The 71,690-nt window shown below is 50.5% G+C and overlaps 2 protein-coding genes across 5 annotated transcripts in view; one reads left to right on the top strand and one right to left on the bottom strand.

The window, feature by feature from the left end:
- LOC119959801 overlaps window positions 1–11,349 on the bottom strand; it is a 114,853-nt gene extending 103,504 nt beyond the window's left edge. For all 4 annotated transcript variants that reach the window (XM_038787898.1, XM_038787900.1, XM_038787909.1 and 1 more), the window contains exons 1-2: window positions 10,436–11,349; window positions 8,455–8,721 (exon numbers count right to left, since the gene is read on the bottom strand). In XM_038787898.1, the coding sequence (XP_038643826.1) occupies window positions 8,455–8,721; window positions 10,436–10,522 (354 nt within the window). In that variant the 5' untranslated portion in view covers window positions 10,523–11,349. The remainder of the gene's footprint in view (window positions 1–8,454; window positions 8,722–10,435) is intronic.
- A 10,592-nt stretch (window positions 11,350–21,941) lies between these two features.
- Window positions 21,942–61,935, top strand: LOC119959794 (putative methyltransferase DDB_G0268948). The gene is made up of 6 exons (XM_038787890.1): window positions 21,942–22,145; window positions 37,577–37,737; window positions 42,248–42,461; window positions 43,427–43,527; window positions 57,999–58,136; window positions 61,713–61,935. Exons 1-6 carry the CDS (start codon window positions 22,035–22,037, stop codon window positions 61,798–61,800), a joined length of 813 nt encoding a protein of 270 aa, XP_038643818.1. The 5' UTR covers window positions 21,942–22,034; the 3' UTR covers window positions 61,801–61,935.
- Window positions 61,936–71,690: the final 9,755 nt, after the last annotated feature.

Below are 71,690 nucleotides of genomic sequence, written 5' to 3'. Positions count from 1 at the left end.
TGCCCAAACTGACTAGCCAAGACCGATTCACTGCCCAAACTGTCTAGCCAAGACCGATTCACTGCCCAAACTGTCTAGCCAAGACCGATTCACTGCCCAAACTGTCTAGCCAAGACCGGTTCACTGCCCAAACTGTCTAGCCAAGACCGATTCACTGCCTAAACTGTCTAGCCAAGACCGATTTACTGCCCAAACTGTCTAGCCAAGACCGGTTCACTGCTCAAACTGTCTAGCCAAGACCGATTCACTGCCCAAACTGTCTAGCCAAGACCGATTTACTGCCCAAACTGACTAGCCAAGACCGGTTCACTGCTCAAACTGTCTAGCCAAGACCGATTCACTGCCCAAACTGTCTAGCCAAGACCGATTCACTGCCCAAACTGTCTAGCCAAGACCGGTTCACTGCTCAAACTGTCTAGCCAAGACCGGTTCACTGCCCAAACTGTCTAGCCAAGACCGGTTCACTGCTCAAACTGTCTAGCCAAGAACGATTCACTGCCCAAACTGTCTAACCAAGACCGATTCACTGCCCAAACTGTCTAGCCAAGACCGGTTCACTGCCCAAACTGTCTAGCCAAGACCGATTCACTGCCCAAACTGTCTAGCCAAGACCGATTCACTGCTCAAACTGTCTAGCCAAGACCGATTCACTGCCCAAATTGTCTAGCCAAGACCGATTCACTGCCCAAACTGTCTAGCCAAGACCGATTCACTGCCCACACTGTCTAGCCAAGACCGGTTCACTGCTCAAACTGTCTAGCCAAGACCGATTCACTGCCCAAACTGTCTAGCCAAGACCGATTCACTGCCCAAACTGTCTAGCCAAGACCGGTTCACTGCTCAAACTGTCTAGCCAAGACCGATTCACTGCCCAAACTGTCTAGCCAAGACCGATTCACTGCCCAAACTGTCTAGCCAAGACCGACTCACTGCCCAAACTGTCTAGCCAAGACCGGTTCACTGCCCAAACTGTCTAGCCAAGACCGATTCACTGCCCAAACTGTCTAGCCAAGACTGGTTCACTGCCCAAACTGTCTAGCCAAGACCGGTTCATTGCTCAAACTGTCTAGCCAAGACCGGTTCATTGCTCAAACTGTCTAGCCAAGACCGATTCACTGCCCAAACTGTCTAGCCAAGACCGATTTACTGCCCAAACTGTCTAGCCAAGACCGGTTCACTGCTCAAACTGTCTAGCCAAGACCGACTCACTGCCCAAGCTGTCTAGCCAAGACCGATTCACTGCCTAACTGTCGAGCCAAGACCGATTTAGGGCAGCAGGGTAGCATGGTGGTTAGCATAAATGCTTCACAGCTCCAGGGTCCCAGGTTCGATTCCCGGCTGGGTCACTGTCTGTGTGGAGTCTGCACGTCCTCCCCCTGTGTGCGTGGGTTTCCTCCGGGTGCTCCGGTTTCCTCCCACAGTCCAAAGATGTGCGGGTGAGGTGGATTGGCCATGCTAAATTGCCCGTAGTGTCCTCATAAAAGTAAGGTTAAGGGGGGGTTGTTGGGTTACGGGTATAGGGTGGATACGTGGGTTTGAGTAGGGTGATCATGGCTCGGCACAACATTGAGGGCCGAAGGGCCTGTTCTGTGCTGTACTGTTCTATGTTCTATGATTCACTGCCCAAACTGTCTAGCCAAGACCGATTCACTGCCCAAACTGTCTAGCCAAGACCGATTCACTGCCCAAACTGTCTAGCCAAGACAGATTCACTGCCCAAACTGTCTAGCCAAGACCGATTTACTGCCCAAACTGTCTAGCCAATACCGGTTCACTGCTCAAACTGTCTAGCCAAGACCGATTCACTGCCCAAACTGTCTAGCCAAGACCGATTTACTGCCCAAACTGTCTAGCCAAGACCGGTTCACTGCTCAAACTGTCTAGCCAAGACCGATTCACTGCCCAAGCTGTCTAGCCAAGACCGATTCACTGCCCAAACTGTCTAGCCAAGACCGATTCACTGCCCAAACTGTCTAGCCAAAACCGATTCACTGCCCAAACTGTCTAGCCAAGACCGATTCACTGCCCAAACTGTCTAGCCAAGACCGATTCACTGCCCAAACTGTCTAGCCAAGACCGATTCACTGCCCAAACTGTCTAGCCAAGACCGATTCACTGCCCAAACTGTCTAGCCAAGACCGGTTCACTGCCCAAACTGTCTAGCCAAGACCGATTCACTGCCCAAACTGTCTAGCCAAGACCGATTTACTGCCCAAACTGACTAGCCAAGACCGATTCACTGCCCAAACTGTCTAGCCAAGACCGATTCACTGCCCAAACTGTCTAGCCAAGACCGATTCACTGCCCAAACTGTCTAGCCAAGACCGATTCACTGCCCAAACTGTCTAGCCAAGACCGATTCACTGCCCAAACTGTCTAGCCAAGACCGATTCACTGCCCAAACTGTCTAGCCAAGACCGGTTCACTGCCCAAACTGTCTAGCCAAGACCGATTCACTGCCTAAACTGTCTAGCCAAGACCGATTTACTGCCCAAACTGTCTAGCCAAGACCGGTTCACTGCTCAAACTGTCTAGCCAAGACCGATTCACTGCCCAAACTGTCTAGCCAAGACCGATTTACTGCCCAAACTGACTAGCCAAGACCGGTTCACTGCTCAAACTGTCTAGCCAAGACCGATTCACTGCCCAAACTGTCTAGCCAAGACCGATTCACTGCCCAAACTGTCTAGCCAAGACCGGTTCACTGCTCAAACTGTCTAGCCAAGACCGGTTCACTGCCCAAACTGTCTAGCCAAGACCGGCTCACTGCTCAAACTGTCTAGCCAAGAACGATTCACTGCCCAAACTGTCTAACCAAGACCGATTCACTGCCCAAACTGTCTAGCCAAGACCGATTCACTGCCCAAACTGTCTAGCCAAGACCGATTCACTGCCCAAACTGTCTAGCCAAGACCGATTCACTGCCCAAACTGTCTAGCCAAGACCGGTTCACTGCCCAAACTGTCTAGCCAAGACCGATTCACTGCCCAAACTGTCTAGCCAAGACCGATTCACTGCTCAAACTGTCTAGCCAAGACCGATTCACTGCCCAAATTGTCTAGCCAAGACCGATTCACTGCCCAAACTGTCTAGCCAAGACCGATTCACTGCCCACACTGTCTAGCCAAGACCGGTTCACTGCTCAAACTGTCTAGCCAAGACCGATTCACTGCCCAAACTGTCTAGCCAAGACCGATTCACTGCCCAAACTGTCTAGCCAAGACCGGTTCACTGCTCAAACTGTCTAGCCAAGACCGATTCACTGCCCAAACTGTCTAGCCAAGACCGATTCACTGCCCAAACTGTCTAGCCAAGACCGACTCACTGCCCAAACTGTCTAGCCAAGACCGATTCACTGCCCAAACTGTCTAGCCAAGACCGAATCACTGCTGAAACTGTCTAGCCAAGACCGATTCACTGCCCAAACTGTCTTGCCAAGACCGGTTCACTGCTCAAACTGTCTAGCCAAGACCGGTTCACTGCCCAAACTGTCTAGCCAAGACCGATTCACTGCCCAAACTGTCTAGCCAAGACTGGTTCACTGCCCAAACTGTCTAGCCAAGACCGGTTCATTGCTCAAACTGTCTAGCCAAGACCGATTCACTGCCCAAACTGTCTAGCCAAGACCGGTTCACTGCTCAAACTGTCTAGCCAAGACCGATTCACTGCCCAAACTGTCTAGCCGAGACCGATTCACTGCCCAAACTGTCTAGCCAAGACCGATTCACTGCCCAAATTGTCTAGCCAAGACCGATTCACTGCCCAAACTGTCTAGCCAAGACCGATTCACTGCTCAAACTGTCTAGCCAAGACCGATTCACTGCCCAAACTGTCTAGCCAAGACCGATTCACTGCCCAAACTGTCTAGCCAAGACCGACTCACTGCTCAAACTGTCTAGCCAAGACCGATTCACTGCCCAAATTGTCTAGCCAAGACCGATTCACTGCCCAAACTGTCTAGCCAAGACCGATTCACTGCCCAAACTGTCTAGCCAAGACCGATTCACTGCCCAAACTGTCTAGCCAAGACCGATTCACTGCCCAAACTGTCTAGCCAAGACCGATTCACTGCCCAAATTGTCTAGCCAAGACCGATTCACTGCCCAAACTGTCTAGCCAAGACCGGTTCACTGCCCAAACTGTCTAGCCAAGACCGATTCACTGCCCAAACTGTCTAGCCAAGACCGGTTCACTGCTCAAACTGTCTAGCCAAGACCGATTCACTGCCCAAACTGTCTAGCCAAGACCGATTCACTGCCCAAACTGTCTAGCCAAGACCGGTTCACTGCTCAAACTGTCTAGCCAAGACCGATTCACTGCCCAAACTGTCTAGCCAAGACCGATTCACTGCCCAAACTGTCTAGCCAAGACCGATTCACTGCCCAAACTGTCTAGTCAAGAACGATTCACTGCCCAAACTGTCTAGCCAAGACCGATTCACTGCCCAAACTGTCTAGCCAAGACCGATTCACTGCCCAAACTGTCTAGCCAAGACCGATTCACTGCCCAAACTGTCTAGCCAAGACCGATTCACTGCCCAAACTGTCTAGCCAAGACCGGTTCACTGCCCAAACTGTCTAGCCAAGACCGATTCACTGCCCAAACTGTCTAGCCGAGACCGATTCACTGCCCAAACTGTCGAGCCAAGACCGATTCACTGCCCAAACTGTCTAGCCAAGACCGGTTCACTGCCCAAACTGTCTAGCCAAGACCGATTCACTGCCCAAACTGTCTAGCCAAGACCGATTTACTGCCCAAACTGTCTAGCCAAGACAGATTCACTGCCCAAACTGTCTAGCCAAGACCGATTCACTGCCCAAACTGTCTAGCCAAGACCGGTTCACTGCTCAAACTGTCTAGCCAAGACCGGTTCACTGCCCAAACTGTCTAGCCAAGACCGATTCACTGCCCAAACTGTCTAGCCAAGACCGACTCACTGCCCAAACTGTCTAGCCAAGACTGGTTCACTGCCCAAACTGTCTAGCCAAGACCGGTTCACTGCCCAAACTGTCTAGCCAAGACCGATTCACTGCCCAAACTGTCTAGCCAAGACCGACTCACTGCCCAAACTGTCTAGCCAAGACTGGTTCACTGCCCAAACTGTCTAGCCAAGACCGGTTCACTGCTCAAACTGTCTAGCCAAGACCGATTTACTGCCCAAACTGTCTAGCCAAGACCGGTTCACTGCCCAAACTGTCTAGCCAAGACCGGTTCACTGCTCAAACTGTCTAGCCAAGACCGATTTACTGCCCAAACTGTCTAGCCAAGACCGATTCACTGCCCAAACTGTCTAGCCAAGACCGGTTCACTGCTCAAACTGTCTAGCCAAGACCGGTTCACTGCTCAAACTGTCTAGCCAAGACCGATTCACTGCCCAAACTGTCTAGCCAAGACCGATTCACTGCCCAAACTGTCTAACCAAGACCGATTCACTGCTCAAACTGTCTAGCCAAGACCGATTCACTGCCCAAATTGTCTAGCCAAGACCGATTCACTGCCCAAACTGTCTAGCCAAGACCGATTCACTGCCCAAACTGTCTAGCCAAGACCGATTCACTGCCCAAACTGTCTAGCCAAGACCGGTTCACTGCTCAAACTGTCTAGCCAAGACCGATTCACTGCCCAAACTGTCTAGCCAAGACCGGTTCACTGCCCAAACTGTCTAGCCAAGACCGATTCACTGCCCAAACTGTCTAGCCAAGACCGGTTCACTGCTCAAACTGTCTAGCCAAGACCGATTCACTGCCCAAATTGTCTAGCCAAGACCGATTCACTGCCCAAACTGTCTAGCCAAGACCGGTTCACTGCCCAAACTGTCTAGCCAAGACCGATTCACTGCCCAAACTGTCTAGCCAAGACCGGTTCACTGCTCAAACTGTCTAGCCAAGACCGATTCACTGCCCAAACTGTCTAGCCAAGACCGATTCAATGCCCAAACTGTCTAGCCAAGACCGGTTCACTGCTCAAACTGTCTAGCCAAGACCGATTCACTGCCCAAACTGTCTAGCCAAGACCGATTCACTGCCCAAACTGTCTAGCCAAGACCGACTCACTGCTCAAACTGTCTAGCCAAGACCGATTCACTGCCCAAATTGTCTAGCCAAGACCGATTCACTGCCCAAACTGTCTAGCCAAGACCGATTCACTGCCCAAACTGTCTAGCCAAGACCGATTCACTGCCCAAATTGTCTAGCCAAGACCGGTTCACTGCCCAAACTGTCTAGCCAAGACCGATTCACTGCCCAAACTGTCTAGCCAAGACCGGTTCACTGCTCAAACTGTCTAGCCAAGACCGATTCACTGCTCAAACTGTCTAGCCAAGACCGGTTCACTGCCCAAACTGTCTAGCCAAGACCGATTCACTGCTCAAACTGTCTAGCCAAGACCGATTCACTGCTCAAACTGTCTAGCCAAGACCGATTCACTGCCCAAACTGTCTAGCCAAGACCGGTTCACTGCCCAAACTGTCTAGCCAAGACCGATTTACTGCCCAAACTGTCTAGCCAAGACCGATTCACTGCCCAAACTGTCTAGCCAAGACCGATTCACTGCCCAAACTGTCTAGCCAAGACCGATTCACTGCCCAAACTGTCTAGCCAAGACCGATTCACTGCCCAAACTGTCTAGCCAAGACCGATTCACTGCCCAAACTGTCTAGCCAAGACCGATTCACTGCTCAAACTGTCTAGCCAAGACCGATTCACTGCCCAAACTGTCTAGCCAAGACCGATTCACTGCCCAAACTGTCTAGCCAGGACCGATTCACTGCCCAAACTGTCTAGCCAAGACCGATTCACTGCTCAAACTGTCTAGCCAAGACCGATTCACTGCTCAAACTGTCTAGCCAAGACTGATTCACTGCTCAAACTGTCTAGCCAAGACCGATTCACTGCCCAAACTGTCTAGCCAAGACCGATTCACTGCCCAAACTGTCTAGCCAAGACCGGTTCACTGCCCAAACTGTCTAGCCAAGACCGGTTCACTGCCCAAACTGTCTAGCCAAGACCGGTTCACTGCTCAAACTGTCTAGCCAAGACCGATTCACTGCCCAAACTGTCTAGCCAAGACCGATTCACTGCCCAAACTGTCTAGCCAAGACCGATTCACTGCCCAAACTGTCTAGCCAAGACCGATTCACTGCCCAAACTGTCTAGCCCAGACCGATTCACTGCCCAAACTGTCTAGCCAAGACCCATTCACTGCCTAAACTGTCTAGCCAAGACCGATTCACTGCCTAAACTGTCTAGCCAAGACCGATTCACTGCCCAAACTGTCTAGCCAAGACCGATTCACTGCCCAAATTGTCTAGCCAAGACTGGTTCACTGCTCGAATGGTCTGGACAAGGCTGATTCACTGGTTAAACTGTCTAGACAAGACTGATTCACTAGTCAAACTGTCTAGAGAAGGCTGATTCACTAGTCAAAGTGTCCAGACAAGGCTGATTCACTAGTCAAACTGTCCAGACAGGCTGATTCACTAGTCAAACTGTCTAGACAAGGCTGATTCACTAGTCAAACTGTCCAGACAAGGCTGATTCACTAGTCAAACTGTCTAGCCAAGACCGGTTCACTGCCCAAACTGTCTAGCCAAGACCGGTTCACTGCCCAAACTGTCTAGCCAAGACCGGTTCACTGCTCAAACTGTCTAGCCAAGACCGATTCACTGCCCAAACTGTCTAGCCAAGACCGATTCACTGCTCAAACTGTCTAGCCAAGACCGATTCACTGCCCAAACTGTCTAGCCAAGACCGATTCACTGACCAAACTGTCTAGCCCAGACCGATTCACTGCCCAAACTGTCTAGCCAAGACCCATTCACTGCCTAAACTGTCTAGCCAAGACCGATTCACTGCCTAAACTGTCTAGCCAAGACCGATTCACTGCCCAAACTGTCTAGCCAAGACCGATTCACTGCCCAAACTGTCTAGCCAAGACCGGTTCACTGCTCAAACTGTCTAGCTAAGACCGATTCACTGCCCAAGCTGTCTAGCCAAGACCGATTCACTGCCCAAACTGTCTAGCCAAGACCGATTCACTGCCCAAACTGTCTAGCCAAGACCGGTTCACTGCCCAAACTGTCTAGCCAAGACCGATTCACTGCCCAAACTGTCTAGCCAAGACCGATTCACTGCCCAAACTGTCTAGCCAAGACTGATTCACTGCCCAAACTGTCTAGCCAAGGCTGATTCACTGCCCAAACTGTCTAGCCAAGACCGATTCACTGCCCAAACTGTCTAGAGAAGACTGATTCACTAGTCAAACTGTCTAGAGAAGGCTGATTCACTAGTCAAAGTGTCCAGACAGGCTGATTCACTAGTCAAACTGTCTAGACAAGGCTGATTCACTAGTCAAACTGTCTAGACAAGGCTGATTCACTAGTCAAACTGTCTAGACAGCCTGCCAAACCTGCATAAATGTGGATGATCGAAATTCTGATGACTCTGTCATACCCACCGTTCTCTGTCCGTAGGCAAGGACTGCCATGGCCAGGTCCTGCAGAGTGGTGAATCGGAGCCTTGCCCTGTGTCTCCACTTGGCAGCATGCTGGCGCTGCCAGGATTGCAAGGCCAAGTCTTCGGAGTAGAGTACCAGGGCCCCTCGACGCGTGCTGAAGGTTTTGGGAGGTGCTGGCTTAAGGTGATGGTGTAGGAAGCCCTTGGGATTGTGCAGTTTGAGAGAGACACAATCAGAATTCCTCGTGGACCTCCAGTTAAAATAATCCTGTGAAAGGGAAGCAAGGAAGAAGAGAAGAATATAATTCCGGAATAACGGATGGTCAGTACAAAGAAGGTCGGTTTACCAATGAGAGTACTTAAACCCAGTTGATCAATTCGTTCACATTGGAAACAGGCACAGAAAAAAACATTCGGCCCATCATACTTCCCCTGTTGACTCTTTGAATGAGAAATCCAGCCCACAGCCCTGTTGGTTGTTCCTTCCTCCAATTCCCTTCAGAAGTTACTCCTAAGCCGCCTTCCACCATCCTTTCAGACGATCTATTCAAGATCACACATCTAGCTGTGGTAAAAAAAATTAACTCAACACATGTTGGGCGGAATCGAATGACAGCAATGGGGATCTCAGCTACTGACTGGAGAACCGGAGAGAGGTCCATGACGGCTCTTTCTGGGGAAGTCCACTGGAATGGCCTACCAACCGGGTATCGACGGGCCTACCAGCTGGACCCTGGGCCCCAGTAATCCTGCCAACCACAAGCTGCCAGCCAATCAGAGACTGGAAACTCTTCTGTACCCGCAACGCCAGTGGGGAGCAGGTGGCTGCTGCTGGTATGACACACACCTGAGGCCTCAGATCGAGGAGGCAAACATGAGTGAAAGTGGGCGAGGGTGAGTTTTGGGAGGCTTTGAACGGATCCCTCCACCCCCTCCACAAGCCCTCTCCTGCTACTGGGCCCCTCAATCAGGTACTGTACCTTTGAACAAGAGAACCCCTCCGAGGAGCCGCTGAACACACCGGGGTTTGTTTATCATTTGCCAATTATCTTCAGTTTGCGCCCCCTGGTTATGGAATCTCTTGCCAGTGGAAACAGTTTCTGCTGACATCATTATCAAAACCCTTTGATTATTCCCTATCTGCCCTTAACCATTCCAACAGAGTGGCTTAGCGTAGCCTGCTGTTGCCACTGCCCGGTGACCTGTAGGGAGTCAGGGAGAACGCCTTCCTGAACCCCTCACTCCATGGCCCCTCTCTGTACCACTCTCCCCCTCACACCCACTCCCTGTGCCCTTTCCGACCTCTCTCTCTGATCCCCTCAATGATCCTCTTCCATTAACTCCACCCCGATCCCTCCCTGTTGCCCTGATCCAGCCCCCCTTGTAATCTTCTACCTCTGACCCCCTCCCTGTTTCTTTCACCCTGACCGCCTTTCTGTGCCATTCTCTTTGACCTCTTGGCGCCATTCTCATGGGACAGTGCCAATTCTGTCACCATTCCCATTCCTGGGTGGCATCACAGTTATAAAGGAGTCACAATGTTTCTCACTGAGGTTGGCCGGTTGGTCAGTAATAATGGCACTGGCTCTTTGAAAACCAATTCACTGGTGACACTGGCCTGTGCGAGAACCAATTGAGCCCAGCAAGCTGGGTGAGGTCAGGAGGAAGTAACATCAGCAGGAGCCTGTTCCAGGCCAGAGGAGTCCAGAGTTTCTGGGCTCAGTGCCTGGGTTGGGGGTGAGGGTGCAGGTTGGGGCCCTTCATATATTTAGGTACTCCGGATCGCCATCCAGGCCTGGGCCCCGAGATGCACCTCCATCTCCAACTAGGCCGTCTCTACCCCTAGCCTGAGGGGAAGTCTGGGTTCCGACTCCCAGCCTTCCCACCTAGTTTACAGCAGGCCTGTGGGGTAGGCCTGCAGATCGCTGGCTTTCCTCAGATTACCCGACTCATTGAACAGAGGATCCCATTTATGGCCTCACCTGTGCTTCAAGGTAAACATCCAATCGCTCGTGTTCCCTGTTTACCAGCTGCCCACTGCCGCGGCTCAGTGCGGACAAGTTCCACATCTCGCATACTCCCAAATCCTCCTTAGTCCTCTCCAATCCAATTTACATTTCCCTCAGCAAGTTTCACTACTGCTGATTGGAAGGCACTGCGTACCTGCAATCCAATTGGATCCCTAATTCAAACGGAGCAGCATTACAATGGACTCCCAATCCTGATGAAACTGAATCCCAGTGGATCCCAAATCCCAACATAAAGGCACCTGTGGATCCAGAATCCTGCTGGCACAGGATCCTGATAGATCTCTAATTCCTAAGGAACAATATATTGGTGGACTGTGAATCCCAGAGGAACACAAACCCAGTGACCCCCCAATACAAATGTAGCAGCATCGAAATGGATCCCTAACACCTGTGGAACAGAATCTCAATACATCCCTAATTCCAACAGAACAGCACCCATGGATCTCCACTCCTGGAAGAACATGATCCCAGTAAATCCCTCAGTCATTTTCAGCACCATCAAAGTGGATCTCTAATCCCAATGGAAGACAAACTCAGTAGATCTCTAATTCAAATCATGCAGAGTCCCAGTGAATCCGTAACCCTGATGGAACAGAATCCCAATTGATTCCTAATTCGGGCGAAGCAACATTTCACTGGACCCCCAATCCGAGTGGAACAGAATCATAGTCGATTCCCAATCTAGGTGAAGCAGCCTGTCGGTGGATCCTTAATTCTAATGGAACAGCATTTTAGTGGATTCCTAGTCCCAGTCGAACACAATCCTGGTGGAACAGAAGTCAGGTGGATCCCGAGTCCCCGTAGATCCCGAATCCTGGAGCCGAGCTGGGGTGGATCCTGGATTTCACTGGAATGAAGGAGTTTAATGGCTGGAAGCTAGTGGCCGCTGACAGTCTCTCCCTCTGGCTCTGTGCCGTGTTACTCAGTTGCCATAGGAACAGCAAGACACAGCTGAACGAGAACAAACAGCCCACAGGTTGTTTGTAAGGAGCAAGCTTACACCACCCTTCTTCCCTTACACAGTGTGATTTTAAACTCCTTTATTATTCTCATTTCAAAGTGAGAGGCTCTGTAATTTTACATGTCAGATCTGTCTGTGTCTGGGTCCTTTGTGAGTCCAATGAGGTGTTTACTGAGAAGGGCGTTCTATTACTTGTTCGTAATATGTCGTTACTCTCTGCTTTCCTTCCAGAATGGTCTGGTGGTTAGATTTCAAAGGCACTACCAATCTTCAATTCAAAGCAACATAGGTTTAATGAATAATGAATTAAATACTAATGAGTTTGTTCACTCTTACAGAATTATAACTGGTGATCAAGTAAATCAGAATAAGTATTAACTATATTTAACTATAAGTGTTAACTATGCTGTAACTCTCTGTAACTGCTGTCTCGTCGCTCCTGGTTCGAAGGTGACCAAGATCCTTTGAGATCCCAGGGTCTGGATTTTCCCAAAATGGGACTATGTCCCCGCGCCGACGTAAAAGCGTTGCCGTTTCACTCCCGAGTTTCCAGTAAAAAAGATTAGTCGATTCACTCACCTTCAGGGGGCTAGCAGGGAAGCATTGTGATTCATTCAGCTTTATCTGCGGATACGGGCCCCCGCACTGCCAGCCTGGAGTCCACACATGCGCACGGCGGTGGACACTAGCGGCCGCGCCCAGCGCCTTGGCGAACTCGGACTGCGGAGGCAGCTGAAGAATATAGGCTCCCACGATTGGCTGCGTGCCCAAAGATCCGACCGGTCCGATCTGTCTCCCGGCCGCCTATAACTCTTTATATATAGCAGCATATGAAATGAAATGAAATGAAAATCGCTTATTGTCACAAGTAGGCTTCAATGAAGTTACTGTGAAAAGCCCCTAGTCGCCACATTCCGCCGCCTGTCCGGGGAGGCTGGTACGGGGGAGGCTGGTACGGCATATATACATATCACTACAAAAGGGACATCTGGAGTATTGTGTACAGTATTGGTCTCCTTATTTCAGGAAAGATGTAAACATATTGGAAGCAGTTCAGACAAGGTTTACCCAGACTAATATCAGGAATGGCCGGGTGTCCTGTGAAGAAAGGTTGGAGACGTTAGGTTTGTACCTACTGGAGTTCACAAGAACACAAGGAGACTTGGTTGAAACCTTGCAGATTGTGAGGGGTATTGACAGGGTGGATGTGGAGAGGATGTTTCCACTTGTGGAAGAATCTAAAACTGGGGGGTCATTGTTTAAAAATAAGCGGTTATCTGTTTAAAACAGAGATGAGGGCAAATGTTTTCTCTCAGAGGGTGGAGAGCTTGTGAATCCGCTTCCTGAAACAGTGGTTGAGGCAGAGTCTTTGAATATTTTTAAGGTAGATTCTCAATTAACAAGGGGGTGAAAGGTTATCAGGGGTGTGCCGGAATATGTGGGGTTGAGGCTAAAATCAGATCAATCATGACTTAACTGAATAGCAGAGTAGGCTTGAGGGGCCTTGGCCTACTTTGTATGATGATATGAGACAGATTAGAGCTTTGGCTGTGATGCACTATCAGGTTAGGTTGAGGAATTTGGTGGTGCGGAGGAATTTGGAAAGGTTAGCGTCATGGTCCTGCTGGTCGTGGCCGCAGATGGTGACGTTATCCAGGTGTGGGAAAGTGGCCCGCAGTCCGTACCAGTCAACCATTTGGTCCATCTTCCATTGGAAGACCGAGACCCCGAAGGGAACCGTAAGGAATGGTAAAGGTGGCCGTCCGCTTCAAACGTGGTGTACTGGCGGTCCGCCTTGCGAATGGGGAGCTGGTGGTCGGCAGATTTCAGGTCCACTGTCGAGAAGACCCGGTACTGTGCAATCTGATTGACCATATCCGATATGCGTGGGAGGGGGTACGTGTCGAGCTGCGTGTACCGGTTGATGGTCTGACTGCAGTCAACGACTGAAGTGTTGGGCAGTGTAGACTTGTGAAGCTAACATATGCCACCAACACTGAAGAAGGTTCAACTCTATTTTATTAACTACTTATAAAATAATAGACATACGACAACTGTGGGTTTAAATGATGCTCGTTTAACCAGAGACCTGTGCCTGTCCGAACCAGTTGAATCTCTCAGCACGTGGTGTGAGTCTGTACTAAACTTGATGAGCTCTTGTGCTTCTGAGAGGCAGCATCAGAATGAGCGAGAAAAATGATGCCCTCTGCCTTTGTAGTGTGTGTGTTCTAACTGGTGATTGGCTGCGGTGTTTGTGCCTGTTGATTGGTCCAAGTGTATGTCCATCAGTATGTGTCTGCACCATGATATACTGGTGTATATTATGACAACGACCATCCTGTTTTTCTCCCCAGTTTTCACCACTACCACTTGGGCTCTCCAGGGGCTGTTGCTGGCCTCGATAATACCTTCCCGTAGCAGCCGCTGGACCTCAGACCTGCTGAAGGTCCTATCCTGGGCACTGTACCGTCTGCTCCTGGTGGCGACGGGTTTGCAATCCAGGGTGAAGTTCGCAAACAGGGAAGGTGATTCAACCTTAAGGGTCGTGAGGCCGCATACAGTAAGGCGTGTTAGGGGCCCACCAGATTTCAGGGTTAGGCTTTGGATGTTGCACTGGAAGCCCAGGCCGAGTGACAAGGCAGCGCAGAGGTTGGGGAGGACATAGAGCCGGAAGCTGCTGAACTCCACACCCTGGATGGTAAGGGTGGCGGTGCAGTACCCCCGGATCGCCACGGAGTGGGATACGCAGGCCAGGGAGATTCTCTGATTGATGGGGTGTACCATGAGGGAGCAGCGCCTTACCGTATCAGGGTGGATGAAGCTCTCAGTGCTCCCGGAGTCCAGAAGGCAGGATATCTTGTGCCCGTCGACCTTCACTGTCGTCGACGTGGTCGCGAGGTTGTGAGGTCGGCACTGGTCGATCGTGATGGAGGTCAGACGTGGCTGGTCGGCGGCGGTTGCAGACGATGAGCGGCCCGATGAGGTGCCGGACAAGCAGGGGTCCGGAGACAGGAGAGTTGGCGGCGCCCATGGGCCTCACGTGTCCTGAGGCAGCCAAGATGGTGGCGCCCACGGGCAGCCCGTGTTGTGAGGCAAGCAAGGTGGCTAGCAAGATGGTGGCGCCCATGGGTCGCATGTGTTGTGAGGGGAGCAAGATGGCAGCGCCCAGGGGCCGCACGTGGTCTGAGCCGAGGAAGATGGCGGCACCCGCGGTTTGCACATGGTGGGTGCTGGGACAATAACGGCAACCGAGTGGGCCTGGCACACTGCAACAAAATGTCCTTTCTTCCCACAGGCCTTGCAGAGTGCGCTCCGTGCCGGCCAGTGCTGTCGGGGGTGTTTTGACTGTCCGCAGAAGTAGCACTTGGGTCCCCCGGGGTTGGTTGGCTGCTGCATGGCGCAGGCCTGGGGATTGGCTGGGGGAGGTCGCTTGTGGGGTCCACGGTGGGGTGTTCATTGGCGGGATCCCGATGCCCAGGAGGGGTGGGATGTGCAGTCGGGGGCATACGCCTGTATATTGCGTGAGGCGACTGTGAACGAGAGCGCTAGTTTCTTGGTTGCCCTTCTAAGAGGCGCTGGCGGATGTAGGCCGACTCTATGCCCATAATGAACGTGTCTCTAAGTGGCAGGTCAGAATGTTCAGCGGCCGAAACGGCCTGGCAATCGCAGTCTCTCACCAGGATGTGCAGGGCACGCCAGACTCATCGGGGAGTTGGTGCCGCGTGGACAGGAGGTGCCTGGCGTTGATTTTGTTCGTCTGCTGAGTGTAGTTCTCCTTCAGTAGCGCCATGGCCTCAGCGTAGGTTGGTGCATCCCGGATGAGGGAAACGATATCGGAGCTCAGCCGCGTGTAAAGGACCTGGAGCATCTGTGCCTCAGAGGGTGGGTCAGTCCCAGATCCGATGTATGTTTCAAAGCAAACTAGCCAATGTGTGAAGGCCAACTTGGCATTGTCTGCTTGAGGGTGCAGCTGCAGGCGATCAGGCTTGATGCGGAGATACATCATTGTAAAATCTCTGCGTAATAAATTGATGCACTATCAATTACGATGACACAAGAGTAGAGTAATCGAAGCTTCATTAGGCAGAGATGTGGAGTCTCCCGCAGCTGCTGCCAAAATGGCTGCAGCTCGGTGTGCACACACATTTATACTCCGCCTACTGGGCGGAGCCAGCAGGCAGGGATCTACCCCTGTACCTGTAGTACAGGTGCCTTACCGTAATACCCTTGTATGCGATATATACATTACAACAGTGGTGACTACCACAGGCTGGAAAGCAACTGATGCATCCAGTACTAGTGGGGAGCTGGCACGGACATTCATCACCCCTTTTACAACATTTAAAGCTGGATTGTTCAGTTTTTTGCTGGGTGAGTGAGGAGGAATGCAAAATGATTCCCATTACCATAGATTGTGAGACCCCAAGGTTTAGTGTGTGAAACCCCAGGGTTTAGTGTGTGTGACCCCAGGGTTTAGTGTGTGAGACCCCATGGTTTAGTGCGTGTGACCCCAGGGTTTAGTGCGTATGACCCCAGGGTTTAGAGGGTGAGACCCCAGGGTTTAGTGTGTGAGACCCCAGAGTTTAGTGTATGAGACCCTAGGGTTTAGTGTGTGAGACCCCAGGGCTTAGTGTGTGAGACCCCAGGGTTTAGTGTGTGTGACCCCAGGGTTTAGTGTGTGTGACCCCAGGGTTTAGTGTGTGAGACCCCAGGGTTTAGTGTGTGAGACCCCAGGGTTTAGTGTGTGAGGCCCCAGGGTTTAGTGTGTGAGGCCCCAGAGTTTAGTGTATGAGACCCTAGGGTTTAGTGTGTGAGACCCCAGGGCATAGTGTGTGAGACCCCAGGGTTTAGTGTGTGTGACCCCAGGGTTTAGTGTGTGTGACCCCAGGGTTTAGTGTGTGAGACCCCAGGGTTTAGTGTGTGAGACCCCAGGGTTTAGTGTGTGAGATCCCAGGGTTTAGTGTGTGAGGCCCCAGGGTTTAGTGTGTGTGACCCCAGGGTTTAGTGTGTGAGGCCCCAGGGTTTAGTGTTTGAGACCCCAGGGTTTAGTGTGTGTGACCCCAGGGTTTAGTGTGTGAGATCCCAGGATTTAGTGTGTGAGACCACAGGGTTTAGTGTGTGAGATCCCAGGGTTTAGTGTGTGTGACCCCAGGGTTTAGTGTGTGACCCCAGGGTTTAGTGTGTGTGACCCCAGGGTTTAGTGTGTGAGACCCCAGGGTTTAGTGTGTGTGACACCAGGGTTTAGTGTGTGAGATCCCAGGGTTTAGTGTGTGTCATCCCAGGGTTTAGTGTGTGAGACCCCAGGGTTTAGTGTGTGAGATCCCAGGGTTTAGTGTGTGAGACCCCAGGGTTTAGTGTGTGAGATCCCAGGGTTTAGTGTGTGAGGCCCCAGGGTTTAGTGTGTGTGACCCCTGGGTTTAGTGTGTGAGGCCCCAGGGTTTAGTGTGTGAGATCCCAGGGTTTAGTGTGTGAGACCCCAGGGTTTAGTGTGTGAGGCACCAGGGTTTAGTGTGTGTGACCCCTGGGTTTAGTGTGTGAGGCCCCAGGGTTTAGTGTGTGAGACCCCAGGGTTTAGTGTGTGAGACCCCATGGTTTAGTGCGTGTGACCCCAGGGTTTAGTGCGTGTGACCCCAGGGTTTAGTGTGTGTGACCCCAGGGTTTAGTGTGTGAGGCCCCAGAGTTTAGTGTATGAGACCCTAGGGTTTAGTGTGTGAGACCCCAGGGTTTAGTGTGTGAGACCCCAGGGTTTAGTGTGTGAGACCCCAGGGTTTAGTGTGTGAGATCCCAGGGTTTAGTGTGTGAGGCCCCAGGGTTTAGTGTGTGTGACCCCAGGGTTTAGTGTGTGAGGCCCCAGGGTTTAGTGTTTGAGACCCCAGGGTTTAGTGTGTGTGACCCCAGGGTTTAGTGTGTGAGATCCCAGGATTTAGTGTGTGAGACCACAGGGTTTAGTGTGTGAGATCCCAGGGTTTAGTGTGTGTGACCCCAGGGTTTAGTGTGTGTGACCCCAGGGTTTAGTGTGTGAGACCCCAGGGTTTAGTGTGTGAGACCCCAGGGTTTAGTGTGTGTGACACCAGGGTTTAGTGTGTGAGATCCCAGGGTTTAGTGTGTGTCATCCCAGGGTTTAGTGTGTGAGACCCCAGGGTTTAGTGTGTGAGATCCCAGGGTTTAGTGTGTGAGGCCCCAGGGTTTAGTGTGTGTGACCCCTGGGTTTAGTGTGTGAGGCCCCAGGGTTTAGTGTGTGAGATCCCAGGGTTTAGTGTGTGAGACCCCAGGGTTTAGTGTGTGAGGCACCAGGGTTTAGTGTGTGTGACCCCTGGGTTTAGTGTGTGAGGCCCCAGGGTTTAGTGTGTGAGACCCCAGGGTTTAGTGTGTGAGGCCCCAGGGTTTAGTGTGTGTGACCCCTGGGTTTAGTGTGTGAGGCCCCAGGGTTTAGTGTGTGAGATCCCAGGGTTTAGTGTGTGAGACCCCAGGGTTTAGTGTGTGAGGCACCAGGGTTTAGTGTGTGTGACCCCTGGGTTTAGTGTGTGAGGCCCCAGGGTTTAGTGTGTGATCCCAGGGTTTAGTGTGTGAGAACCCAGGGTTTAGTGTGTGTGACCCCAGGGTTTAGTGTGTGAGGCCCCAGGGTTTAGTGTGTGGGACCCCAGGGTTTAGTGTGTGGGACCCCAGGGTTTAGTGTGTGTGACCCCTGGGTTTAGTGTGTGAGGCCCCAGGGTTTAGTGTGTGATCCCAGGGTTTAGTGTGTGAGGCCCCAGGGTTTAGTGTGTGAGACCCCAGGGTTTAGTGTGTGTGACCCCAGGGTTTAGTGTGTGAGAACCCAGGGTTTAGTGTGTGAGACCCCAGGGTTTAGTGTGTGAGACCCCAGGGTTTAGTGTGTGAGACCCCAGGGTTTAGTGTGTGAGACCCCAGGGTTTAGTGTGTGAGGCCCCAGGGTTTAGTGTGTGAGACCCCAGGGTTTAGTGCGTGAGACCCGAGGGTTTAGTGTGTGAGGCTCCAGGGTTTAGTGTGTGAGACCCCAGGGTTTAGTGTGTGAGACCCCAGGGTTTTGTGTGTGAAATCTGAGGGTTTCATGTGGGAGACCCCAGGATTTAATTTGAGATTATTGCTATCACTGCCTATAGGCTGGATAAAGTTGATTTAAAACATATAAAACAAATTGGATTGGCAGTGGCTGGGTCTCATCGCCTGGTCCAGTTGGAAAACTGGGTCTCGTTGGCAGATTCCATGAATTGGGAAGTTGCATTTCAGTAATGAGCAGGTATTACCGGGGCATGGGCAGTGGTCAGGGTCAGAGGTTGTGGGTCACAGGTTGGGCAATGTTCCCGGTTAATTGTGTGTTCCCGGTTAATTCTGAACTAGCCGTTATCTTGCAGTGTGGGATGAAAGCCATCTATTGATAGCTCTGGAGAACGTAGACAGTGGAACAAAGAAAGAATGGCCAAGGATATCAGTCCATATCTGCTGAACTGCTGAATGGGAGCAGCCAGTCATGGACTCTTGTAACCTCTCCGTAAACAGGTGAAGTACCAGGGTAGCCACCACAGGGGTACAATGAGGGCCGGCCGCTGGCTAAGACCTTGGAGCCAGAGTGAACTGGGGGGAGGGGAATTGTATAGAACATGGTGAATATTCCACATCACAGTTATATTGAAGCACCTCAGATTGCAGCTTGATCTGTGTGGAAAACTTGAATCTTAATGTGACGGTCATTCTGAAAAGTCTTCTAATGTTCTTTCAGATGTTTTATGTCACAAAATGATAGAACGCTATCAAAAAATGATTTTTGCGCAAGTAAAATCAATCTTTTTTTATTTTTTTTATTCATTTAAGGGATGTGGGTGTCTCTGGTTAGGCCAACATTTATTGCCCATCCCTAAACTGCCAGGTATTTTGCAAAATAGCCATTCTGGGCAGCAACAAAATGAAAGAGAGGAACAGGAAGAATAGGGAACATGGTGTTCTTGACAATTGAAGCCTTTCATAGTCTGAGGGCTGGCCAGTCAGTCTGACACAGATGTGAGGCGGGGGGCAGGATTCTCGGACCCCGGGCCGGGTCAGAGAATCACCGGGGGGGGGGGGGGGGGGGGGCGCGATTCACACAACGTCACCCCGACTCCAGTCCGCTGATTGTCCGGTGACCAGAGAATCGCCGGCATTGGCGCCGGCGCGATTGGCATGGCGCCAGTCGGGGGCCGCTCTACCTCGCCTCCCCCAGCGATACTCCGCGTAGGATGGGCCAAGTGGCCGCCAAAATAGCCCGAGTCCCGCCGGCGGCGTTCACGTGTGGTTTTACCCGGCGGGACCTCGGTGTCCATCCTGCGGGGGGCGGCCTGGTGGGGGGAGGGGAGATCCGACCCCGGGGGGAGGGCCTCCACCATGGCCTGGCCCACGATCGGGGCCTACCGATTGGCAGGCCGGCTTCTCCAGGTGGGGGCCTCTTTTACTCCGCGCTGGCCACTGTAACTCTCTGCCATATTGCGTCGGGGCTGGCGCGGAGAAGGAAGCTAGTGCGCATATGCGAGTTCGCACCGGTCACAGCGCGCATACGCAGACCCGAGGCGCCCGTTTGACACCGGTATCAGCAGCTGGAGCTGTGTGAAGCGCTCCAGTGCTGTGCTGGCCCCCTGTAGGGCTCAGCATCGCTGCTCCTGGGGGCCTGTTGATGCGGTTGTAAAACTCAGGATCAGAGAATCCCGTTCCTGAGACTAAGTGTTGATGCTGGGGCAGGATTCATGGAGTTCCACGACAGCAAAACTGGCGCCACACCTGGTCTGATTCTGCTACTGTTAAGGGGCTAGCACCGGTGCCAAATGGAACACAATCAATTCCAATAAGAAATGGCGCCAGATTCACGTTTGACACTCGGGAGGCCGACAAGCTGCAGCCGCATATATACACTGCACTCCCCACACACACCATCCCAGCCAACACGATGGCAGCAAGAAGGGGACTTCCGGCCGTGGCCATGGTGTGAGTGGTTGTACACAGAGCGGCACCTGCTTGAAGAAAAGAGTTCTTTTTACCCGGGGCTGGTTTAGCTCACTGGGCTAAATCGCTGGCTTTTAAAGCAGACCAAGCAGGCCAGCAGCACGGTTCGATTCCCGTACCAGCCTCCCCGGACAGGCGCCGGAATGTGGCGACTAGGGGCTTTTCACAGTAACTTCATTGAAACCTACTCGTGACAATAAGTGATTAAAAAAAAAAAATCGGGTGTAACTTCGACAGAACCGTGTAGCTGAAGATTGGAGAAGTTCCGCCCAGGAGTGGCATGTCCATCAAAGGGGTTGTGGCACCCCGAAGGGCTCAATGGAGAGGGTAGGGAAATGTCTGGAGGCTCAGGGGTCACAGATCTGAGAGATTGAGAGGGTGATGCCAGAACTCAGCGATAAAGTGATGACACTGAATGCGGAGGTGGGGCCCTTAGGAGACCTTTGCAGGACGTTGAGAGCAAAGGTGGAGGAGCTGGAAAACGAGTTGAGGAGGCAGAATCTGCGAATAGTTGGTCTGCCTGAAGGAGTGGAAGGTGTGAGTGCCCGCCATACGTTTCGAGGGTGTTGGTGGAGGAGGGGGTGCTGGACAAGGCCCCTGAGGTGGACAGAGTGCACAGGTCTCCGAGGCAGAAGCCAAGAGAGGGAGCTGCCGTGGGCGGTGATCGTGAGACTCCACAAGTTTGTGGAGAAAGAGAAGATCCTGCAGTGGACCAGGGAGAAGCGGAACTGCGAATGGGAGGGAAACAAGATCCAAACATACCAGAACATTGGAGCTGAACTGGCAAAACGGCTTGCAGGGTTCAACAGAGCCAAGGTGGTGTTATATCCAACGCAGATCGGGTTTGGGGTACTCTACCTGACCAAATTATGGGTGATGTATGACTGCAAGGGGAAACAAGATGTTTTGGATTTTCAGTCTTTGAGGGACTAAGTGCTTTCTGTTAATGTGCCAAAATATAAGATTGTTTGTTGTAGTGCTTCATTATCTGTCTTCTACTTTAATAAATACTTTTATTGTTGTCTATGGAAAGAGCTTTGAGTTCTCACTATTTCCACAAACGTCTCTCACTAATATCCAAAACAAACAAACACACTAGGTGAAACCAATGTTTTAGGCTGGAACAATCTCGTATGTGACATCAGCAGGGTTTCAGAACAATAAATAGTGCACATTTTTGCAAAAAAAAGGTTTAAAATGCCGAATCTGTAGTAAGTGAAAGCAATATTAATGCAATAAACATCAGACAATTCTCAAATACATTTCAAACTGGATATTTTCCTTTGAAGTTGTCTTTGTGCCTCAGGATTGCCCACTCTGCGGATAAAAAGATTCTTTCCACTTTGTTAAAGGCTCCCACAACTTTAAAAACATGAATTAAATCCGCCCACAGCCTCCTCTGTTCCCCACCCATATCATCTTCCCTCGCAGCTAAACGTTTCCACGTAGTTCACAGATTGTTATCATTGGCAGAAACAATCTCGGGAGCATTTTCATTGGGTGAACTTTCTGGCAGTCGACCATTTCATTCTGTAAATACTATTCTGGTGATATATTCTTGTGATTGGAACCAGAATCTGACGGTGATACAGCAACAATACCAATATGACAGTCAACTTTTTCAAGGAGCACAGTCACGTTGCCATGTATCGGAAAAGCAGGCTTTCTTCACCCAGTCAGGTTGACGAGCTCGTCCTCAACTACCTAAAGGCAAAGGTAACAATGTGATAGATTCAGATATCTGGAGCTCTGCAGCGAGAACTCTGACAGAGGTTCAGTTGCCAGAGGCCAACTCAGTCTCAGAACTGAAATGGGGAATTTCTTCACTCAGAGGATACTGAATCTTTGGAATTCTCTTCCCATAGGGCATTGGAAGCTCAGTCGCTGAATATATTCAAGCCAGAAATTGACAAGATTTGTAGATATTAAAGGTATTAAGGATATGTGGATAGTGCGGGGAAAATGGCATTGAGATAGCCTGTCAGTCTTATTGAATGGAGGAGGCATTACAGTGGCTTAATGGCCTACACCTCAGATTCTACTCTTACTGCTGGGTTTGATGTTGATCATGGAATCATAGAATTTATAGTGCAGAAGGAGGCCATTCGGCCCACTGAACCTGCACCGGCCCTTGGAAAGAGCACCCGACTCAAGCCCATACCTTCACCCCACGCGTAACCCCACCTAACCTTTTTTTGGGGGATACTAAGGGGCAATTGATCATGGCCAATCCACCTAACCTTTGGACTGTGGGAGGAAACTGGAGCACCCGGAGGAAATCCACGCAGACACGGGGAGAACGTGAAGACTCCGCACAGGCAGTGACCCAGCGGGGAATCGAACCTGGGACCCTGGATCTGTGACACCACAGTGCTAACCGCTGTGCTACCATGCCGCCCGGCGGTCTCGGGCACAATGATGACCTGCCTGACATGATCCCAGATCCTCACGATTTAAAGGGTCAGTCTGTAGACTCACTCCCATCCCACCCCATATGTCCCTCAAACCTCTCCCTCTCCCCAGTCCCTACCCGTCTCCCCCCCACAATCCGCCACTGTCGCCTCTTCTTTACCCCTCTCCCACCCACAATCCTCCACACTGCCGCCTCTTCTACACTCTTCTCCCTCTCCCCATCCCCTCTCCCACCCACAATCCTCCACACTGCCGCCTCTTCTACACTCTTCTCCCTCTCCCCATCCCCTCTCCCACCCACAATCCTCCACACTGCCCGCCTCTTCTACACTCTTCTCCCTCTCCCCATTCCCTCTCCCACCCACAATCCTCCACACTGCCGCCTCTTCTACACTCTTCTCCCTCTCCCCATCCCCTCTCCCACCCACAATCCTCCACACTGCCCGCCTCTTCTTCCCTCTTGTCCCTCTCCCTTGCATAATCCACCATACTGCTTGCCTTCACCCCCCTCCCCACCTCCCCACAATCCTCCACACTGTCTGCCTTTTCCACCCTCTCTCACTTCCCCTCTCCCCACCTACTGATTCTCTTCTCCCTCCCCCACACCTCAAATGTGCCACCCAGGAGTAAAGTTTCTTCCGTTGCTTTTGATTGAGGTGAAGGTGGAGAACGGTCTGTGATTATTGGTTGACGCCAAGCTGCTAATCTTTCCATTAGGCCCATGTTCAACATGACCTGTTGACATATTTTTTAGATTGTGATAAACTGCAGCTTGTGATTTCAAGCCAGGATTGTTCACTTCTTTCCTGTGACTGGCGAGTGACTGAAATGTTCAAAACGGAATTCTCCAATTCGGGGAAACCTGTAGAATCCCTACAGTGCAGAAGGAGGCCATTCGGTGTATCGAGTCTTCATCAACCCTCTGAAAGAGTGCTCTACCTAGGCCCGATCCTCCGCTCTATCCCCGTAACCCCGTGCATTGATCATGGTCAATCTACCTAACCTGCACTTTTTTGGATTGTGGGATGAAACCGGAGCACCCGGAGGAGACCCACACAGATATAGGGAGAATGTGTGAACTCCACACAGTCACCCAAGGTCGGAATCGAACACGTAGCTCTGGTGCAGTGAGGCAGCAATGTGCCACCACTGTGCCACCGTGCTGCCCAATATACAATGATTGGCACAATACCCAAAACAGAGATAGCCTTTCTATGTGAGCAGAAATACACCTGTGGAAACACAAGCCAGGAATTTTCAGCACTTCTCACCAATGGAATCTTCTGGTCCCACAGAACGCGAGCAACTTCAGGCATTTTTAAAAAAACATTTTATTAGGGTATTTATAGGTTTTACAATAATAACAATAACAGCAACATAAACATAGTATATAAAACATTTCCATCCCTGACACATTCCTCACTCCCCACTACAAAGAAACAATAGCCTAACCCACACCCTAGATTTCTGCCTCTGCTGTCATTTTAATTTTCCCCGAGAAAGTCGACGAACGGCTGCCACCTCCTGATGAACCCTAACATTGACCCTCTTAAGGCGAACTTTATTTTCTCAAGACTGAGAAACCCAGCCATGTCGCTAACCCAGGTCTCTGATTTTGGGGTTTTCAGTCCCTCCACATTAACAGTACCCGTCTATTGGCTACCAGGGAGGCAAAGGCCAAAACGTCAGCCTCTCTCGCCCCCTGGACTCCCGGCTCTTCCGACACTCCAAAGATCGCCTCCTCTGGACTCAGCACCACCCATGTTTTTAGCACCGTGGACATTGCCTTAGCAAAACCCCGCCAAAACCCTCCAAGCGGAAGGCATGCCCAAAACATGTGGACATTTTTTGCTGGACCTCCTGCGCACCTCGCACACCTATCCTCTACCCCGAAAAACTTGCTAATCCGGGCCACCGTCATGTGTGCCCAGTGGACTACCTTAAACTGTATCAGGCTAAGCCTGGCACATGATAAGGAGGTATTAACCCAATGTGGTGGTATGATTTGCATAGCTGTCTGCCATTGGTGCAGAACACTGGCTTACCATTGGCCCTGGTCGGTCATGTGCCTCTTGACCGATTGGTTGAGACCAGTCATGTGACGGATCCCCGATTGGTCGAGCGGCTGAGTTAACCCCGCCTCCAGAGCAAGGTCTAAATACCCAGAACGCCCGGCAGTCGTCCATTTACTGTAGTCGACCGCAGGGCTAACTTCTAGCTTATTAAAGCCTAACTTTTGTACAGCAACTCGTCTTGCGTTTGATTGATGGTTCATCAATTTAATAAGCTAGAATTTTGAAGATGGAGCTCCGGATCAAGCCCGAATGCCTCCGCATCAGCCCGCAAACTCAGAATGCTTCAGAAATCTTTCAACATTGGCTGGCATGTCTCGATGGATACCTGGCGTCCGCAAACAGCCCCCCCACCATGGCACAGAAGCTTCACATCCTCCACTCCAGCGTGGGCATGGCGGCCTACGCGATGATTGCGGAGGAAAAAGATTACGACGCGGCCATGCTTAAGCTGAATAGACAGTTTCTTAAACCGATAAACAGAGTATTCGCCCGACATCTGCTGGCTACCAGACAACAGCTCCCCGGTGAGTCATTAGACGATTTTTACCAGGCCCTCACTGTCCTGGGATGGAATTGCTCCTGCCTCCAAGTTTCAGCCACGGAGCACATGGAACTTCTGATCAGAGATGCTTACGTGGCTGGGATGCAGTCTGCCGCTATCCGCCAGCGGATGCTGGAGAAAGGCGACCTCAGCCTAACTGAGGCACGGACTCTCTCCACCTCCCTGGAAGTCGCCGATTTAAACGCCCGCGCCTATGTCCCCAGCCGCGCTGCAGCACCCTGGGCCTCCTGGCACGCTCCCCCACCGCCATCCGCCGCTCCCGACCCCCCTCAGGCCTGCGCCGCGGGACGCCCCGACAAGTCCGCGGGGCCCCGCTGCTATTTCTGTGGGTTCGCTAAACACCCTCGCCCGCGCTGTCCGGCCCGCTCCACCCTCTGTAAGAGCTGCGGGATGAAGAGCCACTTTTCATCCGTCTGCCAGGCCAAATCGGTCGCTGCTGTACCGCACAGCGACCGGGGATCCCCCCCTCCGGGCCCTTGCGGGCCCTTCCAGTACACCGCGCCAATCTCCCCCCCCCCCCCCCCCCCCCGCCCCCGGGCCCCTGCGCCCGGCCTGCGCGCCTCCCCCTCTCCTCCGGGCCCTTGCGGGCCCTTCCAGTACGCCGCGCCAATCTCTCCCCCCCGCCCCCGGGCCCCTGCGCCCAGCCTGCGCGCCTCTCTGCACCCGCTCTCAGCCGCTCCGATCGGCCCGCCGGCACCGCTAACCCCGCCCCCAGCAACCACGAGGGCCCCGCGGGCGCCGCCATCTTGGGTCCTGGACGCCACGTGCGGGTCCTGGGCGCTGCCATCTTGGGGTGCCGACTCCACGTGCGAGTCCTGGGCGCCGCCATCTTGGGACCCCCGACTCCACGTGCGGATCCTGGGCACCACCATCCTGGACTGGCACGCAAGGTTCTGCCAGCAACTACTCGGCCGACGACGACTACGACGATGGTTCTTCTCCACGGCTCGCGGCCATTCAACTCAACCAGTCACGGCCACGCACGCTCGCCAAAACAACGACGCTGATCCACCTCAACGGCCATGAGACGGGCTGCCTGCTGGACTCCGGGAGCACGGAAAGCTTCGTTCACCCTGCCACGGTAAGACGCTGCGCGCTCCCTGTCCATCCTGTAAAACACAAAATCCGGTTAGCCTCAGATTCGCACTCCATCCGCATCACCGGCTGCTGCATCGCGGACCTCACGGTCCAAGGGAAGGTTTTTAAAAATTACAAACTCCTTGTCCTCCCTGACCTTTGCGCACCGGCACTCCTAGGACTGGACTTCCAGTGCAATCTGCAGAGCTAGACCTTTCAATTCGGCGGCCCTATACCCCCCCTCACTGTCTGCAGCCTCGCGTCCCTCAAAGTGGACTCCCCCTCCTTGTTTGCTAATCTCACCCTCGATTGCAAACCCGTCGCGACACGGAGCAGACGGTACAGCGCCCAGGACCGATCCTTCATCAGGTCCGAGGTCCAGAAGGAAGAGGTCATCGAGGGCAGCAACAGTCCCTGGCGAGCACAAGTGCTGGTGGTCCGGACTGGGGAGAAAAACCGGATGGTCATCGACTATAGCCAGACCATCAACCGGTTTACGCAACTGGACGCGTATCATCACCCCCGTATTTCCGCCATGGTAAACGATATCGCGAAGTACAAAGTCTTCTCCACGGTGGACCTTAAGTCTGCTTATCACCAGCTCCCCCTCCGCGCGAGTGACCGCAAGTACACCGTGTTCGAGGCTGATGGGCGCCTCTACCACTTCCTTAGGGTTCCATTCGGTGTCACAAATCGGGTCTCGGTCTTCCAACGGGAGAATGGTCGACAAGTACGGATTACGGGCTACCTTCCCGTATCTCGATAATGTCACCATCTGCGGCCATGACCAGCAGGACCATGACGCCAACCTCCGGAAATTCCTCCAAACCGCAATACTCCTTAACCTCACTTACAATAAGGATAAGTGCGTGTTTAGCACCGACCGTCTAGCCATCCTCGGCTACGTAGTGCGTAACGGAGTGATAGGCCCCGACCCCGAACGCATGCGCCCTCTGATGGAACTCCCTCTCCCCAATACCCTCAAATCCCTCAAACGCTGCCTGGGTTTCTTCACTTACTACGCCCTATGGGTTCCCAATTACGCCGACAAGGCCCGTCCCCTCATTCAAACCACGACCTTCCCGCCGTCGACAGAGGCCTGCCAGGCCTTTAGCCGCATCAAAGCAGACATCGCAAAGGCCACGATGCGCGCCATTGACGAGTCCCTCCCCTTCCAGGTCGAGAGCGACGCATCAGAAGTAGCTCTGGCGGCCACCCTGAACCAAGCGGGCAGACCCGTGGCATTCTTCTCTAGAACCCTCCAGGCTTCCGAACTCCGCCACTCCTCTGTGGAAAAGGAAGCCCAGGCCATAGTCGAAGCTGTGCGACATTGGAGGCACTATTTGGCCGGCAGGAAGTTTACCCTCCTCATAGACCAACGGTCAGTGGCCTTCATGTTAGATAATGCACAAAGGGGCAAGATTAAGAATGACAAGATCTTACGGTGGCGGATCGAGTTGTCCATGTACAACTATGAGATCTTGTATCGTCCTGGGAAGCTCAATGAGCCTCCTGATGCCCTATCCCGTGGTACCTGCGCCAGCGCGCACATCGACCGCCTCCGCTCCCTCCACGCGGACCTCTGCCATCCAGGGGTGACCCGTTTCTACCACTTCATTAAGGCCCGCAACCTGCCTTTCTCCATCGAGGAAGTCAGGACAGTAACCCGTGACTGCCACATCTGCGCAGAGTGCAAACCGCACTTCTACCGCCCCGAGCGCGCACATCTGATCAAAGCATCCCGCCCCTTCGAACGTCTCAGCATTGACTTCAAGGGGCCTCTTCCCTCTAGTAACCGCAACATTTACTTCCTGGCGGTAATCGACGAATACTCCCGCTTCCCCTTCGCCATTCCCTGGCCCGACATGACCACATCGACCGTCATTAAGGCCCTCCTCTCCATCATCTCCCTGTTCGGCTACCCCGCATACATACATAGCGATCGGGGGTCCTCATTTATGAGCAACGAGCTGCGTCAATTCCTGTTGAACAGGGGAATTGCCTCTAGCAGGACGACCAGCTATAACCCTCAGGGTAACGGACAGGTCGAGCGGGAGAATGGTACCATCTGGAAGACCATACTACTGGCCCTCCGGTCCAGAGATCTCCCTCTTTCCCGATGGCAAGAGGTTATCCTCGATGCCCTACATTCTATCCGCTCACTCTTCTGTACCACAACAAATCAGACACCTCATGAACGTCTTCTTGTTTTCCCCAGGAAGTCGTCCTCCGGATCCCCTCTCCCGATGTGGCTGGCCGCCCCCGGACCCATCTTGCTCCGGAAGCATGTGCAGGTGCACAAGTCCGACCCGTTGGTGGAACAAGTCCAGTTACTCCACGCTAACCCACAGTATGCATACGTGGAGTACCCCGACGGTCGGCAGGAAACGGTCTCCCTCCGGGACCTGGCACCCGCCGGCGTGCGGCCTTCCCCCCGTTCACCACAGACCCCCCCCCCTGTTTTTTTTCCCCAGCGCCCAACCCAGGCCACCCCTTCCCCATCCACGGCGTCTCCACCCCAGCCCAGGTGACGGAGACTGTTCAAGGACCATCGCTCCCGAACTCCAGGACATCAGCGGAACCACCACCATCGGCTGACCCAACGTCACCAACTCCACTGCGGCGGTCTGCCAGGATGTCACGGGCAACAAAAAGGCTGATCGAGTCTATTTAATTTTCAACAACTCCATGGACTTTGTATGGACAATATGTACTATTGTTAATTGTCTGGGCCAGTGGGAAGCCAAAATTTTTTTTCTCCCCTCTCTGGCTGCTACTCATACCACCAGTTCTCCCCCCTCCAGCTCTCGTTGATCCCCCCCCCCCCCGGCTTCTTTCTCCGCAAGGGGTGAATGTGGTGGTATGATTTGCATAGCTGTCTGCCATTAGTGCAGAACACTGGCTTACCATTGGCCCTGGTCGATCATGTGCCTCTCGACCGATTGGTTGAGACCAGTCATGTGACGGCTCCCCGATTGGTCGAGAGGCTGAGTTAATCCCGCCTCCAGAGCGAGGTATAAATACCCAGAACGCCCGGCGGTCATCCATTTACTGTAGTCGACCGCAGGGCTAACTTCTAGCTTATTAAAGCCTAACTTTTGTACAGCAACTTGTCTCGCGTTCGATTGATGGCTCATCACCCTGCTTAAGGTATCCACCCACAGATCTGCCTCTATCTCTCACCTTCCCACTTGCCCTTTAGCTCCTCTATCTGAGTTTCCTCCGACTCCATGAGCTCTTTATAGATATCCGATACCTTCCCCTCTCCCACCCCCGTTCTGGAAACTACTCTGTCCTGTATTCCCTGTGGTGGCAGGAGCGGGAAGATTGGTACCTTCAGTCTCAGAAAATCCCGTACCTGCAGATATCTAAACCCATTCCGTGCTGGCAGTTCAAATTTCTCCCCCAAATCTCCTCCAAGGTGGGGAAGCCCCCGTCTATAAATAGATCCCCCATCCTCTCAATTCCTACTGTCTGCCATCTCCGAAACTCTCCATCCAGTCTTCTCTGCACAAACCGATGGTTGTTGTCGATCGGGGCCCAAACCGATGCTCCCTCGCTCTCCTATATTTCCTCCAATGCCCCCCCACCCCCCACTACCCACATCCTAATCATGGCTATATTTACCGCCCCTTAGTAGTTACAAAAGTTCGACAGCGCCAACCTACCCTCCCCCCGACTGCGCCCCAACAATACTTTCTTCACTCGCGGGGTTTTACCCGCCCACACAAAGCCCCAACTCACCTTATTGACCCGTTTATAAAAGGCTCTTGGGAGAAAGATGGGGAGAGACTGAAAAACAAACAGTGGGAGCATTTCCCATCTCCTAAAGTCCTCCTTCATTTGTTCTGCAAGCCAGGACAAATTTAGCTTGTGCAGTGCCTCCCATTCCCGTGCCAACTGGATAGCGAAAGCTTCTTCCTTACATTCTAAGCGGCAGCTCTCCCAGTCTCCTGTCCTGCCCCCTCGACTGGATCGCGAACATCTCGCTTTTCCTCATATTCAATTTATACCCCGAAAACCTGCCAAATTCCCCTAAGATCCGCATAATCTCCTCCCGTCCCCTCCAACTGGTCCGAAATGTACAAGAGCAGGTCATCTGTGTAAAGCGAGATCCCGCGGGATCCCTAACTTCTCCCCCGCGGGATCCCAAACATCTCCCCCACTGGGTCCCAAACCTCTGCCCCGCAGGATCCCAAACTTCTCCGCCCTGCGGGATTCCAAACTTCTCCACCACGCGGGATCCCTAACTTCTCCCTGTGGGATCCCAAACATCTCCCCCACTGGATCCCAAACCTCTGCCCCGCAGGATCCCAAACATCTCCCCCACTGGATCCCAAACCTCTGCCCCGCAGGATCCCAAACTTCTCCGCCCTGCGGGATTCCAAACTTCTCCACCACGCGGGATCCCTAACTTCTCCCTGCGGGATCCCAAACATCTCCCCCCACTGGGTCCCAAATATCCACCCCGCAGGATCCCAAACTTCTCCGCCCCTCGGGATCCCTAACTTCTCCACCGCCCGATCCCAAACTTCTCCCCACCGCGGGATCCCAAATTTCTCCCCCACGGGATCCCTAACTTCTCCACCGCCCGATCCCAAACTTCTCCCCACCGCGGGATCCCAAATTTCTCCCCCACGGGATCCCTAACTTCTCCCCCGCGGGATTCCAAACTTCTCCTCCCCTCGAAGTGCCTATTGAAATGCTTGGCAAACTGCCATTCAAATTCAACAGCCATCACTTTAGCCAGCTTGTCGACTGTAATGGGCTCAGCTCCACCCGGCGAGCTTCCCGCCGTCCTCCCCACCCAACTCGTGCTCTCCGGCGGAGAGTAACAAAGGGCTGAGAGACAAAGTGGAGGACCTGGAGAACAGGTCACAAAGGCAGAATCTGCAGATCGTGGGACTGCCTGAGGGGCTAGCACCTTTTTGTCCCGCATTCTTCTCCTGGTACTTCGACATCCTTTAGTTATCGCAACTTTTCGAAAGATCAATCATGAAAAATGTTACCCCAAATCTGGGTGAAAAGTGCGAAACACCGAAAGCTTTAGTGGGAGCCACCAACTTGTGACCGCCACCTCCATGTTGCCACTGGAACCCCCCCCCCCCCCCCCCATGGCGTGTTTTCTGGCGGTGGAGGCAGCTCGTCATTGGCTGGTGTCGTGATCTATCGGTTCCGCTGAGATCTGTGCCGTTTAGTATGCTCCCCCCCCCCCCCCCACCACCACTGGGGAACCCGCCACGGGGGGACACCCTCAGTGGATGGGCCAGAAAGTCCCACCCATGGTTTTATGAATGCATCATATGTGAGGCAGGTTGGATCATGTACATTAATTTGTCACCTAACTCACAATGTGGGACTTTAGGATCTTGGCCTCAGTTCCTGCAGCCCAACCCCCGTTTCTATTCATGACATTCTCCCAGGGTCTGGTGGATCAGAAAATTAGTTGAACAGGTTTGGCACAAGGAAATGCATGTTGATGAAATGTGAGAGAGAGAGATGGAAGGGTGTGGATGTGAAGACAAAGTTATCAAGATAAAAAGGAACAAAACACTCAATTTTTAGTTGTGCAATAAATCCAGAAACACATTCCATTCAGCCTTACACCTGATATAATTATGAAACCAGAGTGCGAGTCCTGCTCGGAATCTGTGAAACGTGGGGCTGTGCATCTTACTGTCATCTTGTTGGCTGGCATGGTGTGTGTATATGTGGCTGCAGCTTGTCAGCCTCCTGAGTGTCAATCTCGGAACCGGCCAAACCCGCACACTTTCTCATTAGAATGGATTGTGTTCCATGTGGCACCGGTGCTAGCCCCTCAACAGTAGCGGGATTGGTCCAGATGCGGCACCAATTTTGCTGTTGTGAATTGTCCACAGGTGCTGTGTTGCCATCAACGCCGTCTCAGAAACGGAGAATCTCGCCACAAATGTTCCCCCTTGTGGGGAAATCGAGAATGAGAGGTCACGGATATAGGGTGAGAGGCGGTAGATTTAAAACTGAGAAGAGGAGAAAATACTTCTCGCAGAAGGTGGTGAATTTGTGGAACTCACTGCCCCATAGTGCAGTGGAACCTGAGTCATTAAATGGTTTCAAGGGGCCCGCCGAACTTCAGTGTCAGGCTTCGGTGGCTGAACTGAAAGTCCAGACCGAGCAGCAGGGAGGCGCAGAGGTGAGGGAGAATGTACAGTTTAAAACGGGTGTATTCAGCGCCTTGAATCACAATACCCTGTGATTTGGACCAAATGGGACCCCGAAGCGAGGGCAATAGTTTGTGAGGCGGGGTGGGTGCGCAGGGAGCAGCGCCTTACCGTGTCCGGATGAATAAAGCTCTCCGTGCTCCCGGAGTCGAATAGGCAGGGGGTGTCGTGGCCGTTGATTTGGACCCACATCATTGAGTTCTGCAGGTGCTTCTGCCGCGATTGATCAAGCGTGATCGCTCCTAGCTGCGGGTAGTCAGAGTCCTCGGTTGAGTCGGACTCACAAAATGGTCGCCGGGTGTCATAAAATGGCCGCCGCCGTCCGGATTCGAAGATGGCCGTCGCCAATATGGCCGCCCCCATGACTCGCACGAGGCCGATGATGCGTCGGAAGTAGGCGTGACCGGCTGCCTCGTGGCCACGTTGCGGGGCCTGTGAGGCCGGGAGTTTGATTTCTGGGCCTGATGAGACTTTTGTTTGTGGCCTTTGGGCCCAGCCAAGCAAACTTTTACGAAGTGCCCTTTCTTCCTGCAGTCGTTGCAGATAGCGGAACGGGCTGGGCAACGCTGACGTGGGTGCTGGCCTTGCCCACAGAAATAGCATGGGAAGCCCCTGGTGTGAGCGGATTGCCGCGCGGCGCAGGCCTGTAGCGTGGCCGAGTCTGGAGGGGATCGAGAGGGGTTCGCAAGGTCCGCGGAGTATGTACGGAGGTTACGGTAGGCCGTTTCCAGAGAAGAGGCGAGCGTTACCGTGCCTTGGAGGTCCTTTGCCCCGTCTTCTAGGAGCCGCTGCCGGATGTACGTGGACCTGATACTCGACACGAAAGCATCACGAATATGTAAATTCATGTGGACTTCTGCCGTCACTTCTTTATGATTGCAGTTCCTCGAGAGCGCGGTGAGTCTCTCCACGTATTCGTCTAGCGTTTCCCCGGAGTGCTGGCGGCAGGTCGAGAGAAAATGTCTGGCGTTAATCGGCTGTACGAAACGTTTCTTTAGTATTTCGACCGCAGTTTCGTACGTTGTGGCGTTCTCGATCACGGAGGAGAGTCGGTGACCCACCCGGGCATGTAGTAAGCTCAGCTTGCGAGGGCCGTCGACTTCAGTCTCTGGAGAATTTAGGTAGGCCTCAAAACACCGGAGCCAGTATTTAAAATTTTCTGGGGCTTCCGGCGACCGAGCATCTAGGTTGAGCTTCTCCGGCTTTAGAGCGCTGTCCATCTTGATGTGTCTGGTAATTAAATTGAGATACCCTCAATTACGACACAGGAGAGCAGATTGGTAATTCAAAGGCTTTAATTACCAGAGAACCAGACAGCTGCCGAGAAGTGTGCTCACAGTACGCTGCCCACTAAGCATCACCTTATATACAGTTTCCTGTGGGCGGAGCCAGAGGCGGAGTCCCCCAGGGTTCCGAGCCCAGTCTTAAAGGGCCAATGTATTAAAGGCAAGGTACAGTTTCAGCAGTTATACCGACACCATTCATCACAGATCTTCTTTAAATTGTATCTCATTGGTGAATGGTAGTGCACTAAAATCAGTGAACACATCGCTGAATTTGCTGATAATGTTCTCAGAATGGTTGAAGTGTTGATCCAATCCATTGTGGATGCTATATACCAGCTGCACTCTGTTCTTCACCACCACACTCGGGACACAAGCACCATAATATTTAATGCTTGAACTATATTATAATCTCTCAGAGATATTTTGTGATTTCTTCGAATTGGCTGAATTTTTAGATTTTTAAAATCAGTCATGCTGATTAAATTAGGGCAGCACGGTAGCATGGTGGTTAGCATAAATGCTTCACAGCTCCAGGGTCCCAGGTTCGATTCCTCGCTGGATCACTGTCTGTGCGGAGTGTGTGCGTGGGTTTCCTCCGGGTGCTCCGGTTTCCTCCTACAGTCCAAAGATGTGCGGGTTAGGTGGATTGGCCATGCTAAATTGCCCGTAGTGTCCTAAAAAGTAAGGCTAAGGGGGGGGGGGGGGTTGTTGGGTTACGGGTGTAGGGTGGATACGTGGGTTTGAGTAGGGAGATCATTGCTCGGCACAACATCGAGGGCCGAAGGGCCTGTTCTGTGCTGTACTGTTCTATGTTCTATAAATTGGCTTTGACACCAGTGTCGAACTGCAATTAGACCACAGTACCGTTCACTTCAAGTGGTAGCAGCCATTTGTCCTCATCAACCACATTTATTTTAAATGGAGTTATTACTCCAACAAACAATGATGTTTCATCACTGGAGATGTGTCTTCCACTGTGCTGACTGATCTGGGGTTGAGCTTAGAGTAACGATTCTGAGCAAAATGATTTTTCCTTTGCATCTGGAACAAAACTTGTCAAACGTTGGACACAGCCTTAAGTTGACCTTTTGACCACATCTTTTACACATAAATACTTCATCCTGGTGTGCGAGGAGCTGCAGGAAGGTTCCTGCCATTTTTTTTTAAAGTTTCCCGCCTTTTTGCAACGACGCCGCCACCATTACTGAGAAACATTTTAGAATGCTGTGCTGCTCGGCACGGTAGCAAAGTGGTTAGCACTGTCATTTCACAGCTCCAGGGTCCTAGGTTCGATTCCTGGCTTGGGTTGCTGTCTGTGCAGAGTCTGCACGTTCTCCCTGTGTCTGCGTGGGTTTCCTCCAGGCACTCCGGTTTCCTCCCACAAGTCCCAAAAGACATGATGTTAGGTAATTTGGACATTCTGAATTCTCCCTCCGTGTACCCAAACAGGCGCCGGAATGTGGCGACTAGGGGCTTTTCACAGTAACTTCATTACAGTGTTAATGTAAGCCTACTTGTGACACTAAAGATTATTATTATGCCAGCTCGTGAGCCTGGCTAATCTTAACTGTTTATTCCAAGGACAGCTCCAATTCCCTCAGCAACCGTTCCCTCAGCTTATTTTCATTCACGCCAAACACAATCTGGTCCCGAATCATAGAACATAGAACATAGAACATAGAACAGTACAGCACAGAACAGGCCCTTCGGCCCTCGATGTTGTGCCGAACAATGATCACCCCACTTAAACCCACGTAACCCGTATACCCGTAACCCAACAATCCCCCCATTAACCTTACACTACGGGCAATTTAGCATGGCCAATCCACCTAACCCGCACATCTTTGGACTGTGGGAGGAAACCGGAGCACCCGGAGGAAACCCACGCGCACACGGGGAGGACGTGCAGACTCCACACAGACAGTGACCCAGCCGGGAATCGAACCTGGGACCCTGGAGCTGTGAAGCATTGATGCTAACCACCATGCTACCGTGAGGCCCTATAAATTTAGAGTACCCAATTATTATTTTTTCAATTAAGGGGCAATTTACCATGGCCAATCCACCTAACCTGCACATCTTTGGGTTGCGGGGTGAAACCCACGCAGACATGGGGAGAATGTGCAAACTCCACACGGAGAGTGGCCCAGGGCCGGGATTCGAACCCGGGTCCTCAGCGTCGCAGTCCCAGTGCTAGCCACTACGCCACATGCCACCTTCTAATGGAAGATACCATTCATGGAAGATACCACCGCAGAAAAATGACAGGTTTTAGCTTTTAACTTTAAATCATTGATGAAATGATCTATGAACCCTTCTGTCTTCTGTAAATGTGATTTAAACACAAGGCGTTCATGAATTTCATTCTTTCTGGGGGTGCAATGTTCATCAAATCTTCAAATTACTTCATTAACATTTTTACTATCTTCATCGTTTGCAAATGTAAACGTATTAAACACAGCAATTGCTTTGGGCCCTGCGGCTTTTCGATGCACCGCTAACTTACGCGAATCTGATTGATCTCCTAAATTTACTGCAGTAAGAAACAGATTACATTGTTGTTTAAACATACGACCATGAATGGAAGACGGACCGACTGTTGTCTTTACGTTACCGGGGTCATGGTGGCCACCATAATTCGCAAAGGTCCCCCTATACGTGGCTAGTCTGGCTCTGGTATCCCTTAGGTTTAAGGGCAGAATATATTTTTGGATGCGATTGAATGTTTGTTCATCAATGACAGAGACAGTAAGCCTCCGTATCTACCTCCAACACTAAGAAATGGCCATTCACGAGGCGTCTTATCTTTATTGGGGCGACCTTGGTCATGACATTGCAGTTCAACTGCATCATGCCTTCATCTGGAGGCTGGTATAGCTGCAAGGTATGAGCCTGAGTTGGCCTTGGCTTTTTGCCTGGTGGTATGTGTATTGCCCATTCTGGTAGCCTTGCCGAGGTTGTGTCCTTCTGCAGCAACAGTCACTTACAACAGTCCAGCGGCTGACATGGACATTACTCCGGAGTGGTTTCCCTGGTATATTTGGGGTTGTCATGTTGTTTTTAGACCTCCAGGGTGTCCCTATTGGATTTTGGGTCGGTAATGGGCAAAGCACATCTGGAATGCAGGTCTCTCGATGCGAATCCCCTCCCATCAATCTGAGGACATTTGAAGTTCCTGAGCCCGCATATTCAGCGTTCTCCAGGGACAAGGCTATCTCAAAGGCCTTTTTCAGGTCCAGATTGGCTCTGCCAGTAATTTCTTTTGAGTTGCGATGTTGTTAATCCCACACACCAACCTATCACGTAGCATCTCAGTCAGGGATGGGCCCAAATGGCAGTATTCTGCCAATTCCCGTAGCCTAGGAAGGAATTCCCTCCCATCTCAGCTGCGACCATCTGTCGGGGCAAGAATTATTTTGAATGTGAGGTTGTGCAGTTGTAATAATTGGATCTGGAATTACTGAACACAGATATTTCTGTGGGGAGAGGGGAAGAGGGGATGTGTGTTTGACTCAAGTTGTGATTCTATTCTCAGAAGGGGAAGCCGTTCACCCTCGCAGTGGATATTGGATGTGGCTCAGGTCAGAGCACCAGGGGATTGGCTTCTTACTTTGACAAAGTGGTCGGAATTGATATGAGTGAAGCTCAGATTGAAGAAGCCAAGAAGGTGGATGGGCCTGATAACGTCTCTTACAGGTAACCATAGCGATCTCGTTGCTTTGCAGCGACTACAAAAACTAAAGGGACAGCCTTGTTGAGAATGATCCAATTTAGTTCAGGAAGATTGATCACATTCAGACTGATCCAGACCAATAAAGTTCATGCTCATAGGAATTCTCGATGGGATTTAATAAAACTACCTGAGTGGCAACAGGAAATGTGGATCTGGGATGCAGATACAAGGAGGTTTCATTAGGAATGTTGAAAAAGGATTTGGATGTGATTATCGGTCATTGACTGAAGATATCCAGTCAAAGTGATGCCGTTATCAACAATCACGCCCTGTGCTTTATATTGAGGTGATCCGATTATAAATTCAAGGTCCACTCTCACGTCTTAAAAACGTCAGTCAGTTCATCGCAAGCTCTATACATGTCTGGAGGTCTTGTGGTGCATGGGTAGCACCTCTGCCTCTGAGCCAGAAGTTCTGGGTTTGAGTCCCATCCCAGGACTTGATGACCAAGGAAGGTGCGTTTATAATGGGCTAAACGGGCTGCGTGCCAACCTGCAAAATCCTTCCAAACATGCCAATGACTGGCGGTAAGAATGGGCAACACTCCTCCTGGTCAGACATGCTCGATGTGGAGTGGCGCCCCTCAAGCTATAAGCCCCCAGTGACAGACTAGTGACCCGTTCTAGGAATTACTAACTATGGTAACAGATGAAAGTCTGTCTCAGTGCACCACTAGGTGTGGAAAGAGAATTGGAATTGCGTAAAGTGTAGATGTTATTCTCCTGCTTCTCCCAACCCCAATTCTGGGAAATGAAGATGCTTTAAACTGAGAATAAATTTTGTCACTTCTGAACCCTCTCCATTTAGAACACATTCTATTCTTTTTAGGTCCAAACTGGGTGACATGTCCACATTGAAATCCATTTGCTACACTTTTTGTTTTTGTTTTGTTTATTGGATGTGGGTGTCACTGGCTGGGCCAGCATTTATCGTCCAGCCCTAATTGCCCTTGAGAAGGTGGTGATGAGCTGCCTTCCTGAATCGTTACTGTCCATGTGGTGTAGGTACACCCACTGTGCTGTTAGGGAGGGAATTCCAGGATTTCGACCGAGCCAATATATTTCCAAGTCAGGGTGGTGAGTGTCTTGGAGGGAAACTTCCAGGTGGTGGGCTTCCCATGTATCTGCTGCTCTTGTCCTTTTAGATGGTAGTGGTCATGGGTTTGGAAGGTACTGTCTAAGGAACCTTGGTGAGTTACTGCTGTGCATCTTGTAGGGTACACTTGGCTGCCACTGTTCATCGGTGGTGGAGGGAGTGAATTCTTAAGGTGGTGGATGGGGTGCCAATCAAGTGGGCTGCTTTGTTCGGGATGGTCTCGAGTTTCTTGCATGTTGTTGGAGCTGCACTCAACCAGTTAAATGGATTTTACTGATGAGGGTCACTTTGTCATTTTCTGATTCCATCTACACTGTTTACAGTGACGACTATCACAGTGTCATTGCTGAATTTGGATGTGACTCTCTTTCCCGTCATCCAAGTCATTAATAAATATAGCGTACCGTTGAGTCCTGAACACTGATCCCTGTGGAACAACATTGTTCTTGACGTCGCTTTCTGCACAATTCTCAAAGTCTCAATCTTATCTGCTATGGGAGGACAGTAAAACTGGGCCCACTATTTAAACTGACCTCTCCCAGGACCTTTGAAGGACAGAATGGACTGCTGGTGTTCAGTTTGGGTATTCTGTCCTCAAGGGGCAGCTGCTGGAGTGAAGAAAGATTCGGGCAAGTAGAACTCTGATTCCTAAAGTAATCATTGGTTAATATAAACCCATCTAGCGAGGTGACTCAGTGCAGGAAGATTCGTCATGTCCAGTCATGGAGAGGGTTCAGGAGAGAAGAAAAATACTGCGGTTCCTGGAAATCTGTGAGCATCCCAGTGCTCGGCCTGGCTAGGCCAGCAATACACGTTAATTTGTCCACTTAACGAGGCCCCAAGTGCTTTACGCCGCAAATGAAGTCTCACCAGCCCATTCTCCAGGCCTGTCCGCCAGCCCTCCACAACCAGGTGGAGCCACACTTTAACAGCACTTGTACAGCCAACCCCACTCAGCTCGCAGCCATGTCACTGAGACGCCCAGCCCCAAGGTTTGGAGATCTGGACCTGGGGAGGCTCCTAGATGCGGGGTCCAGCACATGGGCCACCGTCTCGAACTTCTGCAGACGCTGCCGCCGCCATCTCCCTGCCAGCTGGCCACCCGGCCTACCAGCAACACCTGTTCTGTGGGGTCCAAAATGCTGTCCATACCCATTCAATATCTGTAAGGCATTGGGAGAGGGTGTTAGACTGACAAACAGCGGGAGCTCCCACCCCGGGACCCTCCACATTTCCCCCCCTCTCCATCTCCCCCTACCCCCCTCTCCCCCACATCCTGCATGCCCTGCCCACGCACCCCCGGCTGCAGTTGGCCGACCTTCACCGGACCCCAGATCCGGACACCCGCACATAGCGTTTCGCGATTCCAGCATCGGCCAACAGAGAATCCCGCCTCATATTATTAAAAAACATATCGTCGAGGCTATTTCTTAATTTTAAATTGGACCTTTCAGCTGAACGAAGGTCATTAAGATGCTGACCCTATAACTGTGAGTTATTTTCTGAGACTCACTGGGTGAAATTCTCCCAAAGGGAAACAATGTGCCGACGCCGGAGTGAAACCCGGAGTGTTTCACTCCGGCGTCAGAGGCCGCTCCTCACCCCCTATTCCCCCCCCCCCCCCCCCCCCCCCCAGGGGGCTAGGAGCGGCGGCGCGTCAATCTCGCGCGCTGGGCCTTGACGCTTGTGTCAAAGCGGCGCGACCTGAATGACGCGGCCGGTGGTGCCTAAATGACGTCACCCACGCATGCGCGGTTGCCGTCTTCCCCTCTGCTGCCCCGCAAGACATGGAGGATTGATCTTGCGGGGCAGGGGAGGGAAAAGAGTGCGTCTTTCAGGGACGCCGGCCCGACGATCGGTGGGCACCTGGTGCTCGAACCTCCCTCCGCCCACCACAGGCCCCACACACAGCTGTCGCGCGATGTTCACGCTGGCAGTGACCAGGTGTGGTTGGCGCCGGTGTGAATCGGTCGGATTCGGCAGGCCGCTCGGCCCATCCGGGCCAGCGAATCGCCGCTCGACCGGAGCGGCGATTCTCCAAGCGGCCTTTCGCAAAACGCGACACTCCATTTTGGGGGGGTGGGAGAATCGCGTGCGGGTGCCAGGGCGGCGTGGCGTGATTCGCCCGGCACTCCCGCGATTCTCCCACCCGGCGTGGGGATCGGAGAATCGTGCCCACTATTTCTGAGGTGCTACTAACAGCACAACCCAACATCAAAGGGAGCTATATGAAGGCTATTTGTATTTGATGGGCCACGTGTATCAGAGAAGCCAGAATGTGGGATTTTTCACGCCCGTATCATGTTTCCCGCCTTTGGCCAGTGGTGGGATCTTCTGATCCTGCTGCTGTCATCGGGTTCTCCCGTTCTATGCATCCCCCTGCTGCCAGGAATTCCACAGCAGAGGTTTGCCATTGGTGGGACTGAAAGATCCCGCTGGCGGGAATAGCTGAAAAATTATGGCCAGAGAGTCTACTGAGAACCTGGCCTCTGAAACATTCCGCTTAACCAATAAAGCTGGGGATGTTATCAGTCCTGTCGACTGAGCTGAATTCCAGACACTGGATCAACATCCGTTGTTGAAGGCCTTGTGATGATGTAGTGTCGCAGGTTTTCTGGTTTGAATGCCAGGTTAATATTGCCGTCCTGAGCTGCCTGCCAATTGGCTGCTTCAACATAATTATAATAATCTTTATTGTCACAAATAGGCTTACATTAACAATGTAATGAAGTTACTATGAAAAGCCTCTAGTCGCCACACTCCGACGCCTGTTCAGGTACACGGAGGGAGAATTCAGAATGTCCAGTTTACTCAACAAGCTCGTCTTTCGGGACTTGGGGGAGGAAACCGGAGCACCCGGAGGAAACCCACACAAACAAAAGGAGAATGTGCAGACTTCACACAGACAGTGACCCACGCAGGGAATCAAACCTGGGACCCTGGCGCTATGAAGCAACAGTGGTAACCACTGTGCTACCGTGCTGCCCATTTGATCAGCAGGCCACTCAGAAGAAACTCTTGCCAGGCAGTACAACAATAAGACCATTAGACCATAAGAAATAGGAACAGGAGGAGGCCAATCAGCCCTGCCTAACCTTTGGACACTAGGGGGCAATTTAGCATGGCCAAGCCACATAACCTCCTGAGATATTAGATGTGTCTGGTGCATCCATTCAAAATCTGCAAAGATATTGAAAAGATTTGCATCTTAGGTGGATTGGCCTTGCTAAATTATCCCTTCGTGTCCAGGGGGTCAACCCCTTAGCCCCCCTAGGTGGGGTGGTCTTTTGTAGGGTTTGTGTAGACTTGATGGGCCAAATGGCCTCCTTCTCCACTGTATTGATTCTATATTTTTGTGTTTGTTGATTCACTCGACAGACAGGGTCTGGCGGAGGACCTGGAGTTTGAGGATGGTTCCGTTGACCTGGTAACATCAGGAGCAGCAGCTCATTGGTTTAACATGGAGAAGTTTATGAAGGAGGCTGAGAGGGTTCTAAAACCTAAAGGCTGTGTGGCTTTGTATTGCAATGACGTTCCCCATATATTAGGTTACGACAACTGCCCTGAGAACCCAGCTCGGATTGTACAAGAGGTAAGTAAAATGAAAGAAAACCTTGCATGTGTGTAACAACTTCCACATCCCAAAGTGCTTTGCAGCCAATGAATTGTAGTGACCAATTTACACACAGCAAGATCCCACTAATAGCACGGTGATAATGATCAGATAATCTGTTTCAGCGATGGATAAACATTGACCAAGCCACCACGGTGAGATCAGCAGCTCATCATCATGGGAAATTCCTGAGTGAACTGCACCGTCAGACAGAAACTGTGTTGACATCTTATCTGCGAGACTGTGCAGCACCCCCTCCATACTGGACTAGACATTAGAATGGCAGCTCTCAATCTTGTGTCCACGTGTCTGAAGCAGGGCTTCAGCCATCTGGCTCAGCGATAAGATGGCTATTAACTCAGCCATGGGTTGACATCGGAAACGTCGCGCACTCAGTAACTTCAACTCAAACTGCAAATCATTTTCACTGGCTTAAAGATGAAGGAGTGAATTGTATCTCATGCATGATGTGCCATCAATTGTACGAGAGACGAGTTGCTTTACAAGAGTTAGGCTTTAATAAACTAGAACTTTAGCCCTGCGGTCGTCTACAATAAAATGGACGACCGCTGGACGTTTGACTATTTATACCTCGGCAAGGAGGCGCGGTTAACTCAGCCTCTCGACCAATCGGTCGAGAGGCACATGACCGACCAGGGCCAACGGTAAGCCGGTGTTCTGCCCCAATGGCAGACAGGTATGCAAATCATATCACCACATTGCATTTATTGTACAATTAAGAATTGGGTGGAAGAATTCTCATTGACAGCAGTGGTCCAGTGAGAGTTGCTTTCACAGGAGCTGTATCCTGGGTTTCCAATGACGGAATTATTTTTGATAAGAGTTTACCTTGAATGTGTTTGAACACACAGTTAATGTAATATCCCGTTTTACAGGATATGATCCAATGTGGTCATTCTTTCTCTTGTATTTTTCATTTACAGCTGTTCGCACTGTTAGAGCCCTATGAAAATAAAGAACAGAAAACGGCTTGGAATGAATACAAGGAAATATTTGATGCAATCACTTTCCCTGACAAAGAGAGGTAAATATATAATGTACACAGCAATGTTCACCAACACCCATCAAAATGAAACCACAGGTTTATTCTCTCACCTAGATCCTGAGTGGTAAATATTATTATATTTAACATTAATTCTGAAATGATATTCGGAAGGCAGGGACTCACTTTAGATACCTGGGGGTGCAGGTTGCCTGGGAGTGGTGGTGGTGGTGGGGGGGGGGGGGGGGGGGGGGGGGTTTGGCTCCGTGGGTACAACGTTTCTAGTTTGGAGGGGAAGGTGAAAGCTGATCTGGCAAGGTGGGATGGTCTCCCTCTGTCACTGGTGGGTCAGCTCCAGGCGGTTCCTGCACTGTTGCCATGATTTCTGTTTATTTTTCAATGCCTGCTGATTTTCCTGACAAAGGCATTTTTTAGAGAGATTAAAGGGAAGATTACCTCGTTCATATGGGGAGGGAAGGTGGCCAGAATTTAAAAATGTGCTACTACAGAGACAAAGGCAGGTAGGGGGTTTAGGTCTTCCAAACCTGATGTATTATTGCTGGGCGGCGAATGTGGAGAAGGTACGGAGCTGGGTCAGAGGGGTTGACTCCCAATGGATCAGAATGGGGGTCGGGATTGAAGGCGCTATCGACAGCGCCGCTCCTGACGCTCCCAGGGAGATACTCAGGAGTCCGGTAGTAATAGCTTTGTTGAGAATTTGGAGGCAGTTTTGACAGCACTTTGGGTTGGGGGCAGGGTCAAAGGAAATGCCGATTCAGGGGAACCATAGATTTGAGCCAGGGAAGTGGGATGGAAATTTTCAGAGATGGGAGGAGAAAGGAATTAGGACACTAAAAGATTTGTTTCTTGGGGATCATTTTGCAGGATTGAAGGAGCTGGAAGCGAAGTATGGGCTGGAGCAGGGGGAAATATTTAGCTACAGGCAGGTTCGAGACTTTGCCAGAAAGGAGATACAGAGCTTCCCGGTAGAGCCGGCTTCCACATTGCTGGAGGAGGTGCTGACGACAGGGTGACTGGAGAAGGGGGTTTATGGGGTAGTGTCGGAGGTTTACGGGGCTATTTTGGAGGAGGAGAAGGTGCCGCTAGAAGGGATCAAGGCAAAGTGGGAGAAAGAGTTGGGAGAGGGTATGGAGGAGGGGTTCTGGTGTGAGGTACTCTGGAGAGTGAACGCCTCCACCTTGTATGCGAGGTTGGGGCTGATACAGCTGAAGGTGGTGTGTAGGGCGCACCTTACAAGGGCGAGGATGAGCCGGCTCTTTGAGGGGGTAGAAGATGAGTTTGAATGTTGCGGGGAGGCCCCGCAAACTATGTTCATATGTTTTGGTCCTGTTCAAAGCTGGAGGATTACTGGAAGGAGGTGTTTAGGGTAATCTCTAAAGTGGTGCACGTGAAACTGGACCCGGGCCCACGGGAGGCCATATTCAGGGTGTCGGACCAGCTGGGGTTGGAAACCTGTGCGGAGGCAGATGTTGTAGCCTTTGCCTCGTTGATCGCCCGAAGGCAGATCCTGATAGGTTGGAGAGCAACCTCTCCACCCTGTGCCGTGGCAGGGGGACCTGATGGAATTCTTGACTCTTGAGAAGGTTAAGTTTGAACTGATGGGAAGGATGGAGGGGTTCGACAATTCATAGGCATTATTCATTATGCACTTTCGAGAATTGGATTACATCGGACATTACGATGGGTGGGAGGGTTGGGCGGAGGGGACTATGTGTTAATGGTGACAATGGGTGATTCCTGATTCCTTTTTGTTATTTGTTTATGTTAACATGCAGGCTAATGTTTGGGGTTTGGTGGGAGGATGGGATCGTTAACATTGATATGGGGATTGACATTACATTCGTTACTGATTATTGTTTATTGTTGGGTGTAAATTTGGGAGAAAATGTGAAAAAGGAGAATAAAAAATATTTTTAAAAAACTCTGCAATGGTACCTCTGGCACCAATCTGAAAGGTAATAGATAGTTTTCCAGGGCTAGAAGCATCACAGCATGGTCACAGCACAGAAGGAGGCCATTCAGCCCCATCCTGTCCCTGCAGGACAGCTCGTTCCACTCCTTCCAGTACCACAGGAATTGTCTTACGTCCCGGAATTCCGAATTGGGGCTGGGTGAGAAAGGAGCAGTGCGGCGGCTTCCCGAGCCTGCTAAACAGGCAGGAGAATCAAGCGTGAGGAAGACACACCCTTTCTTTTGCAGCACTAGCTGCCGTAAAGCGGGTAAGTTTAAAGGTCCAGTCACTCTGAGAAGCCAGACAGAGGGTAAGTGTGAAAATACTTTAACGAGGGCCCTGGAAAGACCAGTGAAACCTAAAACAGGCAAAGAGGATGATGTGGAAATTGAGTTCGTTGGTACATTTTTGCAGATTTAAACAGCACTGCTCCTGGGGTACTGGAAGGAGTGGAACGAGCTGTCCTGCAGGGACAGGATGGGGCTGAATGGCCTCCTTCTGTGCTGTGATGCTTCTAGCACTGGAAAACTATCTGTTACCTTTCAGATTGGTGCCAGAGGTACCATTGGAGAGTTTAAAAAAAATATTTTTTATTCTCCTTTTTCACATTTTCTCCCAAATTTACACCCAACAATAAACAATAATCAGTAATGAATGTAATGTCAATCCCCATATCAATAACAACAATCCCATCCTCCCACCAAACCCCCAAACATTAGCCCGCATGTTAACACAAAGAAATGACAAAAAGGAATCAGGAATCGTCCAAAGTCACCATTAACACATACGGTCCCCCTCCCCCCAACTCTCCCCCCCCACCCCCCATCCCTGCCCCAATGTTCGATGTCATCCAATTCTCGAAAGTGCATAATGAATAACGCCCATGAATTATAGAACCTCTCCATCCTTCCCCTCAGCTCAAATTTGACCAGGGGAGTTCCAAAACAATTAAAGGAGACAATGAGAGAGGAGCCAGACCTTCCTGTAGAGACACTGCAAACACTGCAAGTTAAAAGGGCCAAAGAAAGGCAGCAGAAGTGCAAAGGGACAAGGTCAAAGTTGAGCAAGTTGAAAAGGTCAAAGCTAGACCAACATTGATAAAAGAGGTCCCTGAGGGACCTGCAGAGGAAAAGAGGAATAGGCCAGTGATCTCTTTGGCAGACAACTTCCTGGTAGATTGAAACAGTGATGAGGGGAGTTCCCAAACAGGCAAGCAGATAGTGAGGGAGATGCCTCACCTGGTTGAAGAGCGACAAAGGAGTACAGCATTTATTTGGGGGCAGTAATGTTCCAGGAGGTGTGGAAGAGGTTCGGGGGAATGCAAATTCCCAAGATAACAGAGGGTGCAAATGAGCTAACGTTTGTTTGGTTTGATAGTTTCATAACAAATTTAAACGGGGAACAGGGAAATTCCCATATAGGACAAGGAAGAGTGAGGGTGATGCCCTACTTAGTTGAAGAACTGAAGGTAACAGCAGCTGAAGTTAGCCCACCCCCTGTGATTGAAGATAGCCCCAAATATACAGGACAAAACAGAGGCGCAGCAAGGTCCCAAACGGGGCAGAATGTTTTGAAAAGAAAGAAGCTTGCACTTCTCCTGGATGAACAGGAAGTCTGGTTAGGCTTCACTAACCTTAGAGGGAGAACAGTGAGGGTCCCAGGTAGGGATTCAGCAGGTGCCTGAGCTCCAGGCGTCCTCCAAGTACCAGAGTGAGGTGTCACTGCCTCTGAGTGTTGTGGAGCCATTCCTGTGAGGTGTTCCCCAGAATGTGACCCCTAGTGAGCCTGTTATACAGCTGTATAGCTGGCGGAAGGTGCCGGTGAATGCAGTGAAGGATCCCCTTCTTCAGTTTTCTTGTCTGATGTGGCCTGAAGTCTGGGGCTTAGTCTGGGCCCAGAGGTGTGCCGGGAACTGCTGGTTCCTGTAGGAGAAAACAGATCGATTCAGTTCATGAAGAGACTGAATGCATTATTGCCTCTCACTCATTGAGAATGTCATGTTGTTATCAACTCATGGAGGGTTCATGCATACTGGATTAGTGGGAGAGACTGATCTCACCCTCCCCACGGGCACGGTCTCTGTCCTTGTCCGCCAACTCGGCAACATTTTTAACGTGAAGTTTTCCCCTTACTCAGGCGGAGTGGATGAGGTCATTCATCGTCTGTCTACATCAAATGAGCATCTGACGAGCTGACCTCCCTTGCAACCGCCCCCTAGGCTGGCAAGTGGAGGCTGGTGGGCCTCCTGGAGAGATCCCTCAGCTAGAGGACACCCTGTTGTTGCCATACAACATTGATGAGTGCCTCCAGGGCGTAATTATTAAACCTTTTTTTCAATTCATTTCTGGGGTGTGGGTGTCGCTGGTTAGGCCAGCATTTAATGCCCATCCCTAGTTGCCCTTCAGAAGGCGTTGATGAGTTGCTTTCTTGAACCGCTGCAGTCCTTCAGGTGTAGATACACCCACTGTGCTGTTAGGGAGGGAGTTCCAGTATTTTGTCCCAGCGATAGTGAAGGATCGGCGATAAAGTTACTAAACCAGTGTGTCTTAACCTGTATACCGTAGACAAATTACTGCAAAACTGTTTCATTAAAAATCAGTATGTACTCATGTGCACACAATGTTAAGGTTAGACAATCACACACACACAACATAAGTTATATTACATAACAAGTTCATACAAGACCTTGACTTAACTTTGGAGGTGACTGACAAGTGCCGGACAGATATTGGCCTTTATCTGTGATCCTGAGTTTTGCAGTCCCCGATGGTCGGTCCTTGGTCTGGTCTGTTCCTGGTTCTGGTCTTCCTTCTGCTGTTTGGGTGATGGTCTCCCTCGTTGGCCGATGATGATCACTGTTGTTTGGTTGCTGCTGCAGAGAGAGATCATAGGTTTGTGTAGCATCTTTTATCCCTGGGGATTTTGCACTCTTTTTGTGGGCGGTCCCAGTGGGCCACCAATCAATCGATCCGGGTTCAATCATCCTGATCGATTAAGTCTAATCAAGGTCCTCCACCTTTATCGTGTCCTTACCGACCATGTCCGTAGGTGCCCAGGGCACGTAGGCCCTTCCAAATAAGTAAGGTAGGCCCGTTGTGTCTGTTAGCTGTGTGAAATTAATATGCAAGTCCTATTGTTCCTGGATGTCCTGGAGATGACTGATTACCTGTGTATTGCAAGAGTCTGGGCAGCTGAAGTGTTTATTCTGAGTTGCAGCCTGCTTGTTCTTGAACTTGGCCTCTTTACCCAGCATCCCTTGCCAGACACCATTTTAGGTGGCCACATTTCCCTCCTTGTGATCCTGAACGCAAAGCGTGGTGGATCACAGACTCAGGACCAATACCTGCCCAGCATCCCCAGTCACTCATCAGTCAGGCAAGGGCCAGTATATTTACACACTAAGTTCAACATATTTACAATCCAATTAATACTAAATTTAAAAAAATGACATGCACACAAATGAAAAATTACACACAAATGCTCTGCTACTGTCCACAAAATACATTATAGCTAGCATCATACATTCATGGGCCTGAGGTACATGCATAACGTTTACCCATTATGCAAAAACAGGAGTCCTGAAGGGTTCTTTAGTTCTACATAATCAGAGGGGACCCTGCTGCAAGCATGGGTCCCATATTCTGTTGCTGTGTAATCTTTGTTTTCCTCAGCAGAATTTGACTGTGAGGATGATGAGATAAATTAAAGTGAACAGGAATCAGGATTACAGCCAGGTGTGATGTGAGGTGAACAAATGGGTGTATTTGTATGTTTGAGCCCCAGTTCCAAAAATCATCCCACCAAGTGGTGGCTTTCATTTCTTTAAGTTGCCTTTTTACTTCTTGAGTTTGTTGGGTTACTTTAGTAAATGTTTTGTGTGCAGTAGCCAATGTTATCCAAACTGGTGTAATTCCCCTGGTAGGGGTTTTAGCTCTGTATCGTACTCTTCATAATATTCCCCCAAGTTCTGTCAGAGCTTGTCAGTGGCATTTACATCCACCCTTTCCCTTTGTGACTGTCAATTAGCTGGGTGAGACCCAGCCTGACCGGTTTGTCTGTTTTCATACAGAATGTGCTGTTGGTAATGTTGCAATAAGTTGTGTCATACTGGTACTGTTTCAGGGAGGTGACAAGACAGTATTCTCCTGCTCCCTTGTAAGCTACCCAAGTGATGTCTGTGTCCAGACTGCGAGCTTCTATGATGCAGTTTAAGCTAGTGTTGGTTTTGAAGCCACATAGTGCATGCTCATTCAAATAAACTGGGGACAGGCATGCAATTATTTTGTTCGTTTGCTGACATCTGTCCAGATGTTAACAAATGGGGCTGTGTGTCTTCCTTCCTTCTCCACTGCGTACAGGCTTGTTTCCACTGGAATTTGGAAGGGTGAGAGGATGACTTGATTGAAGTATATAAGATACTGAATGGTCTTGACAAGGTGGACATGGAAAAGATGTTTCCTCTTGTAGGTGTGTCCAGAACCGGGGGGCACGGTTTCAAAATTAGGGGCCCCCTTTTTAGGGCAAAACTGAGAAATTCTTTTCTCACAGAGGATTGTGCAACTTTGGAACTCTCTCTCTGAGAAGGTGGTGGACACGGGGCCATAGCCATGTCTCTGTAATGATTATTGGATCATAATATTACTATTTACACTATCAGTTCATCTGTTTTGTTTCGAATGCGATGTTCATCCAGATACAGAGCCTCACGTTTTGTCCTTTTATTATTTTTGCAATCTCTTATCTGCTAATTTACTCTTAAATTTGTACTCTCTGTCCCTTCCTGTCATGGTCTATTTATCATTTCCCACATTAATAGCTTTCTCTCTTGCCTTGTTCTATTGTTTGATTTACCACATCTTCCCAAATTTGATTCCTTGGCCCCACCATTTAATTAAAAACCCTCCTTACTTTCCTTCCTTTGGGCAGCACGGTAGCACTGTGGTTAGCACAATTGCTTCACAGCTCCAGGGTCCCAGGTTCGATTCCCAGCTTGGGTCACTGTCTGTGAGGAGTCCGCACATTCTCCCCGTGTGTGCGTGGGTTTCCCCCGGGTGCTCCGGTTTCCTCCCACAGTCCAAAGATGTGCAAGTTAGTTGGATTGGCCATGATAAATTGCCCTTAGTGTCTAAAAATTGCCCTTAGTGTTGAGTGGGGTTACTGGGTTATGGGGATAGGGTAGAGGTGTGGACCTTGGGTAGGGTGTTCTTTCCAAGAGCCGGTGCAGACTCGATGGGCTGAATGGCCTCCTTCCACACTGTAAATTCTATGTTATACTACTTGCTAAAACCCTGGTCCCCAGCATGGTCCCAATGGACAGCCCCCACTTTCCCCAGTACTGGTGTCAGTGCCTCATGAACTGTAACCCAATTCTCCCATGCATTCATGTCTCTAATCTTATTTGTCCGATTCCAGTTTGCTCATGGCTGAGGCAATAATCCAGTGATTATTACCTTTGAGGTTCTGCTTCATAATTTGGTGCCTAACTCCTTATGCTGACTATGTAGGACCTCGTTCCTTGTCCTGCCTATGTTGTTGGTACCTCAATGGGCCATGACTCCTGGATCCTCCCCATCCCACTGCAAGTTCCTCTCCCACCCCGAGCTGCCAAACCCTGACAGTGGGCAATACAGCCGCCTGGATTCTTGGGCCTGCAACATCCTGGCTCCCCAGCACTGGATTGGGGAGTACTCCAAAGATGTGCTGGGGAATTCCTTCAGGAAGTTCCGGGGTAAGGGTTTACCCGGCAATTGTCCAGAAGCATTAACTTCCTCTGGACAATTATACTGATCTGGGAACCATCTGACAGAAGTGATTTAAATCACTAACTTTGGATGGTTCTGCCAGTTTTACCCTCGTGGTTATTCTGAAAGAGTTAGAAAGAAATAAAGCATTTCTAACTTTGGCGTTACTATATTAAAAGCTCACACTGAACCCCATAAAGGACACCCCCCAAACTCCCAAGATTCTGGAGACCCCCCCCACATAATCCGCCGCAACTAAGTATCCAACCCCTCACAAGATTGCCCACTCCCCCCTCGATCTGACCTGATTGGACCATCGACCCAACTATCCCCCCACATGAATGACCCTTACCCAACCCGACCCTCTCTGATCCAACCCCACCCCTGATGTCCAACTCCCCCACTTGATCTCTGACTACCTCCAATGTCCAATTCCCCCCCCCCAGATGTCTAAACCCCCCACCCTCCATCTGTAACTCCCTGCGCATCTCCAAACCCCCAAACACCCCGTATCTGCCTCTCCCCACAATGTCCAAATCCCCCACACCGCCATGTCTGAAACCCCCTCATCCGAAGTCCAGACTCCGCATTCCCGGGTGTCCCGCTCCCTGCCCCTCCCACTTGGCGACGTCTGATTCCCTCCTCTGATGTTTGACCCCCCCCCCCCCCCCCCCCCCCCCCCCAACACCCCCATGTCTGACTCTCAATCCCATATCTGACGGCCCCCCCCCCGGATATCCGAAGCCCTCACACCCCTGATGTCTGACTCCCTCGCCCGCTGTCCGAACCCTCCATTCTCCCCTGCCTGATTCTGCCTCCACCCAAAGTCCAGACTCTGCATTTCCCCAATGTCCGACTCCGAGTCCCCAACCCTTGCTGATGTCTAACTCCAGCTCCCCCACCCCGATGTCCAATACTCCCCCATGTCTGACTACCCCAGTTGATGTCCGAACTAACATCCCCCACATCCCATTCACTTACCTTAAACAATGACCTTCTCCTTTTCTGTCTGGCCTACTATTTTCAATGTGACATTTAATTTCCCTGTGTTACTGAAGTTATAAAACAGTGGTACGTCCTCTTTCACTCTGATCCATTTACACTTTGTTGCTGGAGCCCAGGAAGTGTGGTGCTGCCTGAATCTCATCTGGCCTGAGTCAGGAAGGTCGGGCGAAACAGACGGTTAAGAATTTAAATGCAGATAAGAAGTCAATATGGAGGGCAATGTGCCACAAATTCCTACTCTGAGGAAGCTATTGCCCTTGCTCGTTGCTGCTGAAAACAGTGTCAATCCCCCCTCTGTTACATTATGGGAAATATTCAGAATACAAAGGGTTAATGCCATATGTATTCTGTCCCCCACTTATTTTTTATTCATTTACAGTATGTGTGCAAAGCTGGTTAGGCCTGCATTGATTGCCCATCCCTAGTTGCCCGTCAGAAGGTGGTGGTGAATTGCCCACTTGAACCGCTGAAGTCTTTTGTAGGTACACCCACAGTGCTGTTAGTGAGGGCTAGGATGTTGCCCCAGTGACAGTGAAGGAACGCCAAAATATTTCCAAGTCAGAGTGGTGAGTGACTTGAAGGGGAACCTCCAGCTGTTGGTGTTCCCAGATATCTGCTGCTCTTGACCTTCTAGATGGCTGTGGTCATGGGTTTGGAAGGTGCTGTCTAAGGAACCTTGCTGAGTTACTGCTGTGCATCTTGTAGGTGGTACACACGGCTGTCACTGTTCATCAGTAGTGGAGGGTTTGAACGTTTGTGGAAGGGGAGCAATCAAATGGGCTGCTTTGTCCTGGATGGTGTTGAGCTTCTTGAGTGTTGTTGGAGCTGCACTCATCCAGGCAAGTGGAGAATATTCCATTACACTGCACAGTTGTGCTTTGTAGATAGTGGACAGGCCAGTGGGGGGGGGGGGGGGGGGGCAGGAGGTGAGTTACTCACTTTAGGATTCCTAGCCTTTGACCTACTCTGGTAGCCACAGTATTAATGTGGCTCGTGCAGTTCAGTTTCTGATCAATGGTAACCCCCAGGATGTTGATAGTGGAGGATTCAGTGAATGTAATGCCATTGAATGTCAAGGGGCAATGGTTAGATCCTCTCTTGTCGGAGATTGTCATTGTGTGGCACAAATGTAACTTGCCACTTGTCAGCCCAACCTGGATATTGTCCAGTTTTGCTGCATTTGGACGTTGGCTGCTTCATTATCTGAGGAGTCGTGAATGGTGCTGAACATTGTGCAGTCATTGGCAAACATCCCACTTCTGATCTTATGATGGAAAAGGGGTCATTGATGAAGCAGCTGAAGATGGTTGGACCTAGGACACTATCCTGAGGAACTCCTGCAGTGATGTCCTGGAGTTAAGATGATTGTCCTCCAACCCCACAACCATCTTCCTTTGTGCCAGGTATGACTCCAACCAGCAGAGAGTTTTCCCCCTGAGTCCCATTGACTCCAGTTTAGCCGTGGCTGCTTGATGTGAAGGGCAGTCACTCTCACCTCACCTCTGACATTCAGCTCTTTTGTCCATGTTTGAACCAAGTCTGTAATGAGGTCAGGGGCTGAGTGACCCTGGTGGAACCCAAACTGAGCGTCCGTAGACAGGTTATTGCTGAGTAAGTGCCGCTTGACAGCACTTTTGCTGACCCCTTCCATCACTTTGCCGATGATAGAGTAGACTGATTGGGCGGGAATTGACTGGGTTCAATTTGTCCTGTTTCTTGTGTACAGGACACACCTGGGCAATTTTCCACATTGCCGGGTAGATGTCAGTGTTGTAGCTGTACTGGAACAGCTTGGTTAGGGGTGCGGAAAGTTCTGAAGGACAAGTCTTCAGTACTATTGCCAGAATATTATCAGGGCCTATAGTCTTTACAGTATCCAATGCCTTCAGCCGTTTCTTGATATCACGTAGAGTGAATCGTATTGGCTGAAGACTCACATCTGTGATGCTGGGGACCTCCGGAGGAGACCGAGATGGATCATCCACTCGGCACTTCTGGCTGAAGATTGTTGCGAATGCCTCAGCTTTGTCTTTTGCACACCTGTGGTGGGCTCCTCCATCATTGAGGATGGGGATATTTGTGCAGCCTCCTCCTCCAGTGAGTTGTTTAATTGTCAGCTATCATTCACGGCTGGATGACTCAGGACTGCAGAGCTTAGATCTGATACGTTAATTGTGGAATTGTTTAGCCCTGCCTATTACTTGCTGCTTATGCTGTTTGGCGCACAAGTAGTCCTGTGTTGTAGCTTCACCAGGTTGACACCCCATTTTTCGCTATGCCTGATGTTGCTCCTGGCATGCTCTCCTGCACTCTTCATTAAACCAGGGTTGGTCCCCTGGCTTGGTGTTAATGGTAGAGTGGGGGATATGCTGGGCCATAAGGTTGCAGATTGTGGTTGAATACAGTTCTGCTGCTGCTAATGGCCTATAGCATCTCATGGATGCCCAATCTTGAGTTGCTTGATCTGTACAAAGTCAATCCCATTTAGCACTGTAATAGTGCCACCATATTCCTTTGTCCTCCCCACCCCCCCCCCCCAATTTGGAAAGCCTCCTTTGCCCTGGTGACATGGCCAGTCTGCTCTTCCATCCCGTAAATCTGAGTCTGATTTGCTCCACCCTGTTTACTGGGTTTGTTTACCTGTCTCACTCGTGGTCACATCCCCCTGCTCCTCACCGCTGAGCAAAATGGACAACCCAATTCGAAGAGGTGTGACTGTCTTCTGGAGCAGCTATTTCTCCCTCTCCCTTATGTTGGTCAGTGTCATATACCTCATAGAGGTACTGGAGCGGTTCGGGCTTGGAACAGGGTTCACCGCTTGGGTAAAGCTCCTGTACAACGCTCCCATGGCGAGTGTACAGACCAACAATACCAACTCCCAATACTTCCAGCTGCACAGGGGCACCAGACAAGGATGCCCACTGTCCCCGCTGCTGTTCGCACTAGCAATCGAACCGCTAGCAATCGCGCTCAGGGCAGCAAAAAATTGGAGGGGGATCCGAAGGGGAGGTAGAGAGCACAGAGTCTCACTCTATGCGGATGATCTGCTCCTCTATATCTCGGACCCACAAAGCAGCATGGACGGAATCATCGCGCTCCTGAAAGAGTTTGGAGCCTTCTCGGGCTACAAACTCAACATGAGCAAAAGTGAGATCTTCCCATTACACCCGCAAGGGGGGGGGGGGGGGGGGGGGGGGGCAGCACTAAAGGGGCTGCCGTTCAAACAAGCCCGACATAAATTCCGCTACCTGGGGATCCAAATAGCCCATGACTGGAAAGGGATCCACAAATGGAACCTCACCAGCCTGACGGAGGAAGTTAAAAAGGACCTGCAAAGATGGAACACACTCCCGCTCTCCCTCGCGGGGAGAGTTCAGACGATCAAAATGAACGTACTGCCCAGGTTCCTCTTCCTGTTTAGATCCATTCCGATCTACATCCCCAAGGCCTTTTTCAAAGCGCTGGACAAACTCATCATGGCGTTCGTATGGGGGGGTAAAAATGCTAGGATCCCAAAGAAGGTCTTACAAAAAACAAAAACCAGGGGAGGGTTAGCCCTCCCGAATCTACAATTCTACCACTGGGCAGCAACAGCCGAGCGAGTAAGGGGATGGATCCAGGAGCCAGAAGCTGAGTGGGTGCGGGCGGAGGAGGCCTCCTGCATGGGAACCTCCCTCCGGGCCCTCGCCACGGCAGCACTCCCATCCCCACCCAAAAAACACTCCAGCAGCCCAGTGGTGACAGCCACCCTCCAATCCTGGAACCAACTGCGGCAGCAACTTGGCCTGACCAAAATGTCGAACAGGGCTCCCATCTGCAACAACCATAGGTTCAAACCAGCACTGACCGACGCCACCTTCAAAAGGTGGAGGCAGGACGGGGGGACACTGACAGTCAGGGACCTATACACGGACGACAGGATCGCAACACTGGACGAACTGACAGAGAAATTTCAGCTAGCTGGGGGGAACGAGCTACGGTACCTGCAGCTCAAAAACTTCCTACGAAAGGAGACAAGGACGTACCCACAACCGCCACGACAGACACTACTGGAAGACCTACTGGACGCAAGTATCCTAGAGAAAGGGAACTGTAGTGACATGTATGACCGACTGGTAGATAGGGACGACACCGTACTGGACGCAACAAGGAGGAAATGGGAGGACGACCTGGGGATGGAGATCGGGTGGGGACTCTGGAGCGAAGCACTGCATAGGGTCAACTCCACCTCCACGTGCGCAAGGCTCAGCCTGACGCAACTAAAAGTGGTACATAGAGCCCACTTAACAAGAACCCGTATGAGTAGGTTCTTCCCGGAGGTGGAAGACAGATGTGAACGGTGCCAAAGAGGCCCGGCCAACCACGCCCACATGTTCTGGTCTTGCCCCAGACTCGTGGAGTACTGGACAGCCTTCTTCGAGGTAATGTCCAAAGTGGTGGGAGTGAGGGTGGAGCCATGCCCGATAGTGGCGGTCTTCGGGGTTTCAGAACAGCCAGATCTATTCCTGGGGAGGAGGGCGGATGCCCTTGCCTTTGCCTCCCTGATCGCCCGCCGTAGAATCCTGTTTGGCTGGCGGTCAGCAGCACCGCCCAGAGCTGCGGACTGGCTGTCCGACCTCTCGGAATCTCTCCAAATGGAGAAAATCAAATTTGCCATCCGAGGGTCGGACGACGGCTTCCACAGAACGTGGGAGCCATTCATGCAACTGTTCCGGGACCTATTTGTGGCCAATGTACAAGAGGAAGAATAGTCGGGGGAAGGTAGCGGGAGGGGGGGGGGGGCTACAGGTTCATTACGGGGGTTCGATGGCTAGCTAAGGCCCAAAACCAAGCTAAATAAACATGTTGAGGGGGGGGGGGGGGGGGGGCGCAGTTACTACTACGAAGATGCTTACCTGTAAATATGTATGTTAATTTTTGCGTGTTTGTTTTTGTTTGTTTTTTTTTTTTTTTTGTTTCTCTCTCCTAACAATTTGTAATTTGTTCAATATAAAATACGAAAACTGAATAAAAACATTTATAAAAAAAAATGTTGGTCAGTGTCTGCAGTTCAGCCTCCAGATCGATAATCCTGATATGGAATTCCTTCAGCTGCTTATGGTTTCTGCATTATCCTGGATAGTCCGAGTATGCAGAAACTCCCACATTCCACAGCTGCAAAACAACACCTGTCCTGCCACTGTTTCTTATTTAGTTAATTCAATTAAATTAATTTAACTTAGAATAATTTCTTTGTGTACTACAATGTAATATGCTTATGAATAGTGAGTATTAAGTTATACGTTTCTTAATTACATAGGTATGTGTTTTAGGAATTTTACTGTACTATTCATTTTAAAGTTTTACTTGTTTATATTTATAGATATGCTGCAACACCTAAGTCCTAGGCTAGCTATTAACATGCTGTCGCTTACATCAACCATTTACTGGTCAATCAACTTACCAGTTTCCTGTGATGCCACAGTTGTTTTTTTCACTCCATTTCTTCAATCCGAATGCGAGCTGCATTATTGGTTCTCCGCCTCGACCTGATCTCTGCTGTAAACTATACACATAGGTACAATAAAAAGTCCAAGCTAGGAGCTGTCTCCATCCTTGCTTCTACACACCGCTCTGTCCAACAATATACTCAGTGCATGTCATATGTTCTCTTACATCACTGTACGGGTGATGATGCACTCAGTCCCAAAGTAATAGACTTTGTAAAGTACACCAACACCTCCAGGGAAACCCAATCGATCAAAGTGCTACATGAGTGTTTAATTCCTACAGTAACAATATCTTCTTTGACACAGAGCTGAAGACATTTATATTAAGCTGAAGAAACCTATCTCGTGGTTCATTGGGTATCTGAATTCCTCGGTAATATATAAAGCATACCTGAAGAATGATCCGGAAAACGCTAAAGCCACATTGGAAAAAACTGAACAAAGGTACAAAACTCTATGAAAACCACACCCTTCCTGCCAATCTGTCCCCTAATGTTTAATTGTACCATAGTATGAGGTTAGCTAAGGGCTACCAGTGACTCCCAGAGCCTGGCCCAGAGGGTCAATGTTTGGAGACCCCCTCAGGCCCCTAATTCATGTGAATGACTCAGATTCGGAAAGGCTGAAGGAACTGGTCAGATGAGCAGACAGCTAAATTCTGGGGACAGACAGATGAGTTTGATCAAATAGGTAATCTGGCAAATTATAGACATAACTGATAATGAAGATACAAGATAGTGAATTTCAGAGGCACTTCTTGAATTTTAGGGACATTAGACAGAAAATGAGAAGGATAATAATTACACTTACAGGCCAACCCGTGTTAAATTCTGAAGTATTTTTTGAACATCTCCTTTTTAAACTTTCCTCTCCTCTGTTACAAAGCAAAACCTCCTTTGATCAGCTGTAATATCTTCAGTTTTAACAGACTTCGGGCGAAATTCTCCGAGCCCCCAGCAGGGTCGGAGAATCGCCTGGGGCCGCCGAAAATCCGGCCCCCGCTGTGGCAGAGATTCTCCGCCACCCGAGATGTGGCGGGGGCGGGAATCACGGCACTCCGATCGGCGAGGCCCCTGCGGCGATTCTCCAGCCCGCGATGGGCCGAAGTCCCGCCGCTGGGAGGCCTCTCCTGCCGCCGAGGTTTGAACCACCTCTGGTAATGGCAGGATCGGCGGCGCGAGCGGGCCCCCGGGGCCCTGGGGGGGGGGGGGGTGCGATCGGACCCCGGGGGGGTGCCCCAACGGTGGACAGGCCCGCGATCGGGGCCCCCCGCTCAGACTCCGGGCCAGTGCCCTGGGTGCAGTCTTTCTCTTCCGCGGCCGCCACGGCCTCCGCCATGGTGGAAGCGGAAGAGAAACCCACATCATGAATGCGCCGGTGGTGACATCATCGGCAGCTGGCCACTGACATCACCGCCGGCGCATGCGACGACCGCTGAAAGCCTTTCGGCCAGCCCCGCTGCCTGGGGCGCCGGTTTTCTGCGCCAGTCTTAGGTGCCAACCGCTCCGGCGTGGGGCTAGCCCCCAAAGGTGGGGAGAATTCCCCACCTTTGGGGAGGCCCGACCCCGGAGTGGTTGGCACCACTCCCCTACGCCGGGACCCTCCGTCACGCCGGGTAGGGGAGAATCCCGCCTTTCATCCCCCAAATCTTCACCTTTTCATAGAATTTACAGTGCAGAAGACTATTCGGCCCATCAAGTTTGCACCGGCTCTTGGAAAGAGCATCCTACTTAAGACCATGCCTCCACCCCCATCCCCGTAACCCCAGTAACCCCACCTAAACTTTTGGACACAAAAGGGCAATTTAGCATAGCCAATCCACCTAACCGGCACATCTTTGCACTCTGGGATGAAACCAGAGCACCCAGAGGAAACCCACGCAGACACAGGGAGAAAGTGCAAACTCCACAGTCATCTTGACTGAACCGTCAATTGACAAACCCATGTCCATCTAGAAGGACAAGGGCAGCAGATACCTGGGAACACCACCACCTGGAGGTTCCCCTCCAAGTCACTCACCATCCTGACCTGGAAATATATCGGCTGTTCCTTCACTGCCGCTGAGTCAGAATCCTGGAACACCCTCCCTAACAGCACTGTGGATGTACCTACACCATAGAGACTGCAGCAGTTCAAGACGGCGGCTCACCACCACCTTCTAAAGGGCAATTAGGAATGGGCAATAAACTCTGGCCGTGCGAGTGCTGTCCACACCCTGTGATGAATATAAAGTACAGCTTCTCTGTCACCTTGGGCACTGTAATCAGACAGAATTTCATGATCCTACATTTTAAATGTATTAACAGTTGATAGTGAGAGTTGTACAATTTACAGTGTAACTGAATAGTGTTGTAACCAACTGAATCTTAATGTTCTGTCTGTTTAGAATATCAGTGAATAATGGTCAAGGATTAATTGGTACTGTTTTAAGGGTTTACAGGAACCAAGAACTCTGTGAGTTTCTGTACATAAAACTTTGAAGGTGACAGGGCAAATTGAGAGAGGTGTTGAATGAGCATCGGGGATCCTGTTTTTTTTTATAAATAGAGGCGCACAGTATAAGGGTAAGGAAATTATGCTGAACCATTCTAAATCACATGGCTGCTTTACTGTGCTCAGTTCATGTTTGAGGAAGGGCGTCCAAGGCTTTGGAGTGGATAGAGGAGATTTACTAGAAGCTGGAGTGAGTGGAATCAGTTACCTGGAGGGACTGGAGATGCTGGGCTTGTCTTCCGTAGAGAAGGTGAAGGGGAGATGTGGGGTGTGATTTACCGTTCTCGACTCACCCGACTTGGAGACACGATGAGATCTCGCGCCAGATTCACAACGCTTGAGATTCATCTGGACCCCGAGAGACGTCGTGATCTGGATCTCGCACTTCGACAACACAATCAATCTTGCGGGGCCGAATGGCCTCCTCCTGCTTCTATTTTCTATGTATGCTTCTGTGCAGGCCTTCCTGCCCAATCTCACTGGTTTCAATTCCTGGCATCTGCATATTCCACTGGCGCTCAAGATGGAGTTGAACATCCTTGACTTCCAGCGTGTTTAACCTGTGATGACGTGCAGTTACATGCAGCACTGCCACACCAGCTACAGAAGCATCAGCAATCTGCAAAAGCATTTCAACGGTGTGGAATGCTAAATATACACCTCCCGCTGCCTCAGGAAGGCAGACAGCATTATCAGAGACCCCTCACACCCAGGCATTGCCTTCTTCCAGACCCTTCTCTCAGGCAGAAGGTACAGACGTCTGAAGACTATGTGGCAATAAATAAATAAATCAAAACAAAAATCCCCCTGACCAAGCCCAATCCCGAGGGGTCCCCTCCCTGAGCACTGGGGCAGCAGCACCAGAACACTTGAGCTATTTATTCCTCCTCAGTAGCCATTGTGCCAGATACACGTTTTTGATCAGGAGTACTAAACGGTGCCTGTGTGATTCCCACTGGGGAGTCGGGTAATTCCTGGAAGGTCGCTGCATTCAACTTCAATCTCGTTAATGAGATTGAAATTAATGCAAATGAGGGTTAATGATATTCACATCATTTTTGGATGAGATCCGGAACTCGCATCATGAGTGGGCCAGGCTAATCGCAAAATGCTTTGCGCCTGGCGCAAATCTCGATTTTATACTCTCCCGTTATTCACTCGACCTGCCTGGATCTGCACTAGGCGCAACGTGGTCACTGAATTGCATCCTCAGAGTGGGACTCTAACCTCGAACTTCTGCCCCAGACACAGGGACACTTACCACTGGGCCACAAAACCTTCATTTGTGTACCTTGAAGGGGAAGTAGCTTGAGGCTGTTATGAAAGAGCAGGGTAGCGGGATAAATTGTAGCTATTGCAAAGGGTGTGATGGGTTGAATGGTCTCCTTCATGCTGTATGATGCTGTGATCCTGTCCATTTATTATCTATTCGATGGGCTGCACTTCAGTGCAGTCACATTGTTTTTGATACGTTGAATAGAGTTTCATTCTGTAGATTAAACTTTGATTAATTTTCTCTCCCTCTAGACTTCTAAAGACACTTGGAGTGTCAAGTGAGACCATTGTGGAATTCAGTATCAAATACTTTTGTCTCTTGGCCAGTAAACATGAGTGATGTTCGTAAGCCGTCTCCCAGAGTGCTTCACAGCCACCATTCAAAGACCCTCTGAATCTCCCAGTACAGGATTTCAATCAAAAATGGGATCCAGTTTTTCAACACAATAAAAACAAATGAATTGCTTGAGCTGGGTTAATGAATTTAAGAAATCAATTCAATGTGGACGCTCATAATAAAAGTCACACCTCGCTTTTAAACAGCTCATGCCCATCAGATTCCATCTCTTGCAGTGAAAATGTTTCAGGTTTTTGGGGAGAAAAACAGTTTTATTCAGGTTGAGGGTTTTTATGAGAAAAACAATGTCAATCATTCATGAGCAAAGGAACAACATGTCGGAACGCGTGCAGAGAAAACTAGTACAAGATGAGTCAGGTGTTGCCGAAAGCTCTGATTTTAGTCGACCTTAATCTGTGCCTTCGACTAAGCCTCCATAACTTGAATAATTTTTAGATCAATGAATTGCACATAATCCTTATAGACAGAATCCTTTCTTCAGTTTGACTCTGTCACCACCACGCTCTCAGACAGTACATTCCAGATCCTAACCACTCGCTGTGTGAATCTGTCTCCACCACACTCCCAGACAGTACATTCCAGATCCTAACCACTCGCTGTGTGAATCTGTTTACATCACAGTCTCACAGACAGTACATTCCAGATCCTAACCACTCGCTGTGTGAATCTGTCTCCACCACACTCACAGACAGTACATTCCAGATCCTAACCACTCGCTGTGTGAATCTGTCTCCACCACACTCACAGACAGTACATTCCAGATCCTAACCTCTCGCTGTGTGAATCTGTCTCCACCACACTCACAGACAGTTACTTCCAGATTCTAACCACTCGCTGTGTGAATCTGTCTCCACCACACTCACAGACAGTGCATTCCAGATCCTAACCACTCGCCGTGTGAATCTGCCTCCACCACACTCTCAGACAGTACATTCCAGATCTTAACCACTCGCCGTGTGAATCTGTCTCCACCACACTCACAGACAGTGCATTCCAGATCCTAACCACTCGCCGTGTGAATCTGCCTCCACCACACTCACAGACAGTGCATTCCAGATCCTAACCACTCGCCGTGTGAATCTGCCTCCACCACACTCTCAGACAGTACATTCCAGATCTTAACCACTCGCTGTGTGAATCTGCCTCCACCACACTCTCAGACAGTACATTCCAGATCCTAACCACTCGCTCTGTGAATCTGCCTCCACCACACTCTCAGACAGTGCATTCCAGATCCTAACCACTCGCTGTTTCCATCACACTCTCAGACAGTACATTCCAGATCCTAACCACTCGCTGTGTGAATCTGTTTCCATCACACTCACAGACAGTACATTCCAGATCCTAACCACTCGCTGTGTGAATCTGTCTCCATCACACTCTCAGACAGTACATTCCGGATCCTAACCACTCACTATGTGAATCTGTCTCCACCAAACTCACAGACAGTACATTCCAGATCCTAACCACTCGCTGTGTGAATCTGTCTCCACCACACTCACAGACAGTACATTCCAGATCCTAACCACTCGCTATGTGAATCGGTCTCCACCACACTCACAGACAGTACATTCCAGATCCTAACCACTCGCTGTGTGAATCTGTCTCCACCACACTCCCAGACAGTACATTCCAGATCCTAACCACTCGCTGTGTGAATCTGTCTCCACCACACTCACAGACAGTACATTCCAGATCCTAACCACTCGCTGTGTGAATCTGTCTCCACCACACTCACAGACAGTACATTCCAGATCCTAACCACTCGCTGTGTGAATCTGTCTCCACCACACTCACAGACAGTACATTCCAGATCCTAACCTCTCGCTGTGTGAATCTGTCTCCACCACACTCTCAGACAGTTACTTCCAGATTCTAACCACTCGCTGTGTGAATCTGTCTCCACCACACTCACAGACAGTGCATTCCAGATCCTAACCACTCGCCGTGTGAATCTGCCTCCACCACACTCTCAGACAGTACATTCCAGATCTTAACCACTCGCTGTGTGAATCTGTCTCCACCACACTCACAGACAGTGCATTCCAGATCCTAACCACTCGCCGTGTGAATCTGCCTCCACCACACTCTCAGACAGTACATTCCAGATCTTAACCACTCGCTGTGTGAATCTGCCTCCACCACACTCTCAGACAGTACATTCCAGATCCTAACCACTCGCTGTGTGAATCTGCCTCCACCACACTCTCAGACAGTGCATTCCAGATCCTAACCACTCGCTGTTTCCATCACACTCTCAGACAGTACATTCCAGATCCTAACCACTCGCTGTGTGAATCTGTTTCCATCACACTCACAGACAGTACATTCCAGATCCTAACCACTCGCTGTGTGAATCTGTCTCCATCACACTCTCAGACAGTACATTCCGGATCCTAACCACTCACTATGTGAATCTGTCTCCACCAAACTCACAGACAGTACATTCCAGATCCTAACCACTCGCTGTGTGAATCTGTCTCCAACCACACTCACAGACAGTACATTCCAGATCCTAACCACTCGCTATGTGAATCGGTCTCCACCACACTCACAGACAGTACATTCCAGATCCTAACCACTCGCTGTGTGAATCTGTCTCCACCACACTCCCAGACAGTACATTCCAGATCCTAACCACTCGCTGTGTGAATCTGTTTCCATCACACTCACAGACAGTACATTCCAGATCCTAACCACTCGCTGTGTGAATCTGTCTCCACCAAACTCACAGACAGTACATTCCAGATCCTAACCACTCGCTGTGTGAATCTGTCTCCACCACACTCTCAGACGGTACATTCCAGATCCTAACCACTCGCTGTGTGAATCTGTCTCCACCACACTCACAGACAGTACATTCCAGATCCTAACCACTCGCTATGTGAATCGGTCTCCACCACACTCACAGACAGTACATTCCAGATCCTAACCACTCGCTGTGTGAATCTGTCTCCACCACACTCCCAGACAGTACATTCCAGATCCTAACCACTCGCTGTGTGAATCTGTTTCCATCACACTCTCAGACCCTAGGCAGAGAGATGGGTGACCACAAGAAGGGGTGGGCAGTCAGTGCAGGAATCCCCAATGGTTGTCCCCCTCTTGAACAGGTATACCCCTTTGGATACTGTCGGGGGGGGGGGGGGGGGATAGCCTATCAGGAGAAAACAGCAGCAGCCAGAGTAGTGGCACCACGGCTGGCTCTGATGTTCAGCAGGGAGGATCAAAGTGCAGAAGAGCAATAGTCATAGGGGATTCTATAGTCAGGGGCACAGATAGGCACTTTTGTTGATGTGAAAGATAGTCCAGGATGGTATGTTGCCTCCCTGGTGCCAGGGTCCAGGATGTCTCAGAACGGGTAGCAGGCATCCTGAAGGGGGAGGGCAAACAGGCAGAGGTTGTTGTACATATTGGTACTAAAGACATAGGCAGGAAGGGGCATGAGGTCCTGCAGCAGGAGTTCAGGGAGCTAAGCAGGAAGTTAAAACACAGGACCTCTAGGGTTGTAATCTCAGGATTACTCCCTGTGCCATGTGCCAGTGGGGCTAGAAATAGGAAGATGGAGCAGTTAAACACGTGGCTAAACAGCTGGTGTAGGAGAGAGGGTTTCAGTTATCTGGACCACTGGGAGCTCTTCTGGGGCAGGTGTGACCAGTATAAGAAGAACGGGTTGCATCTAAACTGGAGAGGCATAAATATCCTGGCCGTGAGGTCGTATGGCAGGGGGGTGGGTACCGGAGCAATAGGTCAGAAGGTTTAAAAATTGAGGGAGAACTAGGGAATAGGGCCAGTATGGCTCTGAGGAAGAGCAGACAGGGAGATGTTGCTGAAAACAGCGGGTCTGGTGGCCTGAAGTGCATATGTTTTAATGCAAGAAGTATTACGGGTAAGGCAGATGAACTTAGAGCTTGGATTAGTACTTGGAACTATGATGTTGTTGCCATTACAGAGACCTGGTTGAGGGAAAGACAGCTAAACATTCCAGGATTTAGATGTTTCAGGCGGATAGAGGGGGAGGTAAAAGGGGTGGTGGAGTTGCGCTACTGGTTAGGGAGAATATCAGAGCTGTACTACGGGAGGACACCTCAGAGGGCAGCGAGGATATATGGGTAGAGATCAGGAATAAGAAGAGTGCAGTTGGGGGTTTACTACAGGCCACCCAACAGCCGGGGGGAGATAGCGGAGCAGATATGTAGACAGATTTTGGAAACAAGCAAAAACAACAGGGTTCTTGTGATGGGAGACTTTAACTTCCTCATTATTGACTGGGACTCACTTGGTGCTGGGGGCTTGGACAGGGCAGAGTTTGTAAGGAGCATCCAGGAGGGCTTCTTAAAACAATATGTAGATAGTCCAACTAGGGAAGGGGCTGCACTGGACCTGGTATTGGGGAATGAACTCGGCCAGGTGGTAGAAGTTTCAGTAGCGGAGCATTTCGGAAACAGTGACCACAATTCAGTAAATTTAAAGTGCTGGTGGACAAGGATAAGAGTGGCCCTGGGGTGAATATGCTAAATTGGGGGAAGGCTAATTATAACAATATCAGGCGGGAACTGATTGGGGGCAGATGTTTGAGGGTAAATCAACATCTGACACGTGGGAGACTTTCAAATGTCAGTTGAAAGGAATTCAGGACCGGCATGTTCCTGTGAGGAAAAAGGATAAATATGGCAAATTTCGTGATCCTTGGATAACGAGGAATATTTTAGGCCTCGTCCAGAAGAAAAAGGAGGCATTTGTCAGGGCTAGAAGGCTGGGAACAGATGAAGCCTGGGTGGAATATAAGGAAAGTAGGAAGGAACTTAAGCAAGGAGTCAGGAGGGCTAGAGCAGGTGACGAAAAGTCATTGGCAAATAGGGTTAAGGAAAATCCCAAGGCTTTTTACACGTACATAAAAAGCAAGAGGGTAGCCAGGGAAAGGGTTGGCCCAATGAAGGACAGGGGAGGGAATCTATATGTGGAGCCAGAGGAAATGGGCGAGGTACTAAATGAATACTTTGCATTCGTATTCACCAAAGAGAAGGAATTGTTGGATGTTGAGTCTGGAGAAGGGTGTGTAGATAGCCTGGGTCACATTGAGATCCAAAAAGATGAGGTGTTGGACGTCTTTAAAAATATTAAGGTGGATAAGTCCCCAGGGCCTGGTGGGATCTACCCCAGAATACTGAAGGAGGCAAGAGAGGAAATTGCTGAGCCTTGACAGAAATCTTTAGATCCTCACTGTCTTCAGGTGATGTCCCGGAGGACTGGAGAATAGCCAATGTTGTTTCTTTGTTTAAGAAGGGTAGCAAGGGAACTACAGGCCGGTGAGCCTTACTTCAGTGATAGGGAAATTACTGGAGAGAATTCTTCGAGACAGGATCTACTCCCATTTGGAAGCAAGTGGATGTATTAGCGAGAGGCAGCACGGTTTTGTGAAGGGGAGGTCATGTCTCACTAACTTGATAGACTTTTTCGAAGAGGTCACAAAGATGATTGATGCAGGTAGGGCAGTGGATATTGTCTATATGGACTTCAGTAAGGCCTTTGACAAGGTCCCTCATGGCAGACTGGTACAAAAGGTGAAGTCACACGGGATCAGAGGTTATCTGGCAAGGTGGATACAGAACTGGCTAGGTCATAGAAGGCAGAGAGTAGCAATGGAATGGTGCTTTTCTGATTGGAGAGCTGTGACTAATGGTGTTCCGCAGGGATCAGTGCTGGGACCTTTGTTGTTTGTAGTATATATAAATGATTTGGAGGAATATGTAACTGGTCTGATTAGTAAGTTTGCAGATGACACAAAGGTTGGTGGAATTGCGGATAGTGATGAGGACTGTCAGAGGATACAGCAGGATTTAGATTGTTTGGAGACTTGGGCGGAGAGATGGCAGATGGAGTTTAATTCGGACAAATGTGAGGTAATGCATTTTGGAAGATCTAATACAGGTAGGGAATATACAGTGAATAGTAGAATCCTCAAAAGTATTGACAGTCAGAGAGATCTAGGTGTATAGGTCCACAGGTCACTGAAAGGAGCAACACAGATGGAGAAGGTAGTCAAGAAGCCAAACGGCATGCTTGCCTTCATTGGCTGGGGCATTGAGTATAAGAATTGACAAGTCATGTTGCAGCTGTATAGAACCTTAGTTAGGCCACACTTGGAGTATAGTGTTCAATTCTGGTCGCCGCACTACCAGAAGGATGTGGAGGCTTTAGAGAGGGTGCAGAAGAGATTTATTAGGATGTTCCCTGGTATGGAGGGCATTAGCTACGAGGAGAGGTTGAATAAACTTGGTTTGTTCTCACTGGAACGAAGAAGATTGAGGGGTGACCTGATGGAGGTCTACAAAATTATGAGGGGCATAAGTAGAGTGGATCGTCGGAGACATTTTCCCAGGGTAGAGGGTCAATTACTATGGGGCATAGGTTTAGAGGAGATGTACGAGGCAAGTTTTTTACACAGAGGGTAGTAGGTGCCTTGAACCCGCTGCCGGAGGAGGTGGTGGAAGCAGGGACGATAGTGACGTTTTAGGGGCACCTTGACAAATACATGAATAGGATGGGAATAGAGGGATACGGACCCCGGAAGTGTAGAAGATTTTAGTTTAGACAGGCAGCATGGTTGGTGCAGGCTTGGAGGGCTGAAGGGCCTGTTCCTGAGCTGTACTTTTCTTTGTTCTTATTCTTCGTCAGTGGTGAAGTGATCTTGAGGCAGACCTTGAAGAAAATTTCCCACAAAAACCAAACAATCTCTGTAGATTTCTTGGGCGGAATTCTCTGACCCACCGCCGGGTCGGAGAGTTGCCGGCGGGCCGCATGGGCTGGGCCATGCCGCCCAGATGCCAGGACGCGATTCGCCGCCCCGCCGGGTCGGAGAATTGCCGGCGGGCCGCACGGGCTAGCGCACTGATTCTCTGACCTGGATGGGCCAAGTGGCCATCACAGAAAAGCCGAGGCCTGCCGCGCCGTTCTAACATCCTCTGAGTCGGCGGGACTATGGCGTTGAAGGGTCCGGGGGCGCCCTGTGGGGAGGGTCCGACCCGGGGGGGCCTCTGTAGTGGCCTGGCCTACGATCGGGGCCCACCAATCGGCAGGCCGGCCTTTCTGTTGGGTGGCTTCCTTTCCTCCGCGCCAGCTCCTGTAGCCCTGTGCCATTTGGCACTGGCACCGGGTTCAGGCCGGGATCGGCAGCTAAGTGCCGTGCTACCCAATGTGGCCCCGAGAATCGGGTCTCGGAACGGGCGCCGCACCGGAGTAAAAAACTCCCGTTATTACGCTGGCGTCGGCACCTAGCCGCCGATCGGAAAATCCCACATTTCTCAGCATCAGTTTGAACCTGGCACCACCTCGAGGAGATCTCCAGGCATCCAGTAGCAGTGATGTCATCACTCAGGGTAAGCAGCCAATCACATTGAAGGATTCCCACTGACAGCAAATCACTGACTTTCTGCACTTTCGATTTAAGTTTCACAGAGTGAATTAAATGACTGGGACAGACAGATGGGATTAAGGAATGTGCCTTTACGTTCACCAGCTGGGAGGGATGGGTCTCCTCAGGTTTTTGAGCCTCAGTGCCATCTACTCCAGGAAAAATTGGCTCCCAATCTTCAGGGGAGAGGCGAGCAGAGGGGGTGCCTTGGATTTAGATGAGGAGCAGACTCTGCAGCTGCTGGAGGGGGTTTCCGTCTTGGCTGTTGGAGACAGTGAATCACTGGACACTGAAACTGTGTGTGTGCGCCCAGTCACACTGGGCTACTCTTCAAAGAACAAAAACAGTACAGCACAGGAACAGGCCCTTCGGCCCTCCAATCTTGCGGCGATCACATGTCGTATCTAGATCAGCCGTCTATATCCTTCTATACCCCGCCTGTTCCTGTGTCTATCCAGATAAATCTTAAAGGTCGCTAACATATCTGGATCAACCACCTCACTTAGCAGTGCATTCCAGGCCACCACCACCCACTGTGTAAAAAACCTCCCCGCACATCTCCACTGAACCTATCCTCCCTCACCGTGAACTTGTGCCCCCTTGTAATTGTCATTTCCACCCTGGGAAAAAGCCTCCAACTGATCACCCTATCTATACCATCATTTCCACCTGCGCTGCCACTTTTATGGAACTGTGGACCTGCACGCCCAGATCTCTCTGTGTGTCTATGCTCCTGATGGCTCTGCCATTTATTTTACAGCTCTCACCTGAATTGGATCTACCAAAACGCATCACCTCGCATTTGTCCGGGTTAAATTCCATCTGCCATTTCTCCGTCCTATTTTGCAGCCTATCTATATCTTGCTGTATTCTCTGACAATCTTCATCACTGTCCACAACTCCTGCAATCTTAGTATCATCCGCAAACTTGCTAATCAGACCCGCTACATTTTCTTCCAAGTAATTTATATATATTACAAACAGCAGAGGTCCCTGTACCGATCCCTGCTGAACACCACTTGTTACGGACCTCCATTCGGAAAAACACCCTTCTACTGCTACCTCTATGGCCAAGCCAGTTCTGAATCCATCCAGCTCGTTCACCCCTGACCCCATGTGATTTAATCTTTTGCACCAGCCTGCCATGAGGGACCTTATCAAATACTTTACTAAAGGTCCATGTAGACAACATCCACAGTCCTTCTCTCATCATTTTTGTCACTTCTTCAAAAAACTCAAATTAAATTATGAGACATGACCTTAATTGTACAAAACCATGCTGTCTGTCGCTAATAAGACCATTCACTTCCAAATGTGCATTGATCCTATCTCTGAGAATCTTTTCCAACAATTTCACTATCACTGACTTCAAGCACACTGGCCTATAATTACCCGGGTTACCCTTGCAACCCTTCTTAAATAACGGGACCACATTGGCTATCCTCCAATCCTCTGGAATCTCACCTGTGGCCAACGAGGAAACAAAGATTTCTGTTAGAGGCCCAGCAATTTCATCTCTTGTCTCCCTCAGCAATCTGGGATAGATGCCATCTGGCCCTGGGGATTTGTCTACCTTAATGCTTTTTAACACACCTAACATTTCCTCCCTCATAATACCGACCTGTTCTAAAGTGTTCATACATCTGTCTGAGACACCACCAATCAACGTGTCCCTCTCCTTTGGGAATACCGATCAAAATACTCATTAAGGCTCTCACCTACTTCCTTTGGTTCTACGCATAATTTCCCTCCTTTGTCCTCGAGTGGACCAACTCTTTCTCTGGCTACCCTCTTGTTCCTAATATACATATAAAATGCCTTGGGAATCTCCTTAATCCTGTCTGCCAAGGATGTTTCCTGACCCCTTTTTGCCCTCCTAACTCCCTGCATGAGCTCTTTTCTACTTTCCTTGTATTCCTCAAGTGCTTCATTTGTTTTTACTTGCCTAGACCTCACGTATGCATCCTTTCTTTTTGACTCGACTCGCTTTTCCCCTGGTCATCCACGGTTCCTGAATCCTGCCTTTCCTGTCCTTCCTTTTTACTGGCACATGCCTGTCCTGCACTCCCATCAACTGCTCCTTAAAAGACTCCCACATACCAAATGTGGATTTACCCTCAAACAGCCTCTCCCAAACAATAGCCTCCAAATCCTGTCTAATCTGGTTGTAGTTAGCCTTACCCCAATTTAGCACCTTAACCCTAGGACAACACTCGTTCTTTTCCAAGAGTATCCGAAAGTTTATGGAATTGTGGTTACTGTTCGCCACATGTTCCCCCGCTGCAACTTTGATGACCTGGCCGGGCTCATTCCCTAGTACTAGGTCCAGTGTAGCCCCCACTCTCTAGTCGGACTATCCACATATTGTTCCAAAAAACCTTCCTGGACACACTTAACAAATTCCTCACCACCCAGACCCCAAGCCCTTAGGGATTTCCAGTCAATATGAGGAAATTTA

This window comes from Scyliorhinus canicula, chromosome 2, assembly GCF_902713615.1.
Source record: "Scyliorhinus canicula chromosome 2, sScyCan1.1, whole genome shotgun sequence".
NCBI classification, from domain to species: Eukaryota; Metazoa; Chordata; class Chondrichthyes; order Carcharhiniformes; family Scyliorhinidae; genus Scyliorhinus; species Scyliorhinus canicula.
This window is presented reverse-complemented; position numbering and strand designations above follow the sequence as displayed.

Excerpts from the sequence above, each read along its gene's own strand:
- LOC119959794 (XM_038787890.1), top strand. The coding sequence starts at position 22,035 with ATGACAGTCAACTTTTTCAAGGAGCACAGTCACGTTGCCATGTATCGG. Across the intron at positions 37,738-42,247 it reads CCTGATAACGTCTCTTACAG|ACAGGGTCTGGCGGAGGACC; the intron begins GTAACCATAGCG and ends TTCACTCGACAG. Across the intron at positions 58,137-61,712 it reads TTGGAAAAAACTGAACAAAG|ACTTCTAAAGACACTTGGAG; the intron begins GTACAAAACTCT and ends CTCTCCCTCTAG.